The sequence below is a fragment of the Cupressus sempervirens genome, chromosome 1 (genome assembly GCF_028749045.1).
Source record: "Cupressus sempervirens isolate cs-2001-9-10 chromosome 1, ASM2874904v1, whole genome shotgun sequence".
In the NCBI taxonomy this organism is placed as follows: domain Eukaryota; kingdom Viridiplantae; phylum Streptophyta; class Pinopsida; order Cupressales; family Cupressaceae; genus Cupressus; species Cupressus sempervirens.
The window spans coordinates 311,518,832-311,590,920 of NC_143118.1; the positions used below are offsets into that span (position 1 = coordinate 311,518,832).

Consider the following 72,089-nt stretch of genomic DNA (forward strand, 5'->3'; position numbering starts at 1 on the left):
TTTGCATGTACTATAAGGGCCCTTTGGTTGTTGGAATTTGGAATTGATCACTAGAAGTTGTTATGGTGCATTTATTATTTTGAATTTGTTATCTCAGATTTGTTTGATTTGACAATGCTAATTCTGAATTTTTTATTCTAAATCTATTTGGTTCAACAAAACTAATTCTTGATTTTTCATTCATAGTTGAGCATGTGCAAGAAAGAGTTCACAAAAATGTCTTCAAAAACTATCAAGTTTTGTTGATTTGAATCTGCCTATATTGCATGAGTCGAACATGATAGTGTTTGGAATGGCTAAGCTTGAGATCTTGGCTTGGGATATTGCCAATGTGAATGTGTTTAGTTGATGTCATCATCTAATATTAGGATATGTAGGTTGTGGGTGAGAAAAGAACTGTTGAGTAGTAAAAGGGTAGGGATTAATAGTCCCTACTTGGATCAAGCAAGCAAATGAAATACCCATCTTGAAGAGTAATGAGCCCATGTTTGAGTCATCTCAATGTGCATTGGAACCCTTAAATGTTAGTTCAATGCATTGGTACAGGCACATGCAAAAGAGTCATTATTTGGATGACTGTCAGTTGACAGATGGAGAAGGTAGTGAGGTATTCACCTTGTGGTGGATACTTTTTTCTTTTAAATATTGTAAACTGCATATGTTTAGTGATGGTAAGTCACTGATCAGATATGTGCTATGATGATCTATATATTATATTAGATATGAGCAATTTCATAAAACTCTCTTTAGTGTCAGTGATTTCTCCATGCCATATCATTCTCTCATAATCTAAAAATCACAAGAATTCATTGGATTCATAGATGATGCAATGATGATGGTGGGTTTAATGTTGTGGTTCAGGTGGATTTGAAATTTTTTATTAAATATAAAAGAATTTAGGAATAGGAATAGGCTATTCCAATTTCACCTATTTAGGTAGAATTGCAAATTCTCATTTTTTGGATCAAAATTTGAATACATAATCCTATTGTCAAATCTTATTTGACACTCCCAAATTAAAAATTTGAAATTTTAATAATTTACATATACCTATTCTAGTCTAATTCTTGGTACCAAAGGGACCCTAATTGCTATAGTTTGTGATTTGTTTTGAATGTTCTGCTCCAAAGAATGAGACTGCCTATAATGATGAATCTTGAGTCACCACCAAATGAGTAAGAAAAATAATTTCCTTTGAGTCAGTATAGATGCAGAGTATTTCCAAGAAGAGACTTGAGAGTATATTCATAAGGTTTGAAATCTTTTAATTTCCATTGAACATCTTTGCTACAAAGAATGGGATCATTTCCATCCCAAACATATAGAATTGACTTCTGGCTTGAATTGCACTATACTTGTTCATCTAATATTGGATAGAAAATATATCATTTTCTATTTACCAACTACACATATCATATGGATGATCCTTCCATTTGATTAACTTTTTTACCTTAACATTCATTGAATCTAGTTGATGATTATGAAGGTGGGTAGAGATAGAGAAAACTAAAACCAAAATAAGAAAGCTTTCTATTATTTCTTCTTTTCCTTATTGCCTTGTTCAAATGCATTACATTAAGCCTCTATTTATAGAGGTCTGATAATTTTCTAGAATGCAAACCAAACATATAACACATGTAATATTGTATTGAGTTAAATGTGGATGGTGGCTGGAACGGATGGATGACTAGGTTGTTGGCAAACTAGGCTATGGATGGTGGGGAGTTGATAATAATTCCTAGATGGTGAGTGGTTACCAGAGTAGAAATTATGTACACATGCCAATACTCCCCCTTAATTTCTACCATTAATTAAATCAAAGTTTACAATATTCATTTGGTCTCTTAAATATTCAAATTGTTCTTGTGATAATGCCTTTATAAATATATATGCCCATTGATCTTTGGATATCTAATACTCCAATCTAATTTCTCCATTATTGACCAATTCTTGAATAAAATGATATCTAGTATCAATATGCTTTGTCCTTTTGTTAAAAACATGATTCTTCAATAGTGCAATGGTGGACTTGTTATCACAATAGGTTTTAGTAGACTCATCTTTCTCATGCATTACTTCTTTCAAGACTATTTGCATCCATACTACTTGACATGTTGCTGATGTATCGGCTACATATTCTACTTCAGCTGAAGATATAGTCATGATAGGTTTCTTCTTTGATGCCCATGCCACAATACCTATTCCAAGATGAAATGCGTATACAGATGTGCTTTTTCCATCATCAATACTTCCTGCAAAGTCACTGTTAGTATACTCAACTAGTTGAAAATCATCTAAAGAAAAATACATTATGCCATAATTTAAAGCCCCTACAATTTATATCAATGTTCTCTTCCCTACTTTCCAATGTAAGTTCTTAGCTGAATCCATAAATCTAGAAATTACACTCACTGCATACATAATATAAGGCCTAGTTGTTCTGAGATCCATCAAACTACTAACCAACCTTCTAAATTGAGTAGAATCAAATTCTTTCTCATTATCTTCTCTACTTACTTTTGTGCCCATTGTCATAGGTGTAGAGACTAGACTACAATTTACCATTCTAAACCATCTCATAACATCATGTGCATATTTATTTAGACAAATGAAAATTCCCTTGACATTTTTTGTTACTTGAATACCAAGAAAATTTTCATCGAACCCAAATCTTTCATCTCAAATTCTTTCTTTATTGCTGATTTAAATATATCAATGAAAATATTACCATTAAAGATCAAATCATCAAGATGCAAGAAAACAATCAAAATTGTACCTTCCTTATTGACTTTGGTGTATAGTGTTGGCTCACTAGTGCTTCTATTAAATCCATTCTTAATCATATATGAATCAATTCTACTATACTGTGCCCTTGGTGCTTGTTTCAACCCTTAGAGTTCCTTCTTCAACCTATAAACATTGTGTTGGTGTCCTTTGATTTCATAACCTGATGGTTGTTGCACATAAACTTCTTCCAAATACCCATTTAAAAAAGTTGATTTTACATCCATTTGATAAACCATCCATTTGTTTTGAGCTACAATAGCATGGACCATTCTAATAGTATCTAGTCAAGCTACGAGTGAAAAAGTTTCATTATAATCAACTCTATATTCTTGTGCAAACCCTTTAGCTACTAATCTTTCCTTATAGTTATCAACTTCTCCATTTTCCTTATACTTAGTTTTATAAACCCATTTTACACCTATGCATTCTTTATTCTTAGGCACATCAACTAGTTCCCATGTATCATTTTTATCAATAGATTCCATTTATTCATGCATTGCATTAATCCATTATTTTTCCTTAATTACATCTTTAAAATATATAGGATCTTGAGAAAATAAAGAAAAATTTGATTGTAAATCTATTCTATCCCCTTGTTCATAAATCTCTTGCAAACTTTTAGTTTTATTATTCTTAATCCTTGATCTCAATGACGCAAGTGTAGGATTAGAGTCATTACTTACTTGAAAACTTGAAGATTCTCCTTACTCATCTTCCATTTGTGTGTTATCTCCATGTGTACTTTTTGAAGGACATCCCCCATGCTCATTTGTTTGATCTATTTGATTCTCTTGGTCTTTTCCTTCTTGCTCATCATATAGTATCGGAGTTGTGCCTGCAATTGTCTTGTGTATATTTCCATCCCAAGATTCTTCTTCTTTGAACACAACATCTCTACTTATAATGGCTTTTCTAGTTATAGGATTAAACAACTTATATGCCTTAGATTGTTGATCATAACCAATAAAAATACATTTTTCACTCTTATCATCCAATTTACTCCTTGTTTCTTTAGGAATGTGTGCATATGCAATACAACCAAATACTCTAAAATGGGAAACACAATGATGTTTACCACTCCATGCTTCTTGAGGACTCTTGTCTCTTACAATCTTTGTTAGACTCCTATTCAAGATGTAAACAGCACAAGCTACTACTTCATCCCAATATTGATTTGGTAGATTCTCACCTTTCAACATGCTTCTTGTCATTCCATTATTGTTTGATTCTTTCTTTTAGCAAAAACATTCTACTGAGGTGTATATCTTGTAGTGAACTACTTTTTTATTCCATGATGCCTACAATAATCCAAAAACTCATTTGACATGTACTCTCCCCATCTATCTGGCCTTAATACCTTAATGGATAGACCACTTTGTTTTTCAACAACTGCCTTGAACTCCTTAAACCTACGAAATGTTTTAGATTTATATTTAACAAAATACACCCATGTCTTCCTACTAAAGTCATCAATGAATGTTAGAAAATAAATTTTCCCCACTAATGATGGCACTTGCATAGGACCACATATATCTGTATGCATAATTTCTAAAGGTGCCCAAGCTTTATATGACATTTCTTTTGAAAAACTTTACTTATGTTGCTTAAAAAGATGCAACTTTCAGATGAAGTAAATGAGGCTTCAATGGGAGGTAAGCCTCTTACGATTTCCTTTCTTTGCAATAAACTCAATCCCTTGAAATTTAGATGAACATACCTCAAATTCCATATCCATGATTGATCTTAACATGTTGCCTTATAACTCACTCCATCCTCGTCCATCACTTCACTTTTCATGTGAACTAGAAATATTCTATTGTTTGTCATTTCAACCCTTACAATGACCATAGTACTAGGAGAAATATCAAATATAGTGGAGATGTTATTTTCAAAAATAACTTTACAGCCTTTTTGTGTAAGTTGTCCCACACTTATAAGATTATGCTTTAAATTGGGTAAAAAAATACACATCAAAAATAAATTTCTTACCAAGATTTGTCATCACAACATTTTCCACTTACTTCCACTATGTTATCATTGCCCAATTTTACTTTTGACTTGACTGAGGTACCCAAGCTTTCAAATATATCTCTATTTCCTATCATATGATTGCTACAACCACTATCTAGAAACCAAATATCACTTGAGCTCTCTTGAGCTACATGACATGTAATAAACAATGTCCCTGGACTACTTTCAGAAAAATTTGCATTTTGTTTTCCTACATCTATTTGCTTCTTTCAACATTCATTTTCTAAGTGACCAAACCTCTTCCAATAATAACATTGGACATTTGATTTTTCATACCGTTATGATGCTTGATTATTATTGTGCCCAATTGAGCTTAAACTTTGATTTCTCCTTACTCCTTGATCAAAACTCCTTTCCCCTGTTTGATAATTATTTTGTCTTCTTCCTCATCCTTTGAATCCTGGATTTCCTCTTCCTCTGCCTCTGGTAAATGGCATTTGTGTTTTGAATGTGTGCTCCAATCTGTTCAACCTATATTGATGGTTTTGTAATGACCCAAACAACTCTTCTATAGATAAATTTGACAAATCCTTAGATTCCTCAATTTACACAACAATAGACTAGGCTATGGATGGTGGATGGTTGATAATAATTCTTGAACGGCAAGTGCTTAGTGGTAGTATAAATTACCTATGCATGCCAAGACTCCCCCTTAATTTCTACCATTAGTTACATCAAAGTTTAAAATATTAATTTGGTCTCTCAAATATTCAAATTTTTCTTATGATAATGCCTTTGTAAATATATCTACCAATTGATCTTCGAATCTGCAATACTCCAAGTTGATTTCTCCATTATTGACCAATTCTCAAATAAAATGATATCTATTGTCAATGTGCTTTACCCTCTTGTGAAAAAAATAATTCTTTGAGAGTGCAATGATGGACTTCTTATCACAATAGATTGTAGTAGAGTCATCTTGCTCATGCATTAGATCTTTCAAGACTCTTCACATACATACTTCTTGACATGCTATTGATGTGCCAGCTACATATTCTGCTTCAGCTGAAGATATAGTCACGATAGGTTGCTTCTTTGATGCCCATGCCACAATGCCTATTCCAAGATGAAATGCATATAAAGATGTGCTTTCTCTATCATCAGTACTTCCTAGAAAGTCACTGTCAGTGTACCAAAATAGCTGAAAATCATCTAAAGAAGAATAAGTTATACCATAATTTAAAGTCCCCACAATGTATCTCAATATTCTCTTCCCTTCTTGCCAATGTTTTTTTTAGTTTTTATAAACCCATTTTACACCTATGTATTCTTTATTCTTAGGGAAATCAACTAGTTCCCATGTATCATTTTTATCAATAGATTCCATTTCTTCATGCATTGCATTAATCCATTGTTTTTCCTTAATTGCATCTTCAAAATATATAGGATCTTGCAACAATAAAGAAAAATTTAATTGTAAATCTATTATGTCACTCTATTCATAAATCTCTTGCAAACTTTTAGTTTTATTATTCTTATTCCTTGATCTAAATGATGCAAGTGTAGGATTAGAGTCATTACTTACTCGCAAACTTGAAGATTCTCCATGCTCATCTTCCAGTTGTGTGTTATCTCCATGTGTACTTTTTGAAGGAGATCCCCCATGCTCATTTGTTTGATCTATTTGATTCTCTTGGTCTTTTCCTTCTTGCTCGTCATATAGTATCAGAGTTGTGCCTGTAATTATCTTGTCTATATTTCCATCCCAAGATTTTCCTTCTTTGAACACAACATCTCTACTTATAATGGCTTTTCTAGTTATAGGATTAAACAAATTATATGCCTTACATTATTCATCATTACCAATAAAAATACATTTTTCACTCTTATCATCCAATTTACTACTTGTTTCTTTAGGAATGTGTGCATATGCAATACAACCAAATACTCTAAAATGGGAAACATAATGATGCTTACCACTCCATGCTTCTTGTGGAATCTTGTCTCTTACAATCTTTGTTGGAATCCTATTCAAGATGTATACAGCACAAGCTACTGCTTCAACCCAATATTAATTTGATAGATTCTTACCTTTCAACATGCTTCTTGCCATCTCCATTATTGTTCGATTCTTTCTTTTGGAAACACCTTTATGTTGAGGTTTATATCTTGTAGTGAACTACTTTTTTATTCCATGATGCCTAAAATAATTTAAAAACTCATTTGACATGTATTCTCCCTCTTTATCTGACCTTAATGCATTAATGGATAGATCACTTTGTTTCTCAACAAATTCCTTAAACTCCTTAAACTTGCTAAATGTTTCATATTTATATTTAAGAAAATAAACCCATGTCCTCCTACAAAAATCATCAATGAACGTTAGAAAATAAATGCTCCCCCTAATGATGGCACTTGCATAGGACCACATATATCTGTATGCACAATTTCTAAAGGTGCCTAAGCTTTATATGACATTTATTTTGGAAAACTTTCCCTATGTTGCTTAGCTAAGCAACTTTCACATGAAGTAAATGGTGCTTCAATGGGGGTAAGCCTCTTACGATACCCTATCTTTGTAATAAACTCAATCCCTTGAAATTTAGATGATCATACCTCAAATGCCATATCTATGATTGATCTTGACATGTTGCCTTAAAACTCACTCCATTCTTGTCCATCACTTTGCTTTTCATGTGAAGTGGAAATATTCTATTGTTTGTCATTTCAACCCTTGCAATGACCATAGTATTAGTAGAAATATCAAATATAGTGGAGATGTTATTTTCAAAAAATAACTTTATAGCCTTTTTGTGTAAGTTTTCCCACACTTATAAGATTATTCTTTAAACCAGGTACAAAATACACATGAAAAATAAATTTCTTACAACATTTGTCATCACAACAATTGTAACTTTTCTACTTACTTTCACTATGTTATCATTGCCCAATTTTACTTTTGACTTGACTGAGGTATCCAAGCTTTCAAATATATCTCTATTTTCTATCATATGATGGTTACTACCACTATCTAGAAACTAAATATCAATTTACCTCTCTTGAGCTAGATGACATGTAATAAACAATTTCCCTAGAATACTTTCTGGAAAAAATTACATTTTGTTTACCTACATTTGTTTGCTTGTTTCCACATTCATTTGCTAAGTGACCAAACCTCTTGCAATAATAACATTGGATATTTGATTTGTCATACCTTTCTGATGCTTGATTATTATTGCCCCCCTTGAGCTTAAACTTTGATTTCTCCTTACTCCTTGATCAAAACTCCTTTCCTCTCTTTGATAATTATTCTATCATTTTCCTTGTCCTTTGAATCCTAGATTTCCTCTCCCTCTGCCTTTGCTAAATGTCATTTTTGTTTTAAATGCATTCTCTAATAAATTATTATCACACCTATTCAACTTGTATTCATGGTTTTGTAATGACCCAAATAACTCATCTATAGATAAATTTGACAAATCCTTAGATTCCTCAATTTCCACAACAATATTATCAAATTTAACAGGCAAGCTTCTTAAGATCTTTTCTACAATTTTTTGATCTATTAGCTCATCACCATTTACCTTATTTGTTTAACCATATTCATAGCTCGAATTGAAAATTTCTCTACTATCTCAGTATCTTTCATTTGGAGGTTTTCAAAATCTCTTCTTGATGACTATAATTTAGATACTTTTACCTTGCTTATACCTTGATATGTTGTTTCAAGGATCTCCCATGCTTGGCTGGCTATTGTAGCTATCTTAATCCTTGCAAGAATAGTATCATGCAAACCTTGTTGAATAATTTGAAAAGACTTTATATCTTTTTTCCTATTTTTTTTGAGTTCATTCTTTTGAACTGCAGTTAATTACAATACATCTGATGGCTCTACAAATCCATTCACTACAATCTCCACTAACTCTTGGGAATGAAATATTTCTTTCATTCTAAATGCCCAATGATCATAATTCTTGCTAGAAAATATTGGAATCATAAAGTGATTCATGCTTGATGCCATATTTTACAAATAATAAAATCTTTTAAAATACTAGAATTCCTAAGTACGGGAACATAATGAATAAGATTATCTAAAATAAAATTTAGATCTCCAACTCCTTTCAAAACTAATTACTTAAGATAAAATATAGCTACAATAAAAATCATAGAGGTGTCTAAACTTTGCAATAAAATACAATACCTTATGATTGGATTGATCTCAAGTTTCTACCACAAACATTGACAAGAATTTGCATTTTTTTAAATCACAACATACCTTTTCTCTTTCAGCAACAATCTATTACTTTAGCTCCACAATTTTCCTGGACTACAACTCCAAAATCTACCTATGAAGGTGGGCAAAGACAGAGAAAACTAAAACCAAAATAAGAAAGCTTTGTATTATATCTTCTTTGCCTTATTGCCTTGCTGAAATGCATTACATTAAGCCTCTATTTGTAGAGGTCTGAGAATTTTTTGGAATACACACCAAACATATAACACATGTTGTAATATTGTATTGAATTAAATGTGTATGGTGGCTGGAACAACTGGATGACTAGGTTGTGGACAGTGGGTGGTTGATAATAATTCTTGGACAATGAGTGATTGGTAGAAGTAGAAATTATGTACACATGCCAACACTCCCCATTAATTTCTACCATTAATTACATCAAAGTTTACAATATTCAATTGGTCTCTTAAAAATTCAAATTGCTCCTACGATAATACCTTTGTAAATATATCTACGAATTGATCTTTGGATCTACAATACTCCAAGCTAATTTCTCCATTATTTTCCAATTCTCAAATAAAATTATATCTAGTATCAATGTTCTTTTTCATTTTGTGAAAAAAAAAATATTCTTTGATAGTGCGATGGTGGACTTGTTACCACAATAGATTGTAGTAGACTCATCTTGCTCATGCATTAGATCTTTCAAGACTCTTCACATCCATACCGCTTGACATGTTGCTGATGTATTAGCTACATATTCTACTTCAGTTGAAGATATAGTCATGATAGGTTGCTTCTTTGATGCCCATGCCACAATACATTTTCCAAGATGAAATTCATATCCAAATGTGCTTTTTCTATCATCAATACTTCCAGCAAAGTCATTGTCAATATACCCAACCAGCTGAAAATCATTTAAAGAAAAATACATTATGCCATAATTTAAAGTCCCTATAATGTATCTCAATATTCTCTTCCCTACTTGCCAATATGAGTTCTTAGTTTTATAAACCCATTTTACACCTATGCATTCTTTATTCTTAGGCAAATCAACTAGTTCCCATGTATCATTTTTATCAATAGATTCCATTTCTTCATGCATTGCATTAATCTATTGTTTTTCCTTAATTGCATCTTCAAAATATATAAGATCTTGAGAAAATAAATTAAAATTTGATTGTAAATCTATTATATCCCCTTGTTCATAAATCTCTTGCAAACTTTTAGTTTTATTATTCTTAATCCTTGATCTCAATGATGCAAGTTAAGGATTAGAGTCATTACTTACTTCTAAACTTGAAGATTCTCCTTGCTCATCTTCCATTTGTGTGTTATCTCTATGTGTACTTTTTGAAGGAGATCACCCATGCTCATTTGTTTGATCTATTTGATTCTCTTGGTCTTTTCCTTCTTACTCATCATATAGTATCGGAGTTGGGCCTGTAATTGTCTTGTCTATGTTGCCATCCTCAGATTCTTCTTCTATGAACACAACATCTGTACTTATAATGACTTTTCTAGTTATAGGATTAAACAACTTATATGCCTTAGATTGTTCATCATAACCAATAAAAATAAAATTTTCACTCTTATCATCCAATTTACTCCTTGTTTCTTTAGGAACATGTGCATATGCAATACAACCAAATACTCTAAAATGGAAAACACAATGATGCTTACCACTCTATGCTTCTAAAGGAATCTTATCTCTTACAATCTTTGTTGGACTCCTATTCAAGATGTAAATAGCACAAGCTACTACTTTTGCCCAATATTCATTTGGTAGATTCTTACCTTTCAACATGCTCCTTGCCATCTCCATTATTATTCTATTCTTTATTTTAGCTCCAAAATCTGCCTAGACTGTGACTTCAAAATCTGCCTATGCTCTAATACCACTATGAAGGTGGGTAGAGATAGAGAAAAATAAAACCAAAATAAGAAAGCATTGTATTATTCCATATTTTACTTATTGTCTTGTTGAAATGCATTACATTAAGTCTCTAATTATAGAGGTTCGAGAATTTTCTAGAATACAAACCAAACATATAACACATGCTATAATATTGTATTGAATTAAATGTGGATGGTGGCTGGAACTGCTAGATGGCTAGGTCGTTGGTAGACTAGGTTGTGGATAGTGGGTAGTTGATAATAATTCTTGGATGGTGAGTGGTTGGCAGTAGTAGAAATTATGTATGCATGCCAAAAGATAAAGTCCATGCTGCCTTGTTATTATTTATCTTTGTTACATCAAACCTCATTCTTGGAGGCATCTTGACAAACAGTTCATGTGCCTTTCTTTTTATTAGATTGGAGGCATTCCTTGAACTAATTTGTTTGAACATGCAACACTAACTACATCAAAACTCTGTCTTATGTTGAATTCTAGATTTTCAAATTTTTTCCTCCAAATGGGTTGTATGGCCTTCTTCATGTCTTGCCCATGCTTTTCTAATCTTCTTTCTATTAAAAACTAATGTTGAAGTCACCATCAAAGTACTAAAGTCATCAAGAAGCACCGCTTATTCTCCAATTCATTGTACTCAATAAGCATGTATTACACACAATGACATGTTTAGATTTTTATGATTCTAGTTTAGAAAGTTTGAGTTTCATTTGGATCTAGGTGAGTCAAAGAAATAATTCCACCATAGATTCCTTACATGCCATCATTAATTTAGGGTAGTTCATATGTAGTTTAAACTTCTATTACAAATAGTGAATTGTACCTCCATTTCATTTTAGGATTCATAGATTTTTAGAGGAGTTTTAGGATGTTAAAATAAATATTTATTTTTATATGTAATGAATTAGTATGTTTCATAGTAGAAAGTAAGCATAGTCTGTATTTATTGTGTAAGACCTTCTAACAGAGGCATTATGTAATAGATGGAAATGAATAAAAGATTCATTATTTTAGTTTAAATTATTAATATTAAAATTATGTACGTGTTTTGTTCTAGTCTACCTTATTCTTCCCCTATTTTCATATTCTGCACTTGGTACTAGACCAGATGAAGATCATGGGGTTGTAAAGAGTGTTTGTGAGATTTTTTTCTGGCTGAAATTTTTTTTTTGAAGATGATAGAATGGAATAAAAAAAAATAGTCTCTAATTTTTTCCTCTATTTATAGATTCTATAATTAGTGTCAAAGCTTTAATAAAAGAATATAGGTGTCAGAGAAAAATCATAAGCATGACTGAGAATGTGAATTAGGAGATCAAAGTAAAGAAGAGCTAGAAGATTGTAAGATTATGTAAAGAGTTTGTTGCCTTTGAATCATAATAGTGAAAAAAGTTGCTAAATAAGATAAGTTGTGTGAGTACACATTCTATGAGATCAAGATAAGTGAAAGAAAAGATTAGGTAGTTTATTTGTGTTACAAAACTTTTTTAAATGGAGAAGATAGGAAAAAATGTTTAAAAAGAGATTTTGAATTTGATTTGTGGAAAAGATATTTTGAATGATGAATTGATAAAATTGGAGAAGTATAATTTATAATTAGTGGAGAATTTTAATTTTTTTTGGAAATGAGAGATATGAATATTTATGTTAAGTTGAGAATCTAGAAAAAGAATAAGAAAAGGTTAAAATGGAAAATGTTGAATTGAAGGAAAATTTGATGTTATTTGATGAAATCAAGAAAACAAATGAAGATTTTGGTAAGAAGGTATAGATTTTGAAAAAAAAAATTATTGAGATCTTAAAAGCAAAGCAATCAGTCTATGATGATGTATGTGGTACGAGTGATCTATGTGGATTGAATAATGATGAATGTAAGAAGGTTTTTTTAGGTCTAGATCCAAAAAACATTATGATGATAATGATGGATGTTTTAAAAAAGAAAGTTTAAAGATTATGTGGAAAATGGAATTCAAAACAAGTGGATTAGGAAAGAGCAAGGCATGAAGGAGCCCATCCAACCCATTTGGAGGCCAAGATATGAAGGACTGGGATTTTGTAAGAGAGATAGAACCAATGGTGTTAATATGAAAAGTTCTGAGGAATCAATTGAAAGAGTGCATTTTTCTCATTATTATAGTGAAGGACATTACTGTTGAGTTTCCATTTTGCACGAAGCTTAATGGCAAGAATCCTTTCTAACTCCTCTCTTGAAAAGTTGATCTAGGATCAACTCTAAGGTTCCAGGTGATCTTGTGACCTACTAGAATCCCCTCAGTCGATGATAAATGTGAGTGTTTACATGGAGGCCTTTGTTGGTTCTGAAAAATTTTAGATAAAATTTTGAATATGCTTCCTATCTCAAAAAAGTAACCGCAAAAAAAGAAATATATTTTTGTATTTTCTATTTATAATGAATACATTTTTAACTATGCAACTATGTGAATTCCTAAATTAAATAAGTGTTTGTAAAAGCAAATAATGAAGATATGGTAACAAGAAGTTTAAGCAAATGACTTGAAAAGAAAATTCCTAATAGACATAAGCCACAAAAACAACACGTCTACAAGTTAAGCCTTTGAAAAAATTGGTAGGTAATGAATCAAAATAGGAGCAATGCTTCCTTAATTCCACTGATGCAATTGTCAATGGGAATTCAGTAATTGTAAGATGTTTCACTTTTCATCAGATCACAAGGGCACAAAAAGTGTGCTCATGTCAGACAAAAAGCTATACGAGAACAATAGGGTGATCTTCTCTCTAACTAAGTACATCAGTGGAATTTGTAAACATGTGGAAAACACCAAAAATTAAAGATCACTCAATCAAAATAATACAGTAAAACTATTGGTTCCATTACACTCCATGAACATACATTCACAAAATATAACACACTCAAGCAAGAATAACTACACTCTAAATGAGAACACCAATAGCATATATTATTGTGTCAAAATAATGGCCCAAAATACATATTACATTCCCAAATTTATAAGAAATCATCTCCTCAATTTTTGTTTAGAGAGAGAGATCTCTTTATGCAAACATATTCTTCTAAACCAATAAAATAAATCTATTTATATACAAACCGAATCTCTAACTGGTGCTGAGTAGGACTCCACCCTTATTTATATCATTTCATGGGTGCATTAGCCTTTACCCATCTTAGAAAAAAGAAAGCATGAGAAAATATGAAGAAAGCCATTAGACGATGTAGGAGTCTCTAGATATGCCAAAAATAGAAGCTCAACCTTCTCTAAATATTTGTAGGAGTGAAACTGTCATCAAAATGTGTTTTTAATGCATGAAAAGCTCTAAATCTAGAACTAATGGTTAATTTTTAGTGTACCTTTGAAATCTTCAAAATAAATTGGTGTACCTTTGGACAAGTGCACCTTGGGAGCTAGGTCCAAAAAATGCAAAATTTTACCAAGTGTCAAAACTAAAATTCTAACTTTTGGGTTTTGTTCTCCTTCATAATAGAGTTATGTCTAGGTATTTGCTCTTGAATTTCTCTATAATCTGTATCACTTGGGTTGTATCAAAAAAATCTAAAGCATCATATTTATCCTTTAGTTTTTTGTCGATAGTTTCCCACCTCTATGCAATTCTTAGCAAAATCTCCCTATTTTACATCCAATTCTAGCAATGCCTCTTTATTCTTAAATTCTTATCTAATATCCTCATTAGTGGAAGCTTCTTCAAAAGTCTTCCAAAATTGTTCAACAACTGCTTGTAGAGTCATTAATTTATCCCTTAAATCATTTTCAAAAATGTCCAAGCAAGCATCGCTTTAATGTCTCTTTGCTTCCAAAATTTTCTCTTAGACTTGATCCTTGAACTTATGAATATTCACATGTAATGTTTCCATTACTTTATTACCATTTTTAATATTCTCTATCTAATCATCTATCTTATCTAACTCATTTGGAGTATATACATCTATCAACATCTGATACCTTTGACCCTTTATTGATTAGTAATGCTTGCAAATCTTTACCCTAGGTATGTACTTCGTTCATTAACCAAAAATGTTGATTCAATATAGCAACCAACTTATTGACATTATTCTGCATGTGGTATAGTAGTTTAAGATTTCCTTATATAATCTACAAACCTTTTTCTTCAAAACTTTCCTACCATTACTAACAAGGCTTCAAAAATGGATCTAAATGTATATTCTCCTTATCCCTCTTATCAAGTGTTGTACTTAGAGTCTCCTCAAAAATTTTAGGATCCAAAAAACCAACTACATCATTTAAATACCCTCTTAGGATTTCATTCTACTTCTAAAGGTTTAACAATTTAGACTTGTCCTATTCTAAGTGCCTAAACACTTATTTGATTCCTGTTGTAACTGTTAAGTATCATAATTTACACCCATTACTGAACTAAAAGAGTTCAACAATCCTGACTTAACATGGGAATTACCTCACTATGTGGTACATGCAAATAAAGTGAAACCTCCAGGTTCTAGGCCAACTCCTATTCAATATGTTAGTGAAATCTCTATGAACTTAATTTAAACTTGCAGGGAAAAGGAGAGAAATTGTTGAAAGTAAACTTAAAACTTATAGCCTAACTTAAGAAAAAGGTGATACACCAAAAGTGATGATGGAAATTCAAATACACTTGATGGAGAGGATTACACAGCTATTTGAAGTGCAAAAAAAACACATCTTCCTATAAAGATTTGCATAAACAATTTATAATAAGGTTTTAAGAATGAATTAGTAAAAGGAGGAATATATACACCTCTATTTAACCAATTTCACTTTTAAAGACACAAATTATAACCTGCAAATAAACCTATTGTCCTACAACTAGGTACTAGAATGAGACAAAATAACAAGGAACTATGACAATTCTCAAGTTATTCTATCATATCACTCAGATACACACACAGAAATGCAGGAAGAAAGAAGGCTTAATAGTTAACACAAAATAGCATAACCACACTTGCTATCACTTGTATTGTTTTTCCAAAAATGAATTATAGATTTTCCATAATAAAGTCTAGGACTCAAAAAGTAGTCACAAAAAATCTATGTATATAATCAAAACTACTAAAAAATGAGTTTCAAAACTCATTAAGTACAATCTTAACCCCTTGGGTCGAATGCAGAAAGATAGCACAAAAACAAGGACTTGATAACTCATAAAATTAAGTCCTAACCCTGAGAAAGTTTCACTACCTCATAATTAACCTCCTAACTCACTCAAAATTGCCCCAAAATTTCTCTAATAGGTCATAAAGACACTTAAACTACCAAGATAAAGTCAAATTTGACCCCGAAAAGCCCTATATTCCCTCCAGATGTTTCTAAAATATCTTTAATAAGCTCATAAAGACAAATCCATCTCATGAAAAATGTCACTTTTTACAAATAAGCATGGAGTTATGATATACATATTTGTATTCTTGTTAATAATAATAAAGCCTAAAATAACTTATAAACATTATTTTAGCAAATATTATTTTACAATGTTAACAACAAGAATACAAAAACAAAGACTTGGAAACATATAAAAACATAACCCTATGAATAAAACATAAATGAAAACCCCCCTCATAACATAAATACTCAATAAGAAAAAATTAAAAATAAACCCCACCCAAAACGTAGGTGGATTCCAAAAATTATAGAAAGTGAAGTAGGGTACAATATATCCCTTTTCAACCCTAAGGTAGTTTCATTTTACATTTGCATATTGAGAAAAAATGGAATGATGAAGAAGGAAATGAGGGTTTTGCTCATTTTAGCCACCATGAGATGTTTGTTGGAGCTTTCCATAAAGCTCAAATTTTCCTTGAAGTTTCTGCATTCTTTACATTTTCCCTAAGAGGGATTTTCTATATGTTTGTCTTTGTGAGAAAATAATAGTCTTCAATCTACCATTAAAGGATTTTGGAAGGTATGATGTTGCTCTTTTTGAAGCTTCCATGAAAGATATTTGTTGTTTCCTTTCAAACATTCTCTTGCTGAACTAAGAAGTTCAAGCCACAATGAGGGTTTTTCTTCTTTGAATCTACTGTTCAGGGTTTCATTTTTGGAAGTTATTCTACATTTTGTATACGAAAAACCTGTGTTCTTCTGTGTAATTTCTTGTAGAATTTTTTGTTGGCTCCCATTATTTCATGAAGTAATGAAGTATTTCTTGATGCTCTTTCATATTTTCTATTATCAAGGTTTTTTTTGGTTTTAAATAGCATTCTCAATACTTGATAATGGAGTCCATAGCTACTTTTATGCACATAACATCCTCCTCTTGAGAAACCACTTTGCTTCCCTGAGTATGACCACAAGCTTTTGAAGAAACCTTCAAAAAAAAAACTTCATTATGAGCTCCAATCAGTTGGTAGTCATATATTATTGTTTAGACCATGTTTTTCTAGGCTCGAGCTTCACCTTTCCAATTTCTACATTACACATTTTGTATGTGATGATGTACTACAAAAATGAATTATGGAAATTATATGATATTTGAAATATTTTTTCATTTTGATCATTTCAATGTAAATCCCTATGGTAGTCTAAATAGTTGCACTGGTGATCATGTTTATGGTTTGGGTTTTTTCCTTAAATACTTTGCGGATTCGCCATTGCTAAAGGACTTGTTGGTTTTCAAAGATGAGACTACCATTGTTGAACTTGAGCTTCAAATTTTTGTTATTGCTGAGATGGAGCTCAAATTTCTTTCTTTCTAGTTATGGGTATCTGTTTCATTGATTTTCTTCTATTATATAAGTTGGAAATAAACTCTGGTCACTTGAAACATGACTTGGAGGAATGAAGAACATTTTGTGTAACAATCTTGTAGTAAGGCTCCATTTCCTTCTAGAATGTCTTTGAACATGCATTGAATGGCAATAGATGACCCATGAGATAAGTTGTTGTTTAAGATTATGATCTCGAACAAGAGATGATACAAAAGCTTGATATAGAAATAGTAACTACAGTATTAACAAAGCCACATCTTTCTCTATTGGCTTCTTGATCTTTATATGCATATGTTATTCTACATTCCCTCTCATACTATTATGTAACATTACATTATCATTATTTGAGAAATCCTTATAACCCAACAATCTTAGAGCAGTGGCACAAAATGAGAAATCAGAAAATTCCAACCTTTATTAGATGACATGCATAAAGAGACTTTCTATTTTCAAGCTTAGCAGAATATGTAAGTAGTAGCAATAAGTAGCAGCAATACCCAATTACCTAGAAGATACTACAATTTCTTGTTATTGCTGATTGTTATCAGCATTTCAATTTATCAACATTTCCATATTAGAATTTGGTCAATGTTACCATCATCATAGCATTATAGATTCTTTCTATCTAAAAGTAAATAATCAAAGTACACTATCAATAAAATGAATGTTCTTCCATTTTTGTCAATGTAAGAATCTTGTACTGGTATTCTTTGTATGCTATATCCATTCTTTTAAAAGCAAGAATGCATGAAGTTTTAAACTTTGTCCTCATTCTAGTACAACCTTGTGTTTCCCTTCCTTACCTTGCATGAGGAACATTGCTCAATCTTTGTACCACTTACTAATCCATAAAACTTTTGCACATCAATAATACTGTTGTCATACTTTCCCCAACATTTATTTCAAAAATCCTGACTACTCTTTGCCTTAATGCTTTATTTTTTCCAGCAGTTCACTCTTATAATCGTATTTCATGTGGTTCAAGCATGGGTTCGTGACACTCAAAAATTATCTTTATGTGATTTACATTTAATATGCTTGTCTTTGATTATAGTAAAATGTTTTATATCATAAATAATATGTCCTTTTAACATTATATTGTCTGATGTTTTGTCATTTGAGCATTACTCTTTTTATATGTATTCAGAATAGAAAAGATATTGCATGTGTGGGTAAAATAGTTGTAGATAATTAGTCATTTCTTAGATCTTAAAATATCTAACCCCACTTTTCCCCTATGCAGTAGGATGAAGACCCAGAACTATCAAATCGAGAGCTAGACTAGGAGTGGCAACAAAGATCACATAACTAGTCAAAGACTAAAAATCAATGACTGGTTACCTCTGACTCTACCTCCTTGTGCTATGTTTTTCATATTCTCAATATGTATAAAAGTAGTAGTTAGACTCAGGGCTTGTGTGAGATTTTTCATTTCCAGCATTTTTCCATTCATTTCATACTTTGTAAACATGAAAATTTTACATATCAGTTGATGATTTATACAATAAACATTGTATCTCCTTTTGCTCATGATTTTAAAAATATGATTGAAAAATGATGAATTGTGAATAGAAAATGAATGTTTTCTTCTACAATTCTTTCTATGATGTTACTTGAAGTAAAAATTTTAGCATGTGTAAAATTATAGTAACAATAACCATCAATTTGGTAGTATCCATAGTTCATTTTCCAACAAAGCCTTCCTTGATTTGATAATCTTTTGGAGTCAAATCCTCAATACCTACATGTAGAGGAGGGATAGAAACATAGGTGAACAAGTCCTGATTTTTATTACTCTCACAAAGGCCAATGTTCATGCATCACCTACAGATGGCTCAAGTTTCTTGAGAGCTTCAATTAATTCTACCATTCCCTCTTCCTCAATAAAATAAAACTGCCTTTTGTTTCTAACCATTACCTCTTTTCTCAACCATCTTGGAGTATCTTTCATTGGAGATTTATCCCTAGATGAAGGAGCTTGTACCGATGGGATTTTCCCTTATCACTATTCTCTGAAGTCTTCTCCTTTTGTGAGAGATCCACATTAGGCATCTCTATGTCTATTGAGTCCATAGTCCTCACCACTATATATTGGGATTTTTGTTGAGGTTCCTAATATATTTGTCCCTCCTTTGATACTTCATTGATGGGTCTTTTTTGTGGCTTTTCTATCTATTTCACTTGCACCTGTTCTTCATTATTTGGCGGAAGAGGAGTAACTGAACCTTTATCCAAGCAAGATAAACCTTGACTTGGTAATGGTGGGGCACATAAAGATCCTTGTGGCTGAGGAAAAAATTGACTCCAATCCTCTTGTGGAGGTTGATTTGTTGGGGTATTCCTTATCTTATCACATACTAGCTTAGTTCCTATAGGCATGAAATCAAAATTTGACATTTAGAAACATTACCCCCTTGATCTTCTTGCTCATCAATCCATTATTGTAACTCATCTTCCAAATTCATAACCTGAATAGGTTATGTAGGAATGGATCTAGTGATGTTATAGTAGAATTTCTTCTCTATTCTACCTATGTAGCCATAGCAAGATGAGTCCTTCAACTCAAGGGAAGGTTATCCTTTTTATCTTATTCATCTTGTTCTTCTTGCTCTGGAATAACTTCTGGGGCCAATGAAAAAGGAATAACCTTTCTTATCACCTTTTGTCTTCTTGTCCTTTTAATTAGAGTTTTTATCTTTCTTTTCTTTGGAGAGACTTCTTTCTCTTGTACAAGTGGAGATACTTTGTATGCTTCCATTTCAACTCCTTGCCCTTGCTCTAGTGGTGGCATTGGCAAATTATCCCAAGTCTAGATGACTTCTATATTTTTTGTCCTTTGGCTCCTAGGTGCTTGAGTTGCCTCTTCTTTAGGCTTAGCTTGTTGAGGGGAAGTTCTTTTCCTTATGCTTTTACCCTTTTGTGCCCTAAAGTATCCAATTTCTCTGTCAAGCCAATGCACCATTTTTAGACTTATTGGAGACTTAGATGTGAATGTTGGCACTCACCTTCACTCCTCTATCTTTCACTAGGCTAGTTGTAGCTTGGAAAACTATAGTTTCTAGAATCAGATCTAGATTGAATGGTCTCTTGATCCATTCTTTGGTTAACTAGATGACATGCCTCGCCCTATGATTTATATATCTATTTTCTTCTCTATCAATCTCCACAATCATGATAGGCTGATTATATATCTTATCTCAGTTATATAAGGGATCTAAGACCTCTTTGATATCTTGTTGAACAATCTTTAATGGGACCTTCATTTTCAAGGCACTACTTTCCAAAAAGAGAGTCATCCTACAATAATTCCTTATTCAGATTTCATAGTCATCCAATTTTCCTTCCATGTACTATAGTCTTCCAATGTTATCAAAATAGGGATGAGGAGAGTTATAATCCTCCAAGGAATACTGACTCCATTCAAACTCAAAAGCCATGATATCCTACTTCTATTTAACACCAAATGGACCTATAGTGATGGGCCATACCCAGGTCTTCTTATGTTGCTTCCTTACCCACTCATATGCAAATGAGAGTTGATGTGCAATCTCTAGCAATATGAATCTATCACATAGATACCTAGGGAGCTTCTTTGGATTCACATTCATACCCGCTACCCTTGAATATGTGAATGTCTTGAATTGGATGTAATAGGTGCCTATTTCTATAATCTTTGTCACTACCTCTTTTGACATCCTTTTCACATAATCTCCCTCAGTGAATTAGATGACTACAAAAATGAAGGCATCATTCACTATTATGTATTCCTTGTTGTGATTTGAAAGCTTTTTCCTCACCAACTAGGGATATTCCACATAAGGCCATGCATTAGCATCTTGCAAGTTACCATTTTTGAACAACCCCGAATAATCTATTGCTCTTGTATCTAACAAATACACCAAATAAGATGTCATATAGAACCTTTGGTTGTTTTTTACCACCACCAATTGTTCACCTAAATTCTCATTGAGAATTGAGCCCTAGTCAATAAGCATTTTTGTCATTCTAATGGTTTTAATGAAGTGCACCATCCATATATTCAAGTGTCCTACTATTGTAAATCCCATTATTCTACTTAGGAGTACTATAGAATATCCAATATTATATTTCATATAGCCTCTCATCATATCTACTTTTCTTGCTTTTCATCCAAGAGGAGTCTTATCAATGAGATATGAGGATTGAAATTTTTTTGATGCTTCCTCTTCATGCTCTCTATACCACCTTTCTACTTAATGATATGTTAGTCTTATATATTAATATTGTCTTAGAAGATAAACAACTTTCTGGATGTTCTTAGGTCTTAGATCCAGGATGACCTCTCCAGTTATCCTCTTTACAACTATCTCCTCTAAAACATAGTTTTCTGCTAATGCCATAATCAACTCAAATGACTATACTAAAATTGTGTGTGACACTGTGTTTGCTAGCCCTAATCTAATGAGTTTAAATACTATTGGAGACCTCTCGCTTGGTTTTTTGCATAGGACTAAGAATGCATTCTAGTCAATATGGCCTAGCTTAGTGTCTCATATCTCTGAATATGCATCCTAGAAGTGTGACTTTGCTGAAACACCTTGAAATTTGAAGACCACTAGTTTTGGAACCCTCTTTATAGCAAGGGAGGATGAGGGGGAAGCCATTTTATCTACCCAAAATAGACATCCATTAGTCCTAAAGATTGAAAAAATTAATTTAAATAAACCATAGCTATGAAAAAAATGACCTAGAAACCCCAAATCCTGAAAATTTTGATAAAACACCTAAACAAACCTATAAAATACCTATAGAAGACAAATATTTGGCACATGTTGTGCACCTTAAGGGTGTGCTAGGTGTGTCTTTACCCTTTGATACACCTTCAATACTAAGGGTGTGCACCTAGCCCACCTTGTGGGGTGTGCTAGGTGCACACCCTTGCAATGTGCAAAGTGTTGTAAAAAGGATGTGCACACAGTGCACCTTTTGGGGTGTGCTATGTGTGTGCCCTTATAATACTTAGGGGAAAAGGGTTTGTCTATGATGGGTGCCCATGTGGGCACCTTGGATAGGTGCACACATGAACACCTTTCATTTAGGTGAAAGCTTGTTTGTTTTGATTAAAGTTTTTGTTAAGTTTGTAAAGAAAAAGGTGCACACCTTTTCCTTGATTGTTTTTAATGGGTTTATGTGTTGTGTGTGTAGGTTTCAATAATGAGGTGCACCTCACAATGTGTGGAGGTGCACTCACCAAAGACTTAGAAGACACAATGAGATAGGAGGAGGAAGGGGTCCCTGACTTTGATAGGCCCAGGACAGAGCGCACCTTTCAAGGTGCACTAGGTGTACTAGTGCACACCTTTGCATTGTAAACTCACTTTTCTCTTTAAAATCTCTAGTTGCAAGCAATTGGATTTTTCGACAAAAAGCTAGACTAACCAAAAAGAACAGGTAAAACCCTAAAAAAGACTCAGACCCTAGAGATCTAGACAGTTAAAAAATATACTAGTGGGTCCCCATTTCTAGGTGAAATGGGGCATGCATTGTGAAACCACAACAATTATGAAGATAAATATTGGGATCTTCAGCCTTGTCAAATTCATGGGTTGAAGACTAAAAATGAAAAGACATGTTGGAATAGAGATTGCGGTGGAGAATGTATGAAAGGTTGTATGCATGTTGATTATGGATGGATCAATGGATCCCGTTGGCAGAAGGTGACAAAGATGTTGAAAATGTGGTACAAACCTCAATGCTCACATGTGGAAAGTGACATTGGTGGATCAAGGTTGTAATGTTTGAGTAAAGTAGTTGATGACTACTTGTTCTTATTTGCACATGGAAGCGTCATGAGTCTTCTCAATGTTAGAGAAAGAAGAGGAAGATTGAACCTTGTGATCTCTTATGAAAGAGATAAATTAATAAACTATTTTTTGACTTCCATTAGAAGTAAATAATATGAGTCTATAAGACTCTAGTTATGAAGAGTTTATTATGAGGTCTACATGGATCCGATTGAGCTCTATTAGATCAAATTGTGAGTCTCAAGTTCAAGGGGGAGAATGTTGAAAACTGATGTTGAAGTTACCATCAAAGCATTAAAGTCATCATCAAGCAGTGCTAATTCTAAATTACACTTCTCCAATTTTATCAATTCTCAATGAAAACATCTTTTTCACAAATCAGATTCAATTTTTGCTTTTTAAACTTATTCCTGTCTTCCCCATCGAAAAAACATTTGTAACAAAAGTAAATTATCTGATCTTTGCCTTCACTTATCTTGATCTAATAGAATGCGTCTTCAGACAATCTATCTTCTTTGATATTTTTTTTCACTGTTATGATTTAAAGGGAAAAAACTCTTTGCACAACAATCTTATAATCGTCTGCCTCTTCTTTCCCTTGATCTCCTTGCTCACATTCTTAGTCAAGCTTATGATTTTTCTCTCACACCTAAATTCTCAACTTAACATAAATATTGTGCTTGTGTAAAATTTCGCATTCCTCCATTTTTCCTTGTTCTTTGTTTCTTCTCCTATTCATTAATTTCTATATGCTTGGCCACCATATCTGGTGTTTCAAGTGGCAGACGATCACATTACGACGATGTTAATTTGGGCATCTGCCATTCCAAATATACCTTTGGAGTCAGCCTGCAAAGATAGTGGACTTTCATTGCAATAAGTTACAAGTTATTTGTATATACGAAACAACTTAAACCATTAATCCGAAAGCCCTAAATTCTGGTGAAGTATATGATTCCTGACCTTAATTTAAGGGGAAAAAGGAAATTCATTGTTTATAATTAATCTTGGCTAGATATGGCCAAATATACAACAAACAGAGGGAGAGTTCTTTGGCATAAAGATTCAACTTCAACCGTGACAGAGATTTGGGGATAACTAGTTTAAAAGTGGTAACGAATTTGTGTTTTCTAATATCGTTCCTTTTTTCATCCAAATTAGATATTGTGCAGAAATTCTCTGATTACTGGTAGAGTTGTTTTTATTCTTGATCAATTATCAAATTTCAAAAATATAGTGCTGACTGTTTATCTCATGTGATCATCTATCTCAATTTGACTGATTATACCTCACTATCTTTGATGCCTTCTCTAATGTACTAATTGTTTAGTTATTAATGTTATTTTGTAATTACAAAGGCTCGTTAATGAATCTTTCTGATATTTAACTCTAGTTAGAATATTATCATTGGTTGTTCAAAGACTCCATGAGACTAAAGAATCTTGAACCCCTCGCATGCTCAACCACCGGTATAGTCCATTTTCTAGTCTACCACATTATATGTACGCTCAAACAAGGCTAAGAACCCTGGAAGAAGATATTCACAGTATTTTAATGACTAAATTTGGAAATTGTTTAGTGTTATCCATATTGACGATGATAAGGTGGGAAGATCCATTTTTGAAAATGAGTAGTGTTAGAATTCTTTAGAATAACTAAGAGGGGGGGTTGAATCAGTTATTCAAGGTCGGGATGTCCTAATAATACTTTTTCACAACTTATAATGAGCCCATAAACTTTTCATCCATCCAAACTAAAATCAATCAGCAAATTATAGTAAATCAATATGGAGGAATAAAACATGCAAGATCAACACATGACACAGTGATTTACATGAAAACCCAATTTGGGAAAAACCACCAATAACATGCTACTTGATTTTCACTCTTCTAAAGAGATGCCCTATTAAAAGCCTGCTCTGTTAAAGGCTTACAACGCACTGTTAAATGTGACCTTGTTAGAAGATTTCACTATATTGTTAGGAATGGGCCTGATCAAAGGACTTTAGAACATTCACTTGGAATGTCACCCTATTAAAGGATTTACAACATTGCTATTAAACTAACCTAAGTCCATAGGATTGAAACTATCTATTACAATTGCAAGAGAGTAACAATAATGGCTTTTTGATCTGATACAACTTACAACATATCTTGCAGATTTCAGATCAAACTTTAGCTCAATCCTTTGCTTGGATTTTAATCACTTCAGCTCTGATATCTTATCATCTCAAGCTTCATCTCCTTGAGTCTTCTTACTTATCATACTAATTCAATCATATATGTGGTCATTTGCTGAAGCAGAGTAACTATTCTTTTTTACTCCTTAGCACCTCCTCCAGCAATTATGCTTTTGTGCTTGACCTCCTCTCTCACTTGCTTCGTGACCTTATGACTCCTTAAATAGAAATCTTGTTTGCCTTTGCCACTCAATTCTCCATCTCCAATTTTAGGGTTTCAAATGGATTAGGTAAGATATAATGTATCTACCCCATATCTTGCTCTTATCTAGAAACTTCGTCTATAGTCCAGTTGTATTCTCAAAAAATGTTCTGCATGGTGTTCTGTGCCACCAGCTCATCATTCTTATCATCTATTTAATTCACAGAATTCAAGATAACAACCTTGTCGGCTTAGATGTGGCAAATCTTCAATTTTTGGAATAATGCAGCAACTCGGCACTATTGGTTTACCGATGCTCGGCACCTCTGTGTTACTCGGCACTTGTATTTGCTCAGCACTTGATTCTGCTTGACACTTGATTCTGCTTGGCACTTGATTTTACTCGGCACCTAAAGTTCACTCGGCACTTGAAGTTGAACTTGCTCAACTTCAACTAGGAATCTATTCGGCACTTAATAGCTTGCCCGGCTTCCTCTACTTAGTTAGGCTTTATAAATGACTTAGCTAAAACCTTATATCTTTGATATGTTTCAGTGTGCCCATTCTTTGTGTCTTAGAGTATGTCACCAATACACTATTTCATCAATGGCTTAGCTGATCCTTGAACTTTATTACAACATCATAACTTCAACCTTTCTCTAGGTGTTCTAGTTACATCTTTATTGATTACCTTTGATTTCCTCCTCTTTGTCAATCAACCAATTGATAGTATTCGGATCACTAAAGCAATTTTCATTCCTACAAGTAGCAAGTTTGACATCAATGACAAAACAAGGATTGAGAACATTCTTTACCAGTTCCATATGATCATTTCCAATGATCTCCCTCATGATATTTTCAATCATTTCCAACAGAGTGGAAGATATATAAGTGGACCCTCGATCCAAATTTTATAAAGAAACTATAACAAGAGTGCTCAAATCCATAAATCTGAAATAGAGAAAATGTAGAAAAACAATGTGCAACATAAAACTCATACTACCACTAAAGTAACATTGATATATTGAAGAAAACTCATCCTACCCATCACTTCTGTTAACCCTTGCTACTGTCACTCCCAAATATCTATGGACCCTAGTCTTGGCTCAAGCCACAAAAAATTCAATAAAACTCCTACCCCTAGGGTTAAAATAAGCCTAATTGACCCAGACACAAGAAAGAGCATATAGAATGTTTGGAGAACTAGAAAATGCCTCCAATTGGAAAAATTCAAGTCCCCCTCAAACAAGATTTTAGCTTTGAGTCTATTGAGAGCGAGATAAAACCCATGAAGATAAAGAGACCTCATCGGAACATTGGTAAAAAGCCCATCTCTAGTCCACTTAGTCTCTCACACAACTTGGATACACTTGAAGTTACCCCATCACTAGCCAAAAGTAGGGGCAAAGACATTAGCTCCCCTATAAAAGACACTCCCAAAGGTTGGGGGAAAAAAGGGAAACACAACCATGACTAAAGCCAAAGCAAGGTTCGGCTAGATAGGCTGGATCAGTCGATGAAGGAGATGGTGGACAATCATGTATTAGCATCTACCAAAAATTTGACACACTAGTGGAATTCTCCACAAAAGATATGCAGTTCACTGTCACTACTCTTTATTTCCTATACGTGAATAAGGATGTGATAGACTTCGGTAAGGAGAGTGAGACTAGTTGCTCCATTTACAGCTTTCTAGCGGAGGACTGGTTGAAGACGCTCCTGGACAAACCTACCAAAGAGGAGGGGGTTGAAGTAAAGAGGGACAAGCCTAAGGAGAAGAAGAATGAGGAACCAGGAAAGAATGAGGGGAGCTAGCCCTGATTTTTTCTTCTTCTTTTTTCTTTTATATTGATCATGCTAAATTTGGTGCCTTATGAGGTTTTATTATATATGTATATGTCTGATTACTGGAAGCAACAATATGTTCTCTTTTTTTTGGAATGTTTTTTCATTTTATTTGTTGGTTAGTAATAAGATTGTTGGTATTCATAATTCTTTTTTTCTTTTTAAAGTATACAACTAGTATTGATTAGATGATTGGTAGGTAACAACTAATCCTTCAACCTTTTTGTACTCTAGGGTCAATCCATCATCCTTTTGGCTGCTATCTAATACTTCAAAAATGTGGATTGAAAGAATTTTAGATGTACCTATTGTTATTCACAACAAGGGTCACTCATGGCTAAGTACTTGCCTTTATTGAAAGTAATCGATATAATTTAGGGATATTTAATGTGTAAGAAAAATATCATTTTAATTTTTATTTGAAAATTTTATTAGAATTTTGTATTAATGTATTTTAATCAATAATGAATAAAGCACATTTATAATATGATTGGTTTAAGAGTAACATGTTAACAATCTCTAGACAAATTAGTGAGTTCAAAATGATAATTTTAATTATATTTCTAAAATAAGATTCAAATTCTTTAAATTATTAACATTAAAAAAAACCTTAAAATTAAATGACACCAATTAATGTTAATTCTATTTTTTAATATTTAATATTCATATTATGTGTGTGTGAGAGAGAGACTGTAGAATTACTTTTAAAATTATCCATTTAAATATAAATTATAATTAATTTAATAAATAAGACTAAAGATTAGTTAATAATTTTAATCTTTTAATTAGTATTTTGTTGTTCATTTTTTTTATTTTAATAAAAGTAATCATTTATATACGATGGTTATATGGAATTGGATTTTTATTGGGGAATTCCAAATCTAAAATAATTTGTGAGAAGAATAAACAAAATATATTTCAAATTAGGTATAAATTTTTTTTTAAAATAAGTTGGAGAAAATAGTGTCTAAGCTAGGCTTAAAATTATATTTTATAAATAAAAATCATATCTTAATAGTAAATCTTTATACAAAACCTTAATTTGTTCAAGCAATTAAAACATAGTGATTAATATGCAAAAATTGAAAACTTAAAAAAATGTCACATAGCTTTATAAAATATAATAATTATATATAAAATTAAATAAAATGAATTATAATTGGTAGATTAGATTAAATAGTGGTATATCGTGATGGTTAAGTTGTTGAGTTGTTATCCTTGCCATCAAGGTTCGAATCTAATGGGGATGAGGTCCCCTGTTTGTGGTCTCATTAGTTCATAGCTCCAGATCAAAGCATTGCCGCTCTTTAAAAAGAAAAAAAAATTGATTGTTTGCATGGCAGGGCCTGGGATTTCTTCTCCGTTGGTGAGAACAGATGGTTCTTCTCCAACTATGCATGCAATGCGATCTGAATCGTTTTATTCAGGGGAGAGCTCCAAGCTGAAAAAAGTTAATGGTTGTTTTCTGCGTAGCCATGATTGCCCTGTTCTGGTTATTCCTCCAACGGCTGTAATGGAGGACATTGATTATTGGACCAAGCATGCTTTGATATGCAAATTTCTTGGAATCCGGATTTCCCTATCCGCTCTTGAGTCATGGATCCGCCGCTCTTGGTAGGTGGAAGGCGATATGGAGATTATGTTGGCAGGGAATAGTTATTTTTTTGTTGTATTCTCTTGCATGTCTGATCGTGATCGTGTTTTTGAAGGAGGCCCTTATTTCTACAACCATGTGGGGTTATTTGTCAAACCTTGGCATTCAGGTTTTAATTTTGCTGAGGATCTCCCTTCAACAGTGCCAGTTTGGGTTTGCTTGCCTCATCTTCCCTTTGAATTTTGGCATGAAGACATCCTTCGACAAATTGCTGCTTTGTTGGGGAAGCCGACTGTGATCGCACATCAATCCCTCGATAAAAAGGTTATTTCTTATGCTAGAATTTGTGTTGAAATTAATTTGAATAACCCATTACCAGATTCTTTGGAAATTTGTCTGGGGGATTCTTCTTGGCTGCAGCAGTTAGATTATGAATCCCTCCCTTTCCGTTGTCAGATTTGTCATGAGTATGGTCATTTACTGCGGCAATGCCCCCGCAACTCAAGTTTCAAAGGAGTGGATCATTCTACAGCTGGCAATGCTGGTGGTTTGGCAGATACTACAGGGAAAAGACAATCTCAAATGGTTAATACTACCAAGGGGATGAATCCACAAGATGCTACAGGTAAGGGTAAGGCTCAAATGCAGGATAAGGATGGATTTACCCCAGTTCGCCCTCAGGCTAAGGGACATAGTCAAAAGAGGCCTTTGAAAGAAAGATTATCTGATTCAGGTTTTAACCGCTTTGAGGTGCTGGATAGTATGGTTCTAGAGGAGGGTATTCCTCCTCCTATCTCTTTTGATCCAGTTTGCCCAGATGAGAGATCTGTTCCTAATGATGCGTGTGGGGCATCTCAAGTTGTAGTATATCAGAACTGTGAGGTTCCTATAGCTCCTGTGACAGAGGCTCTGGTGACTCCTGCAGTGTTGGAAGATAATGATGTTGTTTTGGCTGACTTGGTTAAGGATGTGCTACCATCAGGTAAGGGCAAGGGATCTCCTCTCCCCTTGGGGTTGCTACCTCGATCCTTTAAGTGGGCTTCTTCTACTCCCCCTCTAAGGAGTGGGCGCAAAACAAACCAAGAGAAGATTAAACTCACAGGAGATATATTGATTGACTCTGGTTCAGTGAAACCTTTGGATTCTCATTTTCCCAATTCTACCCAATGATGATTATTCTCTCATGGAATGTAAGGGGGTTGAATAGCATCCCTAGACAAAAGGCTATTCATAACTTGGTGGTTGATCATAGTCCTGATGTTTTTTGTATCCAAGAGACTAAGCTCTATGTGGAGTCTATGGTCCAACATGCCTCTAGTATTTGGTCTCGTGGCCAATGACAGTGTGTTGGGGCAATAGGCAGTGCTGGTGGTTTAGCTATATTTTGGGATCCTCAAAAAATTTCTCCTCTTGGTTGGATGTCTTCTCGCTCAGCTCTCTCTATGGTAGCTTCTGCTCTAGACTCAGGAGAGGTAATCATGGTTACTAATGTGTATGCACCTGTTGATCTTGTGGGAAAGGAGGAACTTTGGGAACATATTCAATATGTTAGAAATTGTCATCCTTATCATCCTTGGGTGTTAGCAGGGGACTTCAATTCTATTTTAAGTCTGGAAGAGAAGCATGGTGGTTTGGCTAGATTGGGGCCTTCTTCTGCTCTTCTTCAGCAACACATATCTCTTTTGCATCTATCTGATGTTAAGCCTTCTAATGGCCTCTATAACTGGAATAATCGTAGGACTGGTGTTGCTGCTATCTCAGAATGTCTGGATAGATTTCTTGTTTCTTGCTTCTGGCTTAGTGGCACCCTTACTATTTCTTCAGAAATCCTTGATTGGAGGGGTTCAAATCATTGGCCAATCAAATTTTTTGCTATAGGGGCTTATGTTCCGAAGAATCCTCCTTTTAAGTTCCAGTTGATGTGGCTTCGTGACTCCTCTCTTCATGATTTTGTTTTTTGTTGGTGGAAAGATGGTGCTCCTGCATATGGTACTGCAATATTCTCATTTTCTAAAGGGCTTCAATATGTTAAAAGGAAGCTCAAGATATGGAATAGGGAATGCTTTGGGAACCTTCACTTTATGAAGAGGCTTGCTCAAGAAAATCTGGATGTCATCACAAGGGAGATTACAGATCGAGGTTTCTCAGAGGATCTTGGCCAGGCTGAATCCCTTTCTTCTAGAGCTCTAGAAGAATGGGAACTTCGAGAGGAAATTTTTTGGAAGCAAAAGGTTTGAGTTGATTGGCTCCAGGAAGGTGATCGAAACACTGCCTTTTTCCATAAAATAGTGCAATCTCGCCGGAATCAGAGCACTATCTCTTCTTAGGTTAATTCTCAAGGTATCCAACTGAATTCCTTGCCAGCTTTGTTCTAGGAGGCTATTTCGTACTTCTCTACCCTCTTCTCTGAGGACTCTGCTCCTCCTGTCAATGAAGAAAATATTATTTTGTCCTGTATTCCTTCACTTATCACTCAGGAAATGAATGATTATCTCATGCGTCCTATCTCTTTGGAAGAGCTGGAGGAGGTGGTCTTTGGCATGCCTAAGGGGAAGGCTCCTGGTCCTGATGGCTTTCCAGTTGAATTCTTTCAAGAATTCTAGGACATCATTAATCATGATTTGTTGGAGGTGGTTAAAGAATCCTATGCTAGCAAGCAGATGCTTCAAGCTTTGAACTCTACATTCTTGACTCTTATTCCTAAGAGAGAGGGTGCTAATCAATTGGAGTTTTTTAGACCAACTGCCTTATGTAATGTGGTTTACAAAGTTATTACTAAGCTGATTGCTGAGAGACTGAAAAGGTGGCTTCCCATTATTATCTCAAAAGAACAAGGTGGTTTTTTTGTTGGCAGACAAATTTTGGATGGGGTGGTTATTGCTACTGAGGCTATTCACTCTATGGCTACTTCAAGGGAGAGAGCCATGTTTGTTAAGCTGGATATGGCTAAGGCCTACGATAGAGTTAAATGGAGCTTCCTAAGGAGTATTCTTCTTTCTATTGGATTTAGCTCTGACTGGGTGAGTTGGATTATGAGTTGTGTTACTTCTGCCTCTTTTTCTATTCCTATTAATGGTCAACCTTCACAACTATTTGGTGCTTCTAGAGGCCTCTGCCAGGGTGACCCTCTCTCCCCATATCTATTCATCATCATGGCTTAAGGCTTGGGCAGATTCATTAAGCATCAAGTGTCCCAGAATTCTATTCAAGGCTAGCGCTGGGGTAATGGCTTACCTTCTCTTTCCCATCTTCAATTTGTTGATGATTATGCTCTTGCCAGTCTTGCTAGGATCAAGGAAGCTGAAGCCTTTCGACATGCTTTGGATGTTTATTTGGCAACTTCAGGCCAAAACGTTAATGAGCACAAATTTTTCATTTACATTTTTAACACTCCTGATTCTATTCAGCACAAGATTGTTGGTATCCTACAGTTTCAGATAGGTTCACTTCCTTTGACTTATCTTGGCATTCCTATTGCTGTTTCCAGGCAGCCACATCTCTTCTGGCAAAATTTGATTACCAAGCTTCAGGATAAGGTAAATCATTGGACTCATAGATGGCTTTCTACTGCTGCTTGGGTTACTCTTCTTCAAGCTGTTATCCAAGCTCTTCCTACTTATAGAAGCATGGTTCATGCTGCACCTATTTACTTTCTCAAGGAGTTTGATGCTCTTTCTCGACAATTCCTTTGGAGTGGTAATTTTCGTAGTACTAAATGGAGCTTGGTTAATTGGGCAACTGTTTGTAGGCCTAAAATAGAGGGTGGTCTTGGTCTTCGATCTGTTCTATTGAGTAGTCAAGCTTTGGCTGCTAAACTTTATTGGCGATGGTGTTCTGGACAACATCAACTTTGGGCTCGTATTATCACTCATAAATATTTTCATGGTGCTGATCCTTGCTCTGTTTTTGCACTTCCTCTTGAAGGTCGTGGCTCAATGGTTTGGCATACTTTGAAGATAGGTGCAATGTTGGTGAAGAGGGGTCTGTTCTGGATATGTAAAGGAGGTTCTCAGGCTTTGTTTTGGTCTGATGCTTGGGATGGATTCCCTTCCATTTTATCCATATACCCTCATCTTCAGCCTCTTTGTGACTCTTTTCTTGCCGCTAGATGGGATAAAGTGGCTCATTACAAGACTCCTTATCAATTGGGACCTGTTGTTGGTTACAGATGGAAGCATTCCTCTGATTGGCCTCCTGGAGGTACAGACATGGATCGTCAGGAGCTTTCTCAAATTCTGGTCTCTAGAGAGTGTTCTTCTTTGCTTGGTCCAGATGTTTTGGCTTGGGGCGGTACCTTGTCTAGTAAATATCATGTCTTTGCTGGGTATCAGGAGATAACTAGACAATTAATTGGGGATGTTGAGGTCCCTTGGTGGAAGCAAGTTTGGAATAAATTTTCTTGGTCCAAGTGCAATTTTTTCATGTGGCTAGTGGCTCACAACCGTTATCTTACCTGGGATAATCTTTGTAAACATGGATTTAAGGGCCCCTCTTATTGTGTTTTGTGTGGTAATGGCAAGGAGTCTGTCTCCCATCTGTTCTTCCATTGCTCCTATTCTACTTAGATATGGCACCTTTGGTGGAGCGCGTGGGGTTGCTCTTGTCGGCATGCTTCCTCTTTGCCTGAGTTCTGGGCCCGCTTGGGTAGTGCTCCCTCCAAGTCTTCTTCTCTCCATGCTGCTTGGATTGCTGGCCCATCTTTCATGCTTTGGCATATCTGGTTGGAGAGGAATCGTCGCATATTCCAAGATGTTCGGATTGGTGTTTTGCATCTTTGGTGGAAAATATCACATTCTCTTCAGGAAACTATTCTTGTGAAGTGTGAGCTTGATGGGGGTATGGATCTGGTTGATCTTGCTATCTATAATCGCCTCAATTTTCATCTACAGGATGGGGTTGCAGCTCATAGGTTTCCTTCTATGTCCAGGCAGCTTTACCATCAGAGGAAGGGTCGGGTTAACCGGGATGGGCACTGGACTCCTCCTCCCTGTGGAGTTCTGAAAATTAACACTGATGGTTCTTCCCGTGGGAATCCTGGTCCGACTGGTATTGGTGGAGTGGCTCGTTGTAGTTTTGGGAATGTTAAATTTTTCTTCTCAGTTCATAAGGGTGATTATACTAACAATCTTATGGAAGCTCAGGCTATTTTATATGCTGTGGAATAGTGTTGCTTGCGAGGATGGAGTAAGATTATTTGTGAGTCTGATTCCCAGGTGGTGGTGAACATGCTTTCTTCGCAAGAGCTTGAGGATGTTAGTTGGCAGCTGGCCACTGTTGTTAAGCAGATTCTTTTCTTCTCTTCCTCTTTTCAGTTCATTAGGTTCATGTATATTCCTCATGAATGGAATAGAACTCCTGATTGTTTAGCCAAATGGCCTTCTAGTCATGATCTGGGTTGGAATATTAGGGATAGGAGGCAACTGTCCTTTGAGATGGTGCAAGAATTTGATGATCTTGTTGCTCAGGATCGAGCTCCTTGTTGAGCTCTCCTTGTTGTATTCCTTTCTGTCTTAATAAATTTTTACCCCTCTTTTTGCAAAAAAAAGATTAGAGGTCATTTAATAAATAATTAATGTCAAGAATTCATAAAAGTTCACAATAGTACTTAGCCTGCAGACAAGTACTAATAAGACCAAAGTGGATGTTACACAATGCACTTGTTGATGCCCATCTTCCATTAGAACAAAAAATACCAAATGCCTTAAGATTCATAAAACCTAGTTTTAACTATTGAATTAAAAATGTATAGACAATAGATATGGCAAAAGGACAAACAAAATGAAAAAAAATAACTAATATCTCATTTCAAACTAGTTTCTTGTTGAATTTTGATTTTCCATTTCTGTATTTTTAAAATTATAATCACAATAAAGTATCATTTATTTTATTCAACAATATTTTTTTTAAAAAATATTGTCAATTGTTTAAGTAATACACATTTAAGATTGAAACAGAGCACCCATATGAATTTAGCTACAATAAATAGTTTTTCATTTCTATTTTATAAAAATAAGAAGGATTGTAAAAATTTATCGTTGTATAATTATAAAGGATTTGTCCTTTAATTTAAGTAGTCAACAAAATCATTAATGTCTAAAAATTTGAATTTGAACAAAATATGTTTCTATGTGATGAACTATTTTTTTATTATGATGTGCTATTATCATCACTAATAATAGGAAACTAACAAAACTAATAATATAAAATTATTTTTAAAAAAACTATCTAATTCATAAATATACTCATAAAATTTTAAATTAATATAATGTAAAAATTATTTTACTTTTAATATCACTAATAAAACTAAGAGTATAAGATTTTTAAAATAATATTAATTCATTTATCTGTTTCTTAGATAGTAATAAAATATGAAACTATATGTTAATAGATTTTTTTTAGAGTTTAGTAAAATAATATCAAAATTATTATTCTTTTAAGATCACCACTAAAATTATGAATATAATTATTTTTTAAAACCATCATTTCATATCTCTATTTTATTAAATATAACAATAAAATATTAAACTACATGTTAATAGTTAGCTTCTTTACATTTATTTTAATATAATATTAAAATTTTATACTTTTAAAATCAATAATAAAATAAAGAATATAAAATTATTAGAAAAAAATTGATTCATTTATCTTCCATGTTATAATAATTTTTTTAAAATAATGGAAATATAGAAATTAGTTTCAAATATCATAAATATTTACTTATTTTGCATGATTAGAATATGTGTTGGCTTTATAAATTTAATTTTCTACCATCTCCTCAATAATATATTTTTAGACATGTCTATTTGAATTATGAAACCAAGTAATATAATATCAATTTTGAATTCAGTTTTTAATTTTATAATCTTTCCCAAACATTCTTTTAACGTAATCATTTATGGCTTATTGGTAAAGAGATAATTGACAAACTGAGCATAAAAGTACTAGCATAGGTTATCCAATTTAACCTATGTTCTAACAATAATTATGTATGTATGATAGTATGACTTTATTTTTATTAATGAATGCATATACAAACAAATTATTAAATGGAATTTGTTATAATTATTAAATAGCATTTACCTTTTAGGTTAACCTTTGTACCTTTTAGGTTACCCTTTTTGGATTTCGATCTTCTACTATAAGGATAGATTGTTTCTAAGTATCATGTATCTTTTTTTTTTTTGAGAATACATTTGCATAATTTTTAGAGAAAATTCTCACCTCTTCTTGTCACTTTCTTCTCTGTGATAGTTGTTTATATGTAGGTATTCGAGGGCTTCATGGATTTGTTTTTGCATATGGCTCAAATCCTTCATGATATCAAAGCTAGATCTGCTGTAGCTTATTTGTTATTTGTAGAAAAAGGGAGAACAAGGGTTTGATAGATCAAATATGAAGTTTTTTAGGTATCTTTTGTAAAAATAGGGGGTATCTAAAATTTGAAGTGCTTTGACGCCAAACTGACCTCATGGTTAGATTCAGAAGGCATCAAAACTCCCATTTTCATATAAAGTTCATCCATTTTGGACAACATTAATCTGGGAGGTAAAATTGTTTTGCATAGTAGGGTTCTACGACCTTTGCATGCAATCTACAAAGTAGAAAAATTTAAAAATTGCAAAATAAAGTGATTTTGGGCCACTGTAGTTAGAAAAAACTACTACTAGTCACCGAAACTGCTAGGGGTTGCGGTAGCCACCGGCGGTGACTGCCAGTAGTCCCACAGACTATTGTGGTTCATTGACCGCTGGAACTCCTCCACCACCTCCCACAAGTGACTCCACTTGGGGCCACCACTACTTCTCCACTAGCAACTCTGCTACCCTCCTGCCACCGAGCGATCACCACTACTCCGCTTGGAGGGGGGTTGAGATTTTTTTAAATTACTCTTAAATATAAAAAAAAATTTCTTTTTGATGCTCAAATGGGGCCCCTCTCATTTTTTTCAATATCTTCAACATACACGGGCCTTTTTTCATTCTAAAAAATGTGTCAAAAAGATGGTTCTGAGACAAAAACAATGGCACATGATTTTTTCAGGCTTTGACACAGTTTAGTTTCCTATTTGGGTAGTCAAAGATGGGTGTTCTTTTTTTCTCTCTAGAGGGCATATCTTGAGCATACCAACTCCATTTTTTGAAAGCGCTATATTTTAGGAAAGCACATTCAGTTAGCTCGTTCTATTATTGTCTTTTCTTTATTATACGATGGGAGATATCATGGGTGTTTCAAATTTGGGGATCATTTTCATGGCATAGGATTTCTTCTTTTGTATTGTACTATCTATTCTAAGAGCTCTTTTCCCTTTCTAAACAAATTGTTAATATCATTTATAAGCATGTTTATGTCAATGCACTAAGATAAAGTGCCACACCTTGCATTTTTGGGATCTTTCTCATCCTTGTGACTTATTATACTCACACTACATTATAAAGTGCCATGGGGGAGATCGTTATTTGCCTTTTACTATCATCCTTCTTTGTCAAGTGAGTGTCACTTCCATGACATTAGCCCCATAATGTGTCAATGACATGTTTCTTTATAAGTGTCTATACCTCTTCCTGACTCTTGATGTTCTTGGTTCTTTATGTTTTGCAGGAGTTATTGGCCCACTTTCTTAGTTGCACTTCAACTCACCCTTGTCTACATTAGAGATGGGAGGGGGGGTGGTCTTTTTCTATTTCTCATGCTCCCTTGGTTTGATTTATCCATTTTTCATGGTTTGGTATTTCATACCATCTGTATCTTTGAGTTTAGTTGTTTGCCTATGTGTGCCTCCTGATTTGATGTAGATTATAGTCTTCTATACCTTGTAAGGTTTTATTTTAGAGGAGGTTCTATAGATCAGAAGTTTCTTTTTGATAGGGTTGCAACTTCTTCATGCTTCACTGATGTTTCTTCATGATCACTCTTTGTTTGTATTTTCTAGAACATTCCTCTAGTTAAAGGCTTCTATAGTCCTTCACTAGGTTTTCAACCATCTCTTTCTGGAGTAGAGTTTTTTGCACTGGGTTTTCTCTATTTCATAGAGATTTGGTTGTGATTGGGTACCTCTTCAGACCTTGTTGCTGGGACCCAAGTTTGCTTTCAGCATTGCATTGTAGTTTCCTTGCTCTTTTTGCATTTTTTGTAATTGCATTGTTGCTCATCTTAAGAGAGGGTGTTAGAGAAAAAGGTTAATTTTATTTTATTAATCAAATTACCTTTTTCTCCCTTCTTAAGATTTTGCATTATGCACTTTTTACATTCACATCTATTAATTATTTAGTAATTATTAAATAGCATTTACCTTTTAGGTTACCCTTTGTACCTTTTAGGTTGTCATTTTCGGGTTTAAATCTCTTACTATAAGGCTAGATCATTTGTAAATATCTTGTATCTTTTCTTTTTTTGAAAATACATTTGCATAATTCCTAGAGCAAACACTTACCTCTTCTTGTCTTTTTCTTCTTTGTGATAGTTTTTACGTGCATGTATTCGAGGGCTTCATGTAAATCTATGAGGTGAATAAAAAGTTCACAATTTCATTGTTTCCCATCAAAATGAGTTGTTTTGAAACTTAATTAACAAAAAAATTAACCAACTCTTCATTGTGTGGGATAATTTAGATTTTTGAGGTCCTTCATTTACTATACAATGAGTCAACAACTATTATATTAAATCTACTATTGTCACTTGGGTATATATGTTTGCCAATAAGATTCCAAAAAATTAAATGTAGGACATCTTAATGTTATATTATGGAAAAAGATGACCTTCTCATTTAACGACTTGTAGCAAGAGTTGGCATAGAGGAATACCAAAAGAAGGAAATGGGATGAGACCTAGATAATTGCCACCTAGTAGATGATCTTGTCTTGTAGGAAGAGTTAGTATAGTAAGACCAAAAGACTGAAGTGGGAGGAGACATAGACGATGACCATCGAGTAGATGACTTGTTCATGTAGAAAGAGGTAGTATAAAAGAAGAACAAAAGAAAGATAACACAAGACCAACAATTAAGGCTAGAATTATACGAAACATTAAACACTAATACATTTTTTGTTTTGTTTTGAATCATTAAAGAATATCACATAAGAGGCATAGTTGGCTTACTATTTGGTCAAAATAAGATATTATTAGATTGCAAATGTTTTAGACAAAGGTGTATAGTCTCTCAAATTTTGATTTAAGTCAGAGGTATATTGATGTCTAACAAAACATTGCTAGATATAAGAAAGATAATTTACATTATTAATATCTAAATAATACCATTAATTTTAACGTTTCTCAATTATAGAATGAATTAAAGTAATGTTAAATTCTTTTCTAGAATATTCACAAAATGATATGAATTAATTATATTTAAAAAAATGATATTTAAATAAAATAATATCTACTTACGATGCTAGATGTTAACTTTTAATTATTAATGGTATATAAAATTATCTTTTACATTCTTTTTACTTGAATGTTTCAAAAGACACTCAAGCTCTTCTTAAATATTTAATTATCGATAACAAATTAAATGTGCCCTGGACAGGAACTAAAATTAAAAATAGAGATATCATCAAATTTAGCTATATATTGCATTGTGTTCCGGACGGACATTCTCTGAAGTCTTGGGCATACATACCTATGATTCTTTAAACTGGGTAGCATGATAAACTAAAGCTAAAGGGAGACAAAATTGCTTCTACCCATTCGGAAGTTTAAAACAGTATGACGAAATTATAGATATTTTGTCATAATAAAAGTTGATGTGTGGAGAGTATTTTTCCATGCGCCAACAGAATGAATAAATAGTAATGGCATGTTCCGTGCAAAAGAAAAGGAAAAGCAACGTCTTCGAAGAGGAGAGAATGTAACTTTACCAGATTCACAATCCATTCTAAATAAAAGAAACAAAAGGAACGAAGCAAATGTAAGCAAATGTTACTATCAATATGTAATTATCTCTAACAAATATCTATAGTTGGCTTTTAGTTATTCGAACTGCAAGAGCCTAAATATGAGGAACTACTAATCATCCATGGTCTTCAATTATTCTGGGGAAGTACAAGAGTCTAAATCAAAAGGATGTGGTTATCCTTTCTATAAAGTTGACCAATTTTCAAAAAATCAAAAATATTATAGTTTTTTTCGAAAATGTCAGCATTGACCTTCATGATCTGCATAATTTGTTGTTGAAAAATTTAGAAAACAATCACTATGTTAAAAAATATGACTTTGTTTTGTCTATAGTACATTTTCTAAAGAGATTAGCCTATCCCAGAGCAAAAGGCCTCCGTCATAATTTATATATATATATGGCAAAATGGAGCATCAATGTGTTTGCACTAGAAATATAACATTTTCATCATTGTGATCTTCACAACATTTGCCAAGCAATTTGTGTGGCAAGTGTCATTGTAGATATTAGAATTTGCTAATAATTTTTAAAATGTCCTCTTAAATAGTATTTTTATATAAATTTTTACATTTTGGTAACAAGCTTTAAGCATATACAAGGAAATAATTAAAATGGTGATAACAAGTATGTAGTTCCCTCATTTTTTTGTCAATAATGGCTATACTTATGTTAAGTCCCTACTTTATTTTCAATCTGTTAAAAAATAGAGAAGAAATCAATTTATCCTTTTCCTTTAATTAAAAATTTACATAGGAACATCTCAATCTGTAAATTTATTTAGAAATTGTATACAAGATTAATTGATATAGTAAACGAAAGATTAAAAATAGATATATAATAGGCATAACTTGTGAGCCTCTCATGTGGGAGGTCTTGGGTTCAAGTTGGCTTAACACATTAAAAGAATTAATTATAACAAATAAAAAAAGAGGTCCTATAAGACCAAATTGATTCATCCAATCATTATTAAGAAAAATAGTTTAAATAATAACTTAAGATATAAACTAATTTGAAAAATAATTAAAAGATAAACTAATTTGCCAAACAATAGTACTAGCCTACTACTGCAAGTAAAATAACATATTTTACTTCTGTTATATTTGTAAGGAAGCAAAGGTGCGCAGAATCGCTTCCTACACTAATCTTTGAGAGGATGATTATGCAAATCAAAGTAACTATTGCTCAGATCTCAAGAAATGCATAATAACATAATCAAAATAACAAAGAATACACAACACAGTGATTACCATGGGAAAAACCCTTCCAGGAGAAAAACCCCACCCTCCAAAACTCGCACAATGTATTATCAAACTAAGATGATTACAATACACTTGCAATGCAAGTTCTTACAAGAGCACATCACCACAACTCGAACTTGGAGAGACTCCTTCTAGCACCAGTCTTGCAAACTAAACTCAATTACACAAACACCTCCCCAAGCCCTCCTTTTATAGTGATTTTACAACCTGAAAACCACTTATGGTTTTACAAAACCATGAGCAAAACTACCATGCCACATGTTACCCATTTTTGACAACAACCAAGTTAAAAATAGTAATCCCGTCCACAATTTTGTCTCTTAGTCTAGACCTCCATAAAAGTCACAAAATGAGTCATCAAGGCTCTAAAAATAGCCTACCTATATTCTACTAAGGACAAGACTCATTTAACAACTCACTAACCACTTTCCAATGCATAAACAAGTGGAAAACTCCCACAAACTAATTCTGGAATTTTTCAAGAAAAGATTGCAAGGTTGAGACACATGTTTCTCAACATTCTCCCACTTGTCGAACACCTTGCAAGAGTAAGGGGATCTGAAATATCATGGACTTAATTGCTAGGGGCCGAGAGGCCCATAGACTCTGAACACCATCTGAATTTCTCTGTGCTCACAGGCTTAGTTAATGCATCAGCAACATTCGTCAAAGTCTCTACCTTTTCCAGCTTCACCTTGCCATCCTCGACCATATCTTTGACAAAATGATATTGTACATCAATGTGCTTGGTCCTCGCATGAAAAGTCAAGTTCTTCGCTAGTAAAATTGCACTCTGGCTATCACTATAAATTGTCATTGCACCTTGTTTGAACTCTATATCTGAACACAATCTCTTTAGCTAGATGGCTTCTTTGCAGGCATGAGTAGCTTCCATGTACTCTGCCTCAGCAGTGGACAAAGCGACCATAGCCTATCGCTTACTCATCCAACTGATTGCACCACCAAATAATGTAAACACATATGCACTGGTGGATCTTCTTCTATCAACATCACCAGCCCTGTCTGAATCCACATAGCCTTGAATATCCAAGGAATGCTCACTTCTTGTTCCATGAAAACATATTGAGTACTTTGAGGTACCTCGCAAGTATCTGAAAACTCTTTTTACTGCATCCCAATGTGCTCTTCCTAGATTAGACATATAATGGGAAAATACTCCCACTGCTTGGGCAATGTTTGGTCTTGTACAAACCATAGCATACATCAAACTTCCAACAACACTCTAATATGGTACTCGACTCATCTCTTCCATCTCCAATGGGGATGTAGGACACTGTGAGCTAGAAAGCTTTGTTCCCATAGTAACCGGAACACTCAATGGTCTTGAATCCTGCATATTGAATCTTTTCAAAATAGTACCAACATACTTACTTTGTCCTAGCCAAAGCTTTCTGTTTCGTCTATCTCTTATAATCTCCATTCCCAGAATGTGCCTAGCTGCACCAAGATCTTTCATTTCAAACTTTATTGAGAGTTTAGATTTTAACTCTGCAATCAAACCTTTTCCTTTGCCAATAAACAACATGTCATCGACATACAAGGCAATAACCAAAAAACAATCACCATTAGATTTGAAATATATACAATGATTAGATTTAGATCCCACAAATCCCAAACTCAACACATATGTATCAAACTTCTGGTACCACATCCTAGGACTCTGTTTTAAACCATACAAGGATTTCTTCAATTTACAGACCAAATGACTTTTACCTTTCACCACATAGTGCTCTGGCTGTGACATGTAAATTTCTTCCTCCAAATCTCCATGAAGGAAAGCAGTTTTCACATCCATTTGCTCGATCTCTAGATCATAAGTTGCTGCAATAGAAAGCAAAAAACTAATGGATGCCATTTTGGCTACTGGAGAAAAAATCTCACCATAATCTACTCCCTCAACTTGAGAGTAACCTTTTGCAATCAACGTGCTTTATACTTCTCAATGCTTCCATCTGAATCCATCTTCTTTTTGAACACCCATTTACAACCAACAGGCTTTCTTCCTTCAGGAAATGGTACAAGGTCCCATGTTCGATTCCGCTTAAGAGCTGCCATTTCTTCATCCATGGCTATTTTTCAAGACTCTGAATCATTCATACCAAGAGCCTCTTCTACAGATCTCGGTTCATCAATGTTAGCATTCAATGCAAATATGCACCTCCAATAATCAGGAGAATACCCATACCTTTCAGGTGGTTTCCTTTGTCTAGTAGATCTTTGAACAAGATCTGCTTCAGGTTTAGGAGGTTCAGGTTTGTGATTAGGTTCTCCCTCTTCCTCTAATGATTTAGAACTCGTAGAGCTCTCTTCAACATCTTGTCTTTCTAAGGGCCTTGATTCAACTTTCTCAGGTGTAGCAGGAAGTTGAATCACATCTTTCTTTTCTTTAATTTGTTTGGGCTACACTGTAACAAAAGAAGGCTTAGTTTCTCTAAAAATAACACTTCTGGAATAAAATACCTTTTGTGCAACAGGATCCCAAAGCTTGTATCCTTTCACACCATAACTATATCCGATGAAGATACATTTGATAGCTTTGTTGTCCAATTTTGTTCGCTTCTCCTTTGGCACATGAGCATATGCCTCACAACCAAACACTCTTAGATGTCTAAGTGAAGGCTTGTGGCCCGACCACGCTTCCATTGGTGTCTTATCAACAGGAGCTGATGTAGGAGACCTGTTTATCAGGTAGTAGGCAGTGGCTACAGCTTCAGCCGATAACTTTTGTTCTAGTCCAGCACCACTTAGCATAGTCCCAGCCTTCTCCATCAAGGTCCTATTCATTCTTTTTGCAACTCCATTCTACTGTGGAGAATACGGAGTTGTCTTCTCTCTTTTAATACCACAATCTTTACAAAATGTGTCAAAAATATTGGAGCAAAATTCACCACCATTATCAGTTCTCAAGCATTTTATTTTCTTTCCAGTCTGCAATTCAACCATTTCTTTATTTTCTTTGAAATGACTGAAAATTTCAGCTTTACTCCTAACGAAATAAACCCATGTTCTTCTACTAAAATCATCAATGAAAGAAACATAATAAACTAATCTACCAATAGAAGGAACATCAATTGGACCAAATACATCTGAATGAATTAGATCCAAACTACATGAAGACTTATGAGAACTCGAGTAAAACTGAATGCGGTTTTGTTTACCATAGATACAATGCTCACAAAAATCAAACTCAAGATTGCAGTCATTCAACCCATCAACAAGGTTCTTATTTTTCTAGGTCCGTAGACCCTTCTCACCTATGTGGCCAATTCTTTGGTGCCATAACATAGTCTTCTCTATAGGCAACTTTGATTCAGTGGACAGAGCACCCTTGGGTACCCAAAAACCATGACCATTTGTTGAGAGAGAAACTCTCTCCTTCTCCAACTGAGTAGTCTTTTTCACAATCTTATCAGAAGTACTATTGCACTGGACTGTGCATGTGCATCAAGTTGGTACAATGTCCCCAATCTACTTCCTCTTGCTATTACCATAGCACCTCTCACCATTTTTACACCTGCTTTAGAAAATTGTACATGCACACCAGCATCTATTAGCTTACTAACAGATAACAAATTCCTTGCTAGACTAGGGATATGCAAGACACCATCAAATCTTCTAATTCTACCATCAAAAAATTTCACACAAATACTTCCACGACCAACAATATCAAGTACTGAATTATCACCCAAATACACCTTACCACCATCAAAATTTTCATACTTACTAAACCAGTTCCTATTAGGAGTCATGTGAAAAGATGCACCTGAATCTATTAACCATGCATTTTCACCTGCATGAGTGGCCAAGGCTGTAATGAAAGCATCTCCATCTTCCTTCTTGGACTCAGAATTAGAATCTTGCTTCTTCTTTTTCTTCTCCTCTTTGCAGTCCTTTCGAAAGTGTCCAGGTTTGCCACAATTCCATCAGGTTGCCTTGGACTTACTAGGGGATTTCGATCTCCCCTTATTTTTGGACTTAGAATGGCCATGCTGCTTTTCATTCTTGCCTCTTTCTTTTGGTCTTTCGTGAACTCTCAAAGCCTCTTTGGCATTCAGAGAGACCTTCCTTCTCATCTCCTCAGAAAGTAGAGAACCAACAACATCCTCCATCTTCAAGACAACTGAAGTGCTTCCTATAGCCATCACAAGACTATCCCATGAGTCTGGCAATGAACATAACAAAATTTGACACCTTTCTTCTTCATCCATTGGCACCCCTACTAAGGTCAACTGAGTCACCAACATATTAAACCTTTCCAAATGCTCAAAAATTTGTTTACCTTCTTCCATTCTCAAGGAATACAACTTCTTCCTCAAGAAAATCTTATTCACAAGTGATTTCGCTTGATAGATCTCACTAAGCTTTTTCCAAAGCTTCTTCGCGGTAGGTTCTTCATGGACATTAATCAGAATCAAGTCTGCAAGACACAATCTGATGAGACCTTTAGCTTTTCTATCATTCACATCATATTGTGCAGCTAATGTCGGATTTGTGGGCCTTGGCTTGTTCTCATCAATTGCATCCCATAGATCCTGATCAATCAACAGATCTTCCATCTTCAGCTTCCACATCTCAAAGTTTGTGCCAGAAAACTTTTCAACATCAATTCTCCCTGAGATGTTTGCTATCTTTTCAATCCTACAACATAGAAATGAAATGCTCTACACAAGCTCCCACTCAAACCTTGATTAGCTCAAAAAACCCTGTACCCAACAAATAGAACCAAAACTGGCCAATCTGTGATACCACTTGTAAGGAAGCAAAGGTGCACGGAATGGATTCCTACGCTAATCTTTGAGAGGACGATTATGCAAATCAAAGTAACTATTGCAAAGATCTCAAGAATGCATAATAACATAATCAAAATAACAAAGAATACACAACACAGTGATTACCGTGGGGAAACCCTTCTGGGAGAAACCCCCCCCCCCCCCCTCCAAAACTCGCACAATGTATTATCAAACCAAGATGATTACAATACACTTCCAATGCAAGTTCTTACAGGAGTACATCACCACAACTCGAACTTGGAGAGACTCCTTCTAGCACCAGTCTTGCAAACTAAACTCAATTACACAAACACCTCCCCAAGCCCTCCTTTTATAGTGATTTTACAACCTGGAAACCACTTATGGTTTTACAAAACCATGAGCAAAACTACCATGCCACATGTTACCCATTTTTGACAACAACCAGGTTAAAAATAGTAATCCCGTCCACAATTTTGTCTCTTAGTCTAGACCTCCATAAAAGTCACAAAATGAGTCATCAAGGCTCTAAAAATAGCCTACCTATATTCTACTAAGGACAAGACTCATTTAACAACTCACTAACCACTTTCCAATGCATAAACAAGTGGAAAACTCCCACAAACTAATTTTGGAATTTTCCAAGAAAAGATTGCAAGGTTGAGACACATTTTCTCAACAATATTACTATCCACAATAAACTAACTCCCTAAGATATACAACCCAACAATAGTATCCCACTTAAAATCACATCATCTGTTATAAATCCACAATATTGTAATCTGCGTATCACAATATACCATTGCCAAGATTTCTATAGGTCCAATTAGAAGGGGATAGCAATAGTACATTTAGGAACTGAGCAGTGAAGGTTGGTCATAAGGCGATAGCTAAACACGGTTGAAGCAGCACGAGGTCAATGAGTGGGAGTTTCTCGAGCTATCATTGCCTTTATTTGCATTGAATAGCTTGCAGTGTCCACTAAAAATATTTTGCAAAAAATCATCAACTGAATGCCAAAGCTTGAGAAGCCCACAAAGTTCTGCTCTATACCATACCTTTTCAACAATTTCATCAAATTCACTAGGAACTGCACACAGGTGATGGGCTCTGGCCTACCTCACTACAAAGTGTACAAATTGATGGAGAAATGCGAGAACACCACTCAAAGTAATGAATATGAGACTTCCCATGACCACCCAAGAGAAGGTCTTAACCTTACGCTCCAGCATCACGTAGACAACACATATAAACCCACTAGCACTGAAGTCGAAGCTAATGCAAACCAGTAAACTGATGGCACTCATGAATCCCATCTTTTTCTTTATGGTAAGCTCTAAGATCATCTCCCACATTATGCAAATGAAGAGGGATAAAAAGAAGGCTATGCAGTCAAAAATAATGAAAAGCTTGAATGGAACAAGAGATATAAGAAGGGGGCTCCCTTGATCATCGTATAGATGACTCGGGCTTCCTTTCTTAGGACTCTCCGAAACAAAACTACCTAGAATGGTGAAGAGAGCGACACATGTCATGCTGACCAACAACATTGCCACAACTAGTTCTGCTTCACATCTCTTTTCATAGGCCTTGTTTATTGCTTCCAATGCTCTCTTTGTCGAGAACATGTGTCTCAACCTTGCAATCTTTTTTTGAAAAATTCTAGAATTTGTTTGTGGAAGTTTTCCACTTGTTTATATCTTGATAAAGAGTGTATAAAATATCAAAAGGTGCCCTATCCATAGTCGAATATAGGAGGGCTATTTTTAGAGCATATTTAACTTGTTTTATGACTTTTATGGGGGTCTAAACTAAGAGAGAAAATTATGGACGGGATTATTATTTTAACCTTGTTGTTTTTCTATATTGGAAATGTAAATGTCAAAAATGGATAACATGTGTCATGGTAGTTTTGCCCATGGTTTTGTAAAACCACAAGTGGTTTCTAGGTTGTAAAATCACTATAGAAGGAGGGCTTGGGTAGATGTTTGTGTAATTGAGTTCAGTTTGCAAGACTGGTGCTAGTGGAAGTCTCTCCGAGGTTGAGTTGTGGTGATGTCCTCCTATAAGAACTTGCATTACAAGTGTATTGTAATCATCTTGATTTAATAATACATTGTGCTGGTTTTGGAGGGTAGGGATTTTCTCCCAAAAGGGTTTCCCATGGTAATCATTGTGTTATGTGATCATTATTATTTTGATTATTTTATTATGCATTTCTTGATATCTATGCAATAGTTAGTTGAATTTGCATAATCATCATTTCAAAGATTAGTGTAGGAAGTGATTCTATGCACCTTTTCTTCCTTACAAGTGGTATCAGAGTTTGGCCAATTTTGGTTCTATTCGTTGGGCACGAGGTTTTTCAGCTAATCAAGGTTTGAGTGGGAGCTTGTGCAGAGTATTTCATTTTTGTGTTGCAGGATTGAAAAGATGGCGAGCATGTTAGGGAGAATTTATATTAAAAAATTTTCTTGCACAAACTTTGAGATGTAGAAGCTGAAGATGGAAGATCTATTGACTGATCAGGATCTATAGGATGCGATTGATGAGAGAAAGTGTAGGCTCATAGATCTGACTTTAGCTGCACTATATGATGTGACTAAGAGAAAAGCTAATGGTCTCATCAGATTGTGCTTTGCAGACTTGATTCTGATTAATGTCCATGAAGAACCTACAACAAAGAAGCTTTGGAAAAAGCTAAGTGAGGTCTATCAAGCAAAATCACTTGTGAACAAGATTTTCTTGAGGAAGAAGTTGTATTCTTTAAGAATGGAAGAAGGTGGACGAATTTCAGAGCATTTGAAAAGCTTTAATATGTTGGTGACTCAGTTGACCTTAGTAAAGATGCCAATGGATGAAGAGGAAAGGTGTCAAATCTTTCTATGCTGATTGTTAGACTCATGGGATAGTCTTGTGATGGCTATAGGAAGCACTTCAATTGTCTTGAATATGGAGGACATTGTTGGTTCTCTACTTTCTGAGGAGATGAGAAGGAAGGTCTCTCTGAATGCCAACTTGAGGCTTTGAGTGTTTGAGGAAGACCAAAAGAAAGAGGGAAGAATGAAAAGCAGCATGGTCATTCTAAGTCCAAAAATAAGGGGAGATCAAAATCTCTTGGTAAGTCCAACACAATCTACTAGAATTGTGGCAAACCTAGACACTTTTGAAAAGGACTGCAAAGAGGAGAAGAAAAAGAAGAAGAAGCAAGGTTCTAATTTTGAGATCGACAAAGAAGATGGAGATGCTTTCATCATAGCCTTGGCCACTCATGTAGGTACAAATGCATGGTTAATAGACTCAGGTGCGTGTTTCCACATGACTTCTAATAGAAACTAGTTTAGTATGTATGAAAATTTTGATGGTGGTATGGTGTATTTGGGTGATAATTTAGTACTTGATATTGTTGGTTGTGGAAGTATTCATGTGAAATTTTTTGATGGTAGAATTAGAAGATTTATTGGTGTCTTACATATCCCTAGACTAGCAAAGAATTTGTTATCTATTAGTAAGCTAATAGATGTGGGTGTACATGTATAGTTTTATGAAGCAAGTTTAAAAATGGTGAGAGGTGCTATGGTAATAGCAAAAGGAAGTAGATTGGGTACATTGTACTAGCTTGATGCATGTACGGTTTAGTGTAATAGTACTTTTGATAAGATTGTGAAAAAGACTACTCAGTTGGAGAAGGAGAAGATTTCTCTTTCAATAGATGGTCATGGTTTTTGGATACACAAGGTGCTTTGTCTACCAAATCAAAGTTGTTTGCACAGAAGACTGTGTTATGGTACCAGAGACTTGGCACCATAGGTGAGAAGGGTCTACATACCTCGAAAAATAAGAACCTTGTTGATAAATTAAATGACTGCAATCTTGAATTTGATTTTTGTGAGCATTGTATCTACGGTAAACAAAATCGCATTTAGGTTTACTCAAGTTCTCATAATTCTTCATGTATTTTGGATCTAATCCCTTTGGATGTATTTGGTCTAGTTGATGTTCCTTCTATTAGTAGATTAGTTTATTATGTTTCTTTCATTGATAATTTCAATAGAAGAACATGGGTTTATTTTCTTAGGAGTAAAGCTGAAGTTTTAAGTCATTTCAAAGAATTTAAAGCAATGATTGAATTGCAAACTGGAAAGAAAATAAAATGTTCGAGAACTAATAATGGTGGTGAATTTTGCTCCAATGATTTTGACACATTTTGTAAAGATTGTGGTATTAAAGGAGAGAAGACAAATCTATATTTTCCTTAGGAGAATGGAGTTGTAGAAAGAATGAACAGGACCCTGATGGAGAAGGCTTGGAGTATGTTGAGTGTTGTTGGACTAGAACAAGAGTCTTGAGCTGAAGCTATAGCCACTACTTGCTACCTAATAAATAGGTCTCCTACATCAGCTCTTGATGATAAGACACCAATGGAAGCATGGTCGGGCAACAAGCCTTCACTTAGACATCTAAGAGTGTTTGGTTGTGAGGCATATGCTCATGTGTCAAAGGAGAAGCGGACAAAATTGGACAAAAAAGTTGTCAAATGTATCTTCATCAGATATAGTTTTGGTGTGAAAGGATACAAGCTTTGGGATCCTGTTGCACAAATGGTATTTTATTCTAGAAGTGTTATTTTTAAAGAAATTAAGCGTTCTTCTATTATAGTGCAGCCAGAACAAATAGAAGAAAAGAAATCTATGATTCAACTTCCTGCTACACTTGAGAAAGTTGAATCGAGGCCCTTAGAAAGATGAGATGTTGAAAAGAGCTCTATGAGTTCTGAATCATCAAAGGAAGAGGGAGAACCTAATCATGAACCTGAACCTGAACCTGATCTTGTTCGAGGATCTACTAGACAAAGGAAACCACCTAAAAGGTATGGATATTCTCCTAATGATTGGAGATGCATATTTGCATTGAATGCTAATATTGATGAACCGAGATCTGTACAAGAAGCTCTTGGCATGAATGATTCAGAGTCTTGTAAAATAACCATGGATGAAGAAATGGCAGCTCTTAAGAGGAATCAATTATGAGACCTTGTACCATTGCCTAAAGGACGAAAGCCTATTTTGTAAATGGGTGTTCAAAAGGAAGATGGGTTTAGATGGAAGCATTGAGAAGTATAAAGCACATTTTTTTTGCAAAAGGTTACTCTTAGGTTGAGAGAGTAGATTATGGTGAGATTTTTTCTCCAATAGCCCAAACAACATCCATTAAAAATTTTCTTTCTATTGTAGCAGCTTATGATCTAGAGATCGAGAAAATGGATGTGAAAACTACTTTCCTTCATGGAGATTTGGAGGAAGAAATTTACATGTCACAGCCAGAGCACTATGTGGTGAAAGGTAAAAGTCATTTGGTCTATAAATTGAAGAAATCCTTGTATGGTTTAAAACAGAGTCCTAGAATGTGGTATCAGAAGTTTGATACATATGTGTTTAGTTTGGGATTTGTGCGATATAAATTTGATCACTGTAATATTTCAAATCTGATGGTGATGGTTTCCTGGTTATTGCCTTGTATGTTAAATACATGTTTATTGGCGAAAGAAAGGGTTTGATTATAGAGTTAAAATCTGAACTCTCAATAAAGTTTGAAATGAAAGATCTTGGTGTAGCTAGGCACATTCTAGGAATGAAGATTATAAGAGATAGACAAAATAGAAACCTTTCACTAGGCTAGACTAAGAATGTTGGAACTATTTTGAAAAAGTTTAATATGCAGGATTCAAGCCCATTGAGTGTTCTAGTTATCATGGGAACAAAGCTTTCTAGCTCACAGTGTCCCACATCCCCATTGGAGATGGAATAGATGAGTCAAGGACCATATCAAAGTGCTATTGGAAGTTTGATGTATGCTATGGTCTGTACAAGAATAGACATTGCCCAAGCAGTGGGAGTACTTTTAAGTTATATTTCTAATCTAGAAAGAGCACATTGGGATGTAGTAAAAAGAGTTTTGAAATACTTGCATGGTACCTTAGTGTACTCAATATATTTTCATGGAATGGGAAATGAGCATTCCTTGGATATTCTAGGCTATGTGGATTCAATCTAGGCTGGTGATGTTGATAGAAGAAGATCCACTAGTGCATATGTGTTACATTATTTGGTGGTGCAATCAATTGGATGAGCAAGCAATAGGCTGTGGTACCTTTGTCCACTACTGTGGTAGAGTATATGGCAGCTACTCATGCTTGCAAGGAAGCCATCTGGCTAAAGAGATTGTGTTCAGATATAGAGTTCAAACAAGGTGCAATGACAATTTATAGTGATAGCCAGACTACAATCTGCCTAACAAAGAACTTGACTTTTCATGCGAGGACCAATCGCATTGATGTACAATATCATTTTGTGAGAGATATGGTCAAGGATGGCAAGGTAAAGCTAGCAAAGGTAAAGACTTTAGTGAATGTTGCTGATGCATTAACTAAGCCCATGAGAACAGAGAAATTTAGATGGTGTTCAAAGTCTATGGGCCTCTCAGCCCCTAGCAATTAAGTCCATGATATTTTTGGATCCCTTGATTCTTGCAAGGTGTTTGACAAGTGGGAGAATGTTGAGAACATGTGTCTCAAGCTTGTAATCAATTTCAGAAAAATTCAAAAATTTGTTTGTGGAAGTTTTCCACTTGTTTATATCTTGGAAAAGAGTATAAAAATACCAAAAAGTGCCCTATCCATAGTAAAGGGCCATTTTTAGAGCATAGTTTGTTTGTTTTATGACTTTTATGAGGGCCTAAACTAAGAGACAAAATTGTAGACGGGATTACTATTTTAACCTAGTTGTTTTTCCATATTGGAAATGTAAATGTCAAAAATGGGTAATGCATGTCATGGTAGTTTTGCCCATGGCTTTGTAAAACCACAAGTGGTTTTTAGATTGTAAAATCACTATAAAAGGAGGGCTTGGGGAGGTGTTTGTGTAATTGAGTTCAATTTGCCAAATTCGTGCTAGGAGGAGTCTCTCCAAGTTCGAGTTATGGTGATGCACTCCTATAAGAACTTGCATTACAAGTGTATTGTAATCATCTTGGTTTGATAATACATTGTGTGAGTTTTGGAGGGTGGGGTTTTTCTCCCATAAGGGTTTCCCCACGGTAATCACTATGTTATGTGTTCATTGTTATTTTGATTATGTTATTATGCATTTCTTGAGATCTCTGCAATAGTTAGTTGAATTTGCATAATTGTCCTCTCAAAAATTATTGTAGGAAGTGATTCCGTGCACCTTGGATCCTTACACTCTTGTACTTTTGATGGCTCGCCTGCTATGAATAGTACATGAATCGCTTGGGCTCCCTTCTAGAATCTTGCAGCCTTCTTATAGTCCTGAAAGAGTCTTTGTACTCAGTGACTTCTCTTGCAATATCAGATGCTGTCTTGTCCTCACCGTTCACAGCATGCTTCTTCACCGCATCTACTTTCAGCAACAAACTCACCATCTACACCACCAAACAAGAAAAAGAGAACATTTCAAAATGAAAATATATCTATGTAATAGAAATAATAGTGAGCATAAACGTCCCAATATTCTTATGTGATCAAATTTGTTCCTCGCTGCAATGTGCAAAGGCGTGTCTCCAATCACAACAATTGGGTGGTCTTGCAGGGCATCCGTATCGGGAGGATTTAGTGTGGGCTGCTGGACTGCCTCATTGATACGTTTCGGAAGTTCTCTATCTCTCTCCTGCTTAAGTTTATCTTTCTCCGTCAAATATTCAACAAGTTCGACTTGGTTAAGCTCCACAATGCAGTGCAGAGCCTATGAAGTGTGACAGATTAATAACTCTACGGCTTCATCGAAGCCAAAACTCACAGCCAATTTTAGTGGAGTTTCTCCTTTATTATTTGCACAGTTACACAAACTGGCATCCAAATCTACCAATATTTTCACCAAATCCATGAGATCTTCCCTTACAGCTAAATGCAAAGCCGTGTCTCCTTTTGCATCCCTGTTTTGTATTCGGTTGATCAAATCTGCATGAATCGCCTGGTTAAGCAAGACAATCAAATAAAGCTCAGCCTTTCAATTTATTAAAATGAGTTTAAGTGGAGAATGACCCGTGTCGAGTAGCTTTGCTGCTAGCTCTCCCGAAAAATCTGCATTTTAGTAAACGAGACGTTAATGGAAAGAGAAACAAGTGAGGAATAGGTCAGAAGTAAAAGAAGAGTGTGAAAATAATGAACCTGGGTGTCCTGATATTAAGCTTGACAGATCAAGCTGTCCAAGGAGATCTTTGGCCATTTCTATGTGACCACTTTGAAAAGCTTGAAAGAAAGCGACCATATTCTCCATATCTGAAGGAATTGGAGTTAAAGCTAAATGGTGCAAAACACAGCCTCCTTAGGACTTTGCTTGACATTGTGGAATTACATTATATCTCTGTTGGTTATTTATTTACTAGTGCCTACTGTCCCATAAGTTCCATCTATTACTTCACTCTTACTGAGTGACGTTATTTGACGTGGCTAGGAGTGACATCACCGTACATTCATCAAGGCAAATCAATTAAGTTCACGGCTATTATCTACTACGAATTTCCTATTTATTTTCACCGTGTATGTAATAATCAAAGAGCCGATAGACCTATCGGACATAATCGTTGAACACGCATGCGGACATGCACAGTTTACAGTGGACTCCGTACATAATACCATATAATACTGTGATGGAAGCCACCTATTTCACCACAAGTGATATACCTATTAAGAATATTTGAAAACGCGTATAATCGTATCACTGTTTTGAGCTATGTTGTTTATGGGCACAAATTTCTAATTCTTCATTATGTCAAGTTTGTCCTGAAGTCTATTTGATCTTGTGTCAGTCTAAAGTTCCCTCCAATCAAATTGTTAAATTCCTATCTTCAAATGAAATGAAAACTTTAATAAACCTAAATAAAAGTTAGTTATTTGAAAACCCATCCAAATTGAAAAAATGCTCAATGGCCATAGCAACATCAAATTTACAAATTTTACAACTAGAATTGTTTCGGACGGCAAGAATTCCATTATTTGCAAAGAGTTCATATATATGGGAAAAGAAATTGATTGCAGGTTGTTTTAGATAACCAATCTAATAAAATGTGAAGTCACGTGAACTGTTTGCCAAGATGACCCCAAGCATGAGGTTTGATCGAACGAAAATATATAATAACAATGTGGCATTGACTTTATCATCAGTCGGAATCATGTAGAATCTATTTTATAGGGGAAGAACAGGACAGAACAGAACGAAACAAATACTGAATTTTATTACCTGCAATAATTTACGCACAAACAATGAATCTTTTATTCATTTCCATCTATTAAATATTGCCTCTATTACAAGGTCTTAGACAATCAAATTGCAGTTACTTTATGTTATGCAGCATACTAATTCATTACATTCAACTTCCTAAAGATCGTCTCAAAGTCTATGAATTCTACAATGAAATGGAGGTAGAGTTCACTGCTTGTAACAGCTTATGATGGCATGTAAGGAATCTACGGTGGAACTATTTCTTTGACTCACCTAGATCCAAACCAAACTCAGACTTTCTAAAATCTAATTCATGCAATCTAAATAAATTCTATTGGCATGCCACAACTTAGTTTTATTAAAATTTAAACAAAAAGTAACTTTTTTTAACATAAAACATTTTAACTACATTAGATTTTGTATGATCAATAGATTTTAATTGCATTTTCATTAACAATGGATTCGAGCTGAACCATTAATCTTCATACTCCCCATAAAATTCTCCAATTTGTTAACAAGATTATCATTTTCACAAACTTTGTCATGAACAAACCGCTTTAGTATGCCACTTGAGTGGTAATATTGAATATAACTCTCATTGAGTATACACATCCACTATCAGTTTTCCTGTCATAAACAATGCCATTATTTTATTGCATGTGTGGATTGATTAACAACCAATTTCTTTCAAAGCTATCAGATTCCACAATCCATGTAAATGTCTCTTTTTCTTTTGAATTTTTATTAAAAACTAAATTTTTGCAGCGATCACTTATGGATATCTTTGCCAGCGAAATCCATTTCTCGCGATGGAATGAAAAAAGTTTATGCTATTACTAAGGAAATGGCAAACGATTAGAATCGCTAAAGCGACCAAATGTGGCATCAGGTATTTCATCACCACACAAAACATAACTCATCCACTTTTTCTCGTGCGCAATCCATTTTTTGTAAGCTTGCCTCTCCATGAATCCTCTAATTTCAACCTCATTGGTATGCACTCCCACACCCAATCGCAATATGCTTCTTTGGAAATTAAATTCAGATATTTATAACATCAAGAGACGTATCAAGAACAAGGTAGAGATTTAAATTTAAAATAGTGAAGAACAAAGTAAAAATAGTGATTATAATATATTCTTGAAGATTTAAATTAAATAGAAAGTATAGATTTAAAGTTAAAATAGTGCTTAACAATATATTTTCAAAGTTCATTAAATAAATTACTCCAAGAAAAACAATAGATATTAAAGAATGGATCCTGATAGATACGTCTACAATGTCCAATTTTTTTGTTTTTAACTCTTTTTCTTGCATTATCTTTAGTTAGCTCTTTAGCTGTAATTTCCTTGTTTTTGTACTCTTTTTCTTGCATTATCTTTAGCTGTGATTCGACCATGGGGTTTGGTAGAAGAGTGTACACCTTTCTTTGAAGGATATAGTGTTTAAACCTTTTGAATGCCTTTATGAGAGAGAACAACTACTTATCTAGGTTGGGGTAATTAAATTAAGCATTTTTCAAAGGAAAACACATGAAATAAATTGGTCTCTCATCTTCACTATCTTTCTTTTGTGTGAGTATGCATGTACATGAGTGCTCAAATATAAAAGAATAAACATTGAATGGTAACTAGTAGTTAGGGCTCATCAACACCCGAGTGATTCATCTTGTTGATGTAAATAAGTATTTACTTATTAAACATTACTTAAGTTTACTTAGGTCAATGCGTTATTTTATTATTTCTTAGATGAGACACTTAGGAGTTTGATTACTCTTATGAGTTGTCATGTTGACAACACTGGAGTAAGCAACTCTAATTTAGCACATGATGTCTACAACAATGGAGTTTGCATAATTAACTAAGTTGTCATGTAGACAACATAGTTATTAGCACTCTTAATTAAGCATATGGTGTCTACAACATAATTTTGCGTGCTACACCTTTGTAGGCTTATCCTCTCATCATCACACTTACTCCTATACTTAATGGAAGATAATCCACTTTCGGTAGACATGTGCTTGGTTGCAAGACTTCTATAGGCACTCATAGTGTACTTTCACATTGAATTGAATACTATATTGTTATTTTGATCATACTCTTTCTAGTCTACTATTGTGTTTGTGCTTGAGTTCCTTGATCTTGGGTGATTTTTCCCTAAGACAAATTCTTACACATCTTAATGTCTTCAAAAGATATTTTAACTTCAAGGGTCCACTGAATCTTGTCTCTCTTTTTTGGCTTGTCATTGAGTGGTAATAATTTCAATATTTCTTCCACTCTCTTTGGGTTGGTAGAAATACCAACCCAAAAATGATGTGCCCAAGGGTTTTCCTCTTGGTGACCCCAAATGAACACTTATTGGGTTTAAGGGAGATTCTAAATTTCTTGCACTAATTGAGTACTTGTTTCAAGTTTGTTATATGATCACCTCTATTTTTTGACAAGACAGTAAGATCATCCATATAGATTATGATACACTTGTTCATAAGTCCTTTCAACACTTCATCCATAGCTTGGTGGAATATGACTCCAACATTAATCAACCCAAAAAGCATATTTCTATATGTAAATGTTCCCCACTTTGTAGTGAACAATATTTTTTATCTGTCTTCTTCATCTACCATCACCTGGTTATACTCGAAGTAGCCATCCAAGAATGAAATCATTTTAGATATATTCACAATTTGCAATACCTCATCAAGAAAATGTAATGAGTAGTTGTCTTGATATTAAGCTTGATCTTGACAAATTGAGTTGTCCAAGGAGGTCTTTGACCATTTCTATGTGACCACTTTGAAAAGCTTGAAAGAAGGCAACCATATCATCCATAGCTGAAGGAATTGGAGTAAAAGTTGAACATCTCAAAACATAATGTCCTTAGCACTTTGCTTGACAGTGTGGAATTACATCATATCTCTGTTGGTTATTTATTTCCTAGTTCCTACCAATAAATTTGATCTATTACTTGACTCTTATAGAGTGAGATTATGTGACATGGCTAGGAGTGACATCACCATAGATTCATCAAGGCACAACAATTAGGCAACATCTATGTAGCTAACTAAATTCTATGATTAAATCATTTTTTCAAATTTAATAATCAATTTAAAAATTATTATACAACTATTTTTTATTTTTTATTTAATAAATAATAATAATAATAATGATTGAATAGGCTAGTTAGCTAAGTGGCCATCAATTAAGTTCATAGCTATTAGCTACTAAAAATGTCCTATTTTTTACCCTATATGTAATAATCAAAGAGTTGATGGACCTATCTAATATAATCTTTGAACATGTGTTTAGATATGCACATTTTACAATGCACTCCGTACATCATATCATATAATAATATGATGGAGGCCACCTATTTAAAGGCAAGTGATATACCAATTAAAAATATTTGAAAATGTATAGAGTCATATCATTATTTTGAATGTTTTGAACTATGTTGTCTATGTCTCTGTATTAGGCAAAAATTTCTAATTCTCCATTATCTCAATTTTGTCATGAAGTCTATTTCAACTTGTGTCAGTATATATCTCTCTAAGGTTCCCTCCAATCAAATTGTTGAAATTGCATCTTTGTAATTTTAATGCTTTCACCTAGTCTCTAGCTCCTTTGAGCATTTCCAAGTTTCAAAATCCTATGTTGTACTAAAATATTGTAGCAACTTAAAGAAAGATTCAAAAATAAGTTTTGTCAATCAAAAAATTTACATTTCAATATAAAGAAGTTATGAAACAAGCCTATCATAGACAATTCTATTCTAAACCTCTCTAAACAAAACAAAAAAAAAAAAGCTGGATGGGAAAACTTCAAAATTTGTTTGTAGCTAAAACGCTAGCCTCATTTTCAAATCAGATGAAGAATTTTAATAAACCTAAATAAAAGCTAGTTATTTGAAAACTCATCCAAATTTAGAAAACATTTAAATGCCCATAGCAACACCAAATTTACAAATTTTACAACTAGAATTATTTTGGACTGTGTGAATTCCATTATGTGTAAAGAGGTCATATTTATGGAAAAAGAAATTGATTGCAAGTTGTTTTAGATAACCAATCTACTAAAATGAGAAGGCACGTGAACTATTTGCCAAGATGCCCCCAAGCATGGGGTTTGATGTAATGAAAATAAATAATAATAATAACAAGGCGGCATGGACTTTATCATCAACCGGTAGAATTTGAAAACAAGGAAAGAATAGGGTAGAACATAACAAAACAAATATAGAATTTTAATATCAATAATTTATAGATGCATCTATCTTTCATACAAACTGTACAGTGGACCAATTTTTAAAAAATAAAAAACATCTGAAAATTTTTAGCATTTGATCTTCATGATCTGCATAGTTTGTAATCGAAAACAACAAAATTTTTGGAAACAATGAATTTTCATGAACAATGGATTCGAACTCAAACATTAATCTTCATTGTCCCCCTTAACATTAACCAATTCTTTTGCAAGACTATCAATTTCACACAAACTTTGTCATGAAAAAACCACTTGTAGCACACTACTTGAGTGGTAACATTGAATATAATTCTCATAGATTATACACATCCACTATGGCAGATGCTAATCTCCATCAAAACTGTACTAAAGACAAAACAAAGTCAAATTTAGTTTTTTGCAGATTCTCGAAAATGTAGTGATTTTTTTTCCATTTTCTTTTGTTTTCAACTAAAAACTCTATAGATCATGAAGATCGAATACTAAATTTTTTGAAAAAATCTATGATTTTTTTTTATTTTTTGAAAATTGGTCAACTATACAGTTTTGATGGAGGATAGCCACGTCCATCCACTATCAGTTTTCCTATCATAAACAATGTCACTTTTTAATTGACTTTTTGGAATGATTAACAACTAATTTCTTTCAAAGCCATCAAATTCCAAAATCCATGTAAGTAATTCTTTTTCAAATTTGTGTGATGAAAAATATTAATTTGTGCACCAATCATGAACCCATTTGTTTGCTGGAATAGGAATAGGAAATGTATTCTCTGTTTGGTACCCCAAATTACAATAGAGAATAGGCAAACATATTCCAATTTTGCCCCTAAAATGAGCATATGTCCATTCCAAAAAGTTGTTATTGTAATGGGTCATTCCTATTCCTAATCTGATTTTTAAAAAAAATAAAAAAATCTTTTTGGTTAAAGTTTTTTTTTTAAATTTTAAAAAAAAAAATTATTTAAATTTATTTTCTATTTTTTTTAATTTTAAATTTAATTTAATTTTTATTAAAAAAACATTTTTTATTATATCTATTTTAAAAAATCCAAAACTTCACCTTATTCCTATTCCATTTTTGTACAACTAAACAAGGGAACAACATATTCCTAATCAAATACCAGATTAACAAAACAAGAATGGGATTGCTCTTTTCCATTCCCATTCCACATTTCCATTCCTATTCTAATTTTCCATTCTAATTTTCTATTCCTATGCTGACAAAAAAACAAGCCCTTTATGGATACTTTTGCCATCCAAATCCATTTCTCTTGATTGAATGAAGAAAGTTTATGCACTAACTAATAAAATAGCAAACAATCGGAGTCCCTAAAGTGACCTAATGTGGCATCTGGTATTTCATTACCACACTTAACTCATCCAGTTTTTCTCGTGCATTGTAGGCTTTCCTTTCCATGTATCCTCTAATTTCAACCTCATTGTTATGCACTCCCACACCCAATCGCAGTACACTTCTTTAGAAAATAAATTTAGATATTTATAACATCAAGGGGTGTGTCAAGAACAAAGTAGAGATTTATATTAAAAGTAGTGAAGAACAAAGTAAAAATAGTGATTAACAATATATTATCGAGGATTTAAATTAAAAATAATTAAGAACAAAGTAATAATAGTGATTAATAATATATTCTTGAGGATTAAAATTAAAAATAATTAAGAGAAAAGTATAGATTTAGAGTAAAAATAATGCTTAACAATATATTTCCAAAGTTCATTAAATAAATTACCATAAGAAAAAAAATAGATAGCAAGGGTTATGTGTAGCTTTAGTCCCTACCTTTGGCAGGCTCGGTAAGAGGTCGTCTAGTCGGACAGTGTGAATGGATGGAGGGAATATAGAGTATTACAAGTGGTCAGGACTAATAACAGGTGTAACCAGTTCAATCACTGCATGTAGTGGATGTCAATGGAGGCACAGTTTGTGAGCATAACCCATGCATATATAGTAATGTAATTAATTCTATGCACCATATCTTAAATGAATAAGAGTGCTTCAAGCCAATCATCTAAAAATTGTACAAAAGCATTGTAAGTCTATAGTCATATACTTAGAACCATAAAATTTCTTGCTAAAGCCAGAATCAAATAAACTGATCAAAAGTTAAATAGGCCACCTTCCCATACACATACAAATTATCTTAGTAGTAACCAATTATGATGATGAATGAGAATTTTCTATTCCCTCTAAAATGAGAGGGCTTGAAAAAGTTACTAAAGCCTTGCTGTGAAAACCATACTCCAATTGGCAATAAGTACAACAAAAATGAGTGAAAGTTTGGCAGTAAGTATAGCAAAAATGAGTGAACATCTAGAAGGCATGAATGGGTTACTTTTCTTGCTAGAACTGAGCTTTACCAAAAGTAAGAAAATTTACTTGGGACCATACAAGTTAAGGTCCATTTCAACGCAATCAAAGATAAATTGTTTCCTATGAAGTTGTGAGTACAACATGCCATGCCACTCATTAATCATCATTTTGCCATGTCGGAAGAGTCACAGATACAACATACAATTTTCCTGCACATATAAGTAATTAGGTTAGTCAAGAGTAAACCATTTCAAGTAGAAAATAGTATCATCCCTACAAGGAAAAAAATCTATAAATGTTGTCCAATGTATTTTTATGAATTATACAGCTTCTTGTACAAGAAGTAGCAAATTCTAGCATCAAAATACTAGAATCAGAGTCTACTGACTACAATTTTTTCTCTATACGACATAACTTGAGTGCAAGTTCTCACATCTAATCATCCATTAATAAAATTTGGCTCATTAAAATCCCTAGTTTTCAAATCATATAAATTTATAACAATCCTCATGAAGATTTACCAAAATCAAATCACAAATATAGACTAAAATTTAAAAAAAAAATATAAGTCAGAAGTTAAGATCTAGTTCTAGAATACAAGAATCAATGCATTTTGGCTTGAAATTGCATATAAAGTATAAGAGTTTGATAGTTGTGGCTTCTTTCTTAAACCATATTTGTATTAGGTTGAGTGATGGAGTTGGATAAAGGTATAACTTTCTTTTTACAAACTCTATTGAAAAATTCCTAGTAGTTGTCCATGTTGTGCGAATTCTTAACTTTGAACATGTCAAAGTTACACCTGCAAACAAAAGTTGTAGAGCCACCTCATGAAAATTCATTAACGTCCTATTTTGGAAAGAAAAAATGCATATCTAAGCATATTCCTAATCAAAACATGATTCCTGCAATGTAACCCCTCCATTTTTATCAAATGCTACTATTCCAATCTTTCTGCTCAAAGATGTTAAAATTACTACGTAAGAAAGAAATCTCTCGTGCTTTTTATTTTGAAAATTGGAAATAATTGATTTTTTGGCTTTACATGGACTGACATTCTTAGCCCATCCTCTACGTCTTGAAGATACAGTTGGAAAACTTATTGCAGCGTTGACATTTGCCCCTTGAACCAAATGCTCACCTACCACCTTGACCTCCAGAACAAACATAAAAGTTAATATGGGTAGGTGAGATTTTCAAATTCTAAAAAGAGGGGGAAACAAGAATGTGACAAAAGGAATGTTTTATGCATTCATTGAGTGAGATCAACTAGATCAGTAGTTGTAGAGTTTAGCAGAGCAGAGAAAAGGAAGAAGAAAGTGGTTGGCAGATCCACTTGTTGCAGAGACAGAAGGAAGTATGTTCAGTGCCTTCAGTTGCACATGACACCTCTGTTCATTCTGTGAGTTTGTTGTTATTTGATTTTGTCCTGTTGAAGCAATGATTGCTCCAGGCACCTTTGTATGCAGCCATTAGAGTTGTAGGTTTAGAATTTTATTAAAAATTTGAAGTATTATCAGTTTAGGGTTATTTTAGGGTTTTTCTGGTTGAAGCCGAATGTTCCCAAATTTTGTAATAGTTTAAATCTCAGTTGAATAGAAAAGAAAGTAGGCATACTTGAATCTATTGTTCTTACTCTTCTATTCATTGTATTTGAGAATCTTGGTTGAAAGGTTAAAGCTCGGCTCTCTGGTTTTAATGGTGAAAGCATTCACGTTAGAATTTCTTAAGTTATAATTTTTTCAGTTGGACCTGAGCTCACTCGGCATCTATTGTTGCTGAGCATTTCTTTTGGAGCCAACCTTACTCAGCATCTATTGTCCTCTTTGAGTGCCGAGCTAACTCAGTATCTAATACTTTTTCCTTTGTGTGCTGAGCTCACTCGACACATGTTCCCTATCACTCGGCACCATCAAGTGCTGAGTAACCTGCCACTCGGTACCATCAAGTGCTGACCAAAACTGGCACTTGGAACCTTCATGTGTTGAGCTAATATTTAAGTGTCGAGAAAATTTTTTTGAGTTAGAGTTGTGAGATTTAAATTTTTAATTGATATTTCTCACATGGTATTAGAGCTTTGAGGCCCCACATCCATAGTGAGTTAGGGCATTTGTTTTCTTGGGATATTTATCATGGCAAGAGATGCAGGAAAGATATGGCAATAGCCACCATCCTTTAATGGACAAAATTATGATACATTTGCAAAGAAGATGAAAACCATTATGGTTGCAAATGATTTGTGGGAGTTTGTGGTCAATGGATTCAATGATGTGACTGATCCAACTCAGTATGCTACCTTCACAAATGCACAGAAGACTCATTTGAAAGAGTCAAAGAGGAAGGATGCTAAGGCATTAAGTCTTATTGAAGCAGCAATAACAGAGACAATATTCTCAAAGATTGCAGAAGCAAATTATGCAAAGGAAGCATGGGATATCCTTGAGACAAACTTCAAGGGGACTGATAAAGTCTGTACTGTAAAGCTATAGAATATGAGGAGGGAGTTTGAAAACTTTTAGATGAAGGAAAATGAATCAGTTGCAGACTTCAGTTCAAGGACCTCCAATGTGATTAACCAACTAAAGTCAAATGGAGAAGACTGTCAAGAGTAGAGGATAGTGGAAAAGATATTGAGGAGTTTACCTCATAAATATGACAATTTGGTCATGACCATAGAAGAGGCAAAAGACCTAACTACTTTGACAGTGGATGAATTGATGGGTTCTTTTCAAACCCATGAGTATAGGATCAATAGATCCACATCTTCTTCTACCCAAGAGAAAGAATTCAAGGCTCAGTCAAATCCAAAAGGAAGTGGGAGAGGAAGAAATGGCTCAGGCAGGAACTCCAGAGTTAGAGGCCGAGAAAATGGAGGACAAAGAAATGCTACAGCAAAAAGCTCAGGAAGAGCAAATGGAGCAAGTAGCTCACAAAATACTTCAAGAGGAGGTAAGAAAAACTACAACTCAAATAAGAGTAATGTAGAATGCTACTACTGTCATAAATATGGTCATTATGCAAATGAATGTTGGAAGAAGCAGAATGATCAGTCAGGACAAGCAAATGTGGCTAATGTGAACATGGGAAGTGGACCCAATGTTGCTGCCTTCATCATGTGTAATGTTGGTGAAGAAGGAAGCCCTGAGGTTTGGTACCTCGACAGTGGATGTAGCAACCACATGAGTGGCAATGAAACCTTGTTTTCATTCATTGATAAGAGTTTCAAATTAGAAATTAAAATGGGTAACAATGGAACCCTACAAGTTGTGGGCAAAGGATCTATTATTGTCTGCACCAAGAAAGGTGAGAAAAGGGAAATACAAAATGTGTATTTCACCCCTGGTATGAAGCACAATTTGATAAGCATTGGTCAGCTCATTCAAAATGGATACAAAGTGCTGATGGAAAATGACATGTGTGTCATTCAAGAAAAGGATGGGAGCAAGAACCTACTTGCAGTAGTTCAAGTGACAAAGAACAGAATGTTTCCCTTGAGGATAGAGACATGTTTCTCATCTCAAGTTTGTGTTGCACCTCACACACAATCAGCTCTAAGGAGTGTGATTGAAGACCCCTCACGGCTATGGCACCTCAAGTATGGTCATCTTGGCTATACTGGTTTAAATTTGCTATCAAATAAAAGAATGGTAGAAGGTTCGCCATGTATAAGAAATTCATGTGACAAGTGTGAGGCTTGTATTTTGGGTAAGCAACATAGGCTTCCCTTTAATTCTAGAAATTCTAGGAGGGCTAGATATCCATTAGAGTTAGTGCATATTGACCTAGTCAGTGCTATGCAAGTTACTTCCATTGGGGGGAGTACCTATTTCATGACATTCATTGACGATTTTAGTCGTAGGACATGGGTGTATTTCTTAAAGAACAAATCTGAAGAATTTTATAAATTTGTAGAATTTAAAGCCCAGGCTGAAAGAGAATGTGGACACTATATCAAGGTCCTTAGATCAAATAGAGGAGGGGATTATACCTCCAATTCTTTTGTAAATTTTTGCAAGAAACATGGCATTAAGAAAGAGCTCACAGCCAACTATACACCACAACAAAATGGAGTGGCTGAAAGAAAGAATAGGACCATTGTTGAAATGGCAAGGAGCATGATGAAAGAGAGAGGTCTCCCAACTAAATTTTGTGGAGAGGCTGTGGAAACAATAGTTTACCTAATTAATAGGTGTCCTACAAAGGCAGTCCGTGACAGAATTCCAATGGAAGCTTGGTCACGAATAAGATGGATAGTTGAATACCTAAGGGTGTTTGGATGTGTTGCATATGCACATGTGCCTATAGAGAAAAGGCATAAATTTGACGACAAAGGTGTGAAATGCATTTTCATAGGGTACAACCCTGAATCAAAGGCATACAGATTGTATGACCCATTGAACAACAAGATGATGCTTTCAAGAGATGTGGAATTTCTTGAAAATCAGTCTTGGTATGGTTCAACTGATGAGTCACTGAGCACTTCAAGTAAAGTGCCAATTATGAGTGAAGAAGATGCTGATGAATAGCAAGAAGGAGTAAGTAGAAGAAAAGGCAAACAGATTCAGACATTGTCGAGTACCAGTGAAGACTGAGCTAGTCCGCAATGCAGCAGCAATGAAGATTCTAATCCCACACTCTCCTCTCTATTACCAAGAAAGACCAAGAGTCTTAGGGAGATATACCAAGATGAAAGGTATGAAGATTATGATGAGAGTGTTAATTTTGCATTATTTTCTCATAGTGATCCAGTATATTTTGAGGAAGCCATTAAGGAGAAGAAATGGCGTAATGCCATGGATGAGGAAATAGATACCATAGAAAGGAATGAGTGGGAGCTAACTGAATTGCCTCCAAAGAAGCATGTGATTGGAGTGAAATGGGTTTACAAGACCAAATGCAATGCTGAAGGCAAGATTGATAGGCATAAGGCAAGGCTAGTAGTCAAGGGCTACAAATAGCAGTGTGGAAGAGATTATGATGAGACCTATGCCCCAGTTGCAAGAATGGAAACCGTGCGTGTTGTCATAGCAATTATAGCTCAGCACAAGTGGAAGGTATTTCAAATGGATGTGAAGTTTGCCTTCCTTAATGGTTTATTGAAAGAAGAAGTATATGTGGAGTAGCCACCTGGTTATGAAGTTGTAGGTAAAGAGAACAAAGTATATAGGTTGAAAAGAGCTCTTTATGGGCTCAAGCAAGCTGCACGGGCATGGTACAGTAGGATTGACTCATATTTGATGAGCAATAACGTTAGCAAAAGCAATGGTGAGCCCACTCTTTACATCAAGGTAACAGATGGTAATGTTTTGATTGTTTTCTTGTATGTAGATGATTTGATTTTTTTTGGTAATGATAAGGCTCTAATTGGTGAGTTTAAAGAGGCCATGAAAGTGAATTTAAAATGATAGACCTAGGTCTCTTGAAATACTTTCTAGGCATAGAAGTAAAACAAATGCATGATGGCATCTTTATCTCTCAAGAAAAGTATGCAGGGAAAATCTTGGAGAGATTCAAAATGCAAAAGTAGTAGGTCTGAAGATGAGCAAGGAAGACTCTAGCAAGAGAGTGGATCCAACATTATAGAAGAGTATGGTTGGAAGTTTAATGTATTTGACTGCAATTCGCCCAGACCTAATGCATGCAGTAAGTCTGATTTCTAGATTTATGGAAACACCAAAAGATTACCATTGGCAAGCGGGAAAAAGGATCCTAAGGTATGTGAAAGGTACCAAGGGATTTGGAATTTTGTATACTGCAAATGATGATTTCAAGTTGGTTGGTTACAAGGATAGTGATTGGGCTGGAAGTATAGATGATAGGCAGAGCACTTCTGGATACATGTTTCATATGGGATCAGGTGCAATTTCATGGGCATCCAAGAAGCAACCCATTGTTGCTCAATCTATAGCAGAGGCTGAATACATTGTAGCAAATGTAGCAGCATGTCAAGCAATTTGGCTAAGGAGGATCTTGACATATTTGAATGAAAGGCAACAGGATGGAACCAAAATTTATTGTGACAACATCTCATCAATTGCATTATCCAAGAATCCAGTCTTCCATGGGAGAAGCAAGCATATTGAGATCATATATCACTTCATCAAAGAGTTGGTGGAGAATGGCGATATCAAGATGGAATTCTTCAAGTCAGAGCAGTAGCTAGCAAATATTTTCACCAAGCCATTAGGCATTGGAACTTTTGTACACTTAAGAGAGAGTCTTGATGTAGTTGATTTGGATCAGTTGTGATCCTTGTTTTTGTTTGGCTCAGGACAAAGGGGGAGTGTTGGAAAACTTATTCCAGCATTGACGTTTGCCCCTTGAGCCAAACACTCACCTACCACCTTGATGTCCAAAATAGACAAAAAAGTTAATATGGGTAGGTGAGTTTTTCAAATTCTGAAAAGAGGGGGAAACTGGAATATGATAAAAGGAATGTTTTATTCATTCATTGAGTGAGATCAACTAGATCAGTAGTTGCAGAGTTTAGCAGAGCAGAGAAAAGGAAGAAGAAAGTGGTCGGTAGATCCACTTGTTGTAGAGACAGAAGGAAGTACGTTCAGTGTCTTCAGTTGCACATGACACCTTTGTTCATTCTATGACTTTGTTGTTATTTAGTTTTGTCCTGTTGAAGTAGTGATTGCTCCAGGCACCTTTGTATGCAACCATTAGAGTTGCAGGTTTAAAAGTTTATTGAAAGTTTGAAGTATTATCAATTTAGGGTTATTTTAGGGTTTTTCTGGTTGAAGCCGAATGCTCCCAAATTTTGTAATAGTTTAAATCTCAGTTGAATAGAAAATAAAGTAGGCATACTTGAATCTATTGTTCTTACTCTTCTATTCATTGTATTTGAGAATCTTGGTTGGAAGTTTAAAGCTCGGCTCTCTGGTTTTAATGGTGAAAGCATTCATGTTAGAATTTCTTAAGTTATAATTTTTTCAGTTGGAGCCAAACTCACTCGGCATCTATTGTTGCCAAGAATTTCTTTTGGAGCCGACCTTACTCGGCATCCATTTTCCTCTTTGAGTGCTGAGCTAACTCAGCATCTACTACTTTTTCCTTTGTGTGCCGAGCTCACTCAACACCTTTTCCCTGTCACTCGACACCATCAAGTGCCGACCAAAATTTGCACTCGACACCTTCATGTGTTGAGCAAAATTTTTGAGTTAGAGTTGTGAGATTTAAATTTTTAATTGATATTTCTCACAGATACAACACAATAACAAAATCTTCCATCTCCAAGCCCTAGGTGTGGCATACCAAAGAAATGTGATTCATCTAAGAGCTATATCTCTAATTGAGGGTTTTTATGTCAGGTGGATTTTGTTATGCTTCTTTTTATATCTATGTGAATCAGACTAGTTTGTTTCAGTGTTTCTAAAATTTTAAGCTATCAGAAACATTTTCTAGCTCTTCATAGTATGATCACTAGAATAAATTCTTATATTATGTTTCATTAATTTCGATTTATTTGTCAAATATCTTTGACATTTTTGGGGTAGGATTTTTCAAATTAATTCATTTAGGTTTTTCATCAACCATTATTAATTTTGCATTCTTTACATGAATTAATTTGAAGCGGATTTTTGGGGCAAGATTACACGGGTAGATTGAAATCAAGTACCTTGATTGACCTATAAATTTTTATGCTTTTCCATGGAAGGTTTTTGGAAATGTTTCTCCTTACTACCAATCAGAATTCTTTATTGGTTCTACATATGATTTCTTAATATAAACTATCATTTTCGGTAAAGAACAACTAATTTTTAGTGCCATGGCTATTTGACACCATTGAAACCTTTAAAAAGCCTAGAAGCCCAAATCTTTGCAAGCTCATTTTGTAGATGCAAACCTAAAATCCTTCTAGGCAATATTACAACACCATGTACAATTGTTGATGGATTGCTCAGTGGGTATTAATTATACATCTATAGGTAGACCAAAAGAGAGAATGAAAATAACAAGGTGCAATGAAACAATTTCAACAAATGCCTACTCTAGAAAAACTTCTATGAGGTGAACTGGGCATAGATAGTTCATTAGAAATGCATATTTGATGAGTAGTTGTAGTAGGCAAAGAAATTTTGTGCAAAGCTTGCGATGATAAAGAAACCTCATTGTGAAAACATTAGCCTAGAAAACAAGGAGAAGCCATGGTAGAAAGGATACCCGGGAAGGTTAGTGGCACATGAAGGAGATACCTATACGCTGTGAGAATAACAAATGAAATGCATGCCACTTTTATGTTGTTTTGTAAGTCAAGAAAATAAAAAGACTACGGGAAAAATTGTCCCTAGCCAATAGAATTTGAAGGAAATTCAATGGAAGAATAATGAAAAATGGAAATGCACTATAGAGATGATTGTAATAGGATTGTTTTAAGAGTTTCCCCGATTCCTAGGCAGCTATTAATTGAAAAGTGAGGTGAAAACATTAGTCCCCACCTATAGGCAGCAAGAACTAATAACAACTAGAATTAAAAAGATACGTCTAAAATGGCGAACTTCTTGTTCTCATACCTATTTTTTGCATTATTTTTCGCTAGTTCTTAGAGAAAAATAGGAGGGATACTTATTTTAAAACTAATTTTGTTCATGTCATGTAACGAAAGCAAGAAACATATAACCTACGGTAAAGTACTATTGTCATGGCTGTTTCAAAATCTAGATTTTAGCATTGGCTAAAAACACATAAGACAAATTTAACCATCATTCCAATTTGCAATATTCAACTATATAATATTTTGAGTCAAATCCACTAATCCATATTTTATGTTAACTTTTTAATAAAAAAATATTTTTCCTATACAAATTTCGTATGTTTCTTATATTTCAAAACTTTCATTAAGCCAATAATTGTAACGATAGTCTGACATCGTCAGACGCCTCAAAATAGAAAAAGGTGTTGGAAAAAGGCGTGTCTTGGCTGTTTTAATTTTTGTGATGTTGCTCGATGCAAATTCCTATGGACACTCTTCGCAAATTTTGATTATGGCTATGCAATTTCTTTTGATCGTTTGGGATTGTCTAAAGCTGGAAATGTTTTCTGCTGAAAAGAAAGGCAAACAGTGCCGACTACGCAATGGTTATCGAGGGAGTTGTGTATGCCATTATGTTTTAAAGCATTCATTAACAATCCTAAGTTATGGTTGTATTGTTCCAAAAATTATTGGAAAGTTCATATTGTTCATATTGATATAGAAATGGGGAGGGATATATATCATTATTTTAAATATATTTTACTATTGGTGTGCCCATTGCATTCTTCAAAGAGTGAAACAAATAAATTTCCTTGTACTCCACTTGTTTTCATGTTTGAAATATAATAAAAAAAAAGAAGTAATCTATCTATAGATATATGGAGAAAAAAAATCACCTATATCATGTGGCTCCTCAAATAAAATGTAATTATTTTGATTGTAAAAAGAAAGAAAGATGGAATGATTTATCAAAAGTTTTACTCAATCTATAAAATTTAATTATAACACAAAACAAAATAATATCTATTCAAGAACACCATAAAAATTATACAAAACTATTGATTGAACCTTTGCACCCTTCAAAGATACAAGTACTAGTTTAAACATAGATTATATTTAATTAACCAACCACTCGTCAATAATACATACCTACTCCATAAAATATTAGTTATCTAAACATGTCATCTACATCTTCCTTTGGTAGCATTCTACCATGTAATATCTATTATATTAAATTTATGCTCCATTATTAATTTTGATTTGCATCTTATATTATTATTATTATTATTCATGGTAGAAATCAAGCTTTGATAAAGGGTGGCCTCAAACATGTAACTTAAGGCTTATAGCTAATTTTGGCCCTAGTAAAGGAACGATATTAGAGGGTTATTTATCTGTTTCAAAAAGCCATGAATTCAACATGAATGCCACTGATAGAACCAAATGCACTCGGTGAACTGGCTATATATGAAATTGGAGTTACATTTACATCCAGTGTTGGAGCTATATAAGGATGTGGCTCACAATGTAGGAATATGAAGCCCAACAATCATATGTCTTTTCATTCTCCCTCTTGACTCTTCATATTTGTAGAGTTCTATATAATGGCTATGTGCAACCCATTTAATCTATCACTTAATTAATACAAGTAATTC

General features: G+C 34.2%; 1 pseudogene; it reads right to left on the reverse strand.

Moving 5' to 3' along the window:
- Positions 1-47,034: 47,034 nt before the first annotated feature.
- Positions 47,035-54,438, reverse strand: LOC149577353 (uncharacterized; annotated as a pseudogene).
- Between the last annotated feature and the right edge of the window lie 17,651 nt (positions 54,439-72,089).